Genomic DNA, 72,089 nt, shown 5'->3' with positions numbered 1-72,089 from the left:
CCTTCGCTATCCACAATTCTGTAATAACTGCTCAAATACTCTAGTCATCTGCAAAACATTAAAAAAGGAAAAAGGAAAAAGGGAAACCTTACCTAGACGGTTGCCGTTGCCCTCGAACTGGTCTTTCAGGCTCAAATTTTATCTTCTTCCAGGCCTCCCTTTTTTTTTTTTTTTTTTTTTGGTGTGGGGGGGGGGGCGGAGATTAATTTTTCTAGGATACAAACTTTAATTGTCTCTTCCCTTTTCACCGCATGTCAGCCCAAGCTCTTGAAGAGGACTTACAAAGCCCACCAGCTTCTGGCTTCTTCTTTTCTCTTTAACCTCGTGTCTTCCAGCGTCCCTCTTTGCCTCAGGCTTCCGCAATACAGAAAACAACATTAGACCACACTAACTTTGTAGGAGACCCTGTTGCCCCTCAAAACCCAGCTCATTTGCACAGCATGTATACTGAAATAGGGACCATACGGTGAAGTGTGGCATGGCTCCCGTGCAAAGAGGGCATGCAAATTCATGAAGTGTTCCATGTTTTTATACTGTATGATTCCACTTAGGTGAAGTACCTGGAGTAGACCAATTCATCAAGACAGGAGCATAGTGGTTAGACTGGGGACAGCAGGGCCTGGGTAGTTATTGTTTGATAGCTTTGGAGGATCACTAAGGTAAGATGAAGAGTTGGGGGGGGGAGGGGGAGGGGTGGTGATGGTGGCACCTCACCGTGAATGTACCTGCTGTCACTCAACTACTCAACTGTACACTTAAATTTGGTTAATAAGGTAAATTTTATGTTAGGTACGTTTTACCACAATTTTTAAAACAGCTGAAATTTCAGACTCCCTTTTCTCTGCACCCATCCCATCCACTGAGAGAGTTACGCACTTGCATTATTTAATCAGCAGACGGAAATAGCTGCACCCTAAGTGATGACCAAGGATTATAACCTTGAACTCACTGCTGCTTAAGACTCATCAAATAATTGGCTAGACAATGTAAATTTGCAAAGGGTTGCCTGAGTGAAATATAGTCCATGTGCTCCTATAAACACAAAAACATTCATCCTTGGAATAAACCACAAAAGCAGAAATCCACACAGCTGGACCATATGGTTTGTTCTCTTGTAAAACTGCTTTTATTAAATGTAATTTGGCATTATGTCATCATTGGCCCATGCTAAGAGACACTGTAACAAATAGCCCTGTGAAATCTATTTAATATACAAATATTATCGAGGATGATGTATTGTTCTCTTTCTGACTACCTATGAGGAAAACTCTTTCATTTCGACACCAGGAATAGGTTGGTTTTCTTTTTCCTTCTTGGTAATATGAATAGTGTAATTGACTATGTTTTCATTTTTGTCTTTCTTCCAGACAGACTACATGCCAAATGGTGGCCTATCCTAGCATTTTCTAGACCTTAGCTATGTATTCTGTACATCCATTTGCTATTGACTTCAAATTATCTATTCCAACTTATTTTTTCTCTGAATTCACTTTATCATTTATTTTTTTTTTCTTTTTATGTTTACTCATTTTTGAGAAAGCCTTAGTAGGGAGGGGCAGAGAGAGAGAGAGAGAGAGAGAGAATGAGAGTGAGAAAGAATCCCAAGCAGGCTCTCAGTTACCAGCACGGAGCCTGATGTGGGCTCGAACTCACAAATCATGAGATCATGACCTGAGTGAAGTCAGACAATCTACTGACTGAACCAATCAGGAACCCCCATTTCTTCTTTTATTTTGTGTTGTTGTGAGTCACTTTATTTTTTTTTTAATTTTTTTTAATGTTTATTTATTTTTGAGACAGAGAGAGACAGAGCATGAATGGGGGAGGGTCAGAGAGAGGGAGACACAGAATCCGAAACGGGCTCCAGGCTCTGAGCTGTCAGCACAGAGCCTGACGCAGGGCTCGAACTCACAGACCGCGAGATCATGACCCAAGCCAAAGTCGGCCACCCAACCGACTGAGCCACCCAGGCACCCCGTGTGAGTCACTTTAAATACATTCTTGAATAAATCAGGAATACATCAACTATCAACTAATAAACTCCTTTGAGTTCCTGCTAGATATTGTGTGTATTTGTTTTTTTTTTTAATTTAATTTAATTTTTTAATTTACATCCAATTAGTTAGCATATACTGCAACAATGATTTCAGGAGTAGATTCCTTAATGCCTCTTACCCATTTAGCCCATCCCCCCTCCCACAACCCCTCCAGCAACCCTCAGTTTGTTCTCCATATTTAAGAGTCTCTTATGTTTTGTCCCCCTTCCTGTTTTTATATTATTTTTGCTTCCCTTCCCTTATGTTCATCTGTTCTGTGCTTTAAAGTCCTCATATGAGTGAAGTCCTATGATGTTTGTCTTTCTCTGACTAATTTCACTTAGCATAATACCCTCTAGTTCCATCCACATAGTTGCAAATGGCAAGATTTCATTTTTTTTGATTGCCAAGTAATACTTCAGTGTGTGTGTGTGTGTGTGTGTGTGTGTGTGTGTGTGTGTGTGTATACCACATCTTCTTTATCCATTCATCTATCGATGGACATTTGGGCTCTTTCCATACTTTGGCTACTGTTGATAGTGCTGCTATAGACATTGGGGTGCATGTGCCCCTTTGAAACAGCATACCTGTATCCCTTGGATAAATACCTAGTAGAGTGATTGCTGGGTTGTAGGGTAGTTCTATTTTTAATTTTTTGAGGAACCTCCATTGTTTTCCAGAGTGGCTGCGCCAGTGCATTCCCACTGGCAGTGCACCAAAGATCTTTCTCCGCATCCTCACCAACATCTGTTGTTGCCTGAGTTGTTAATTTTAGCCATTCTCACAGGTGTGAGGTGGTATCTCATTGTGGTTTTGATTTGTATTTCCCTGATGATGAGTGATGTTGAGCACTTTTTTCATGTGTTGGTTGGCCATCTGGCTGTCTTCTTTGGAGAAGTGTCTATTCATGTCTTTTGCCCATTTCTTCACTGGAATATTTGTTTTTTGGGTGTTGAGTTTGATAAGTTCTTTATAGAGTTTGGGTACTAACCCTTTATCTGATATGTCATTTGCAAATATCTTCTCCCATTCTGTCAGTTGCCTTTTAGTTTTGCTGATTGTTTCCTTCACTGTGCAGAAGCTTTTTATTTTGATGAGGTCCCAATAGTTCATTTTTGCTTTTTTTTCCCTTGCCTCTGGAGACGTGTTGAGTAAGAAGTTGCTGCGGGCAAGATCAAAGAGGCTTTTGCCTGCTTCCTCCTTGAGGATTTTGATGGCTTCCTGGCTTACATTTAGGTCTTTCATCCATTTTGAGTTTATTTTTGTGTATGGTGTCAGAAAGTGGTCCAGGTTCATTCTTCTGCATGTTGCTGTCCAGTTTTCCCAGCACCACTTGCTGAAGAGACTGTCTTTATTCCATTGGATATTCTTTCCTGCTTGGTCAAAGATTAGTTGGCCATATGTTTGTGGGTCTTTGTGCATTTCCATTATTGGAATCACCATTTGTGATTGTATTTATATGTCTGCCATTCACACTGGACAGCATATTCTTTTAATACATGATTGATATTAATTTTAATACATGATTAATATTAATATTATTCTTTATCTCAGCATAATTAGAACACCTAGCTAATAGATATGTATAAATAAGTCTATTATATTGAACTAGTATCTGAATAGAAATGAGAAATACAGTAACTTTGGAAAATAGGATATAATTTATTAATCTTAAACTCGTCAATTTCTTGCAAGCAACTTCTAACTTTTGGGAATGCTAATAGTAAGAGCTAAAAACCTAGATAAGATGCTGAAAGAATTCCCATGCTTAAATGAATTCTTGCATATTCTACTTTTGGTTGTCAACATTTAACCAAATATTCAACTCAATTCTTTCTCTTTAATGTGTGTGTGTGTGTGTGTGTGTGTGTGTGTGCATGTGTGTGTGTGTGTGTGTGTATACGTGTGCTGGTGTAGCAAACACAGATATACTAAGACTTATAGTGGGGTAAACATCTTTCACTGTCTCTATAGAACTAATTACAATATATATTCATTATATGTATATATTCATATATATAATGAATATACAAAGAATTTTTGCTAGATACAAATATATAGGCATACATATATTAGTTATATATATATGTTTTATATATGCACACAATATAAAAGTATATGGTTTTATATAATAAATGTCTCTATAAACATGGGTAGGCATATAGAAGCACATATGATGGATATATGCATATGTATTCATAGTTTTTTATATAAATTTATAGATATATTTATCCCAAAATAGGTCTCACTAGTTCTATTTACTGAAGTCAAATTCTTCACTCTATTTCCACAACACAGCGTTCTTTTGTTTTCTGATTTTTTTTCTAATCTAATTTGCTCCTAATAGTGCTTCTTTGGTCTCCATAGTAAAGTTGTTCCTGTGATCACTTTTCTGCTTACTCCACAGTCTACTCTGTTGATTTTATCTCTATTAATGGCTTATAAAATTCCAGCCCACTTTCCCTAAGCACCAGGCACATATCCATCTTCTCCTTGGGCATGTCCACACAATCAGCATCATTTCTCCAACAATTCGTTATTGGCTATGCCTTGACACTTCCACAGGACCGCTCCTTCTCTGAAATCCCTTTGCTTCAAGGTTGGCATTTCCAGTGCTGTTGCTCAAGCCTGACCCCTGAAAGTGATGATTATTTCATTTTCTTCTCTTAATGTTCTTCTGAACAACCAATCTATCTATTGCCAGCTCCTTCTCATCTCATCCCCTAAATATTTCTCATTATCCTCACTTCCATGTAATTCTACCACCCGTTACCTCCTGCCTGACTATAGGTGAATACTAGGATCATTTCAATAAACTAAAATGCATCTTCTTTTTGGCTGCTGATATATAAAAGGCAAACATGGACATGTTTCCTATATGCTTAAAATTCTATATTTGCTCTATACTGCTCATGGATTCACTTTTCCCTAGGTGGCATGTCATATGTGGTTTCTGCCTGTTGTTCCATCCTTGTCCGAGGAGTAAAACCCTCAGCAGTGCGCCACCTGTGTTTCCCTGCACACACCACAGTTTCAAGTCTCCCAGACTTTGCTAGTGCCATTCTCTTCACCCAAGGGCTCCCTTCTTCAATCTTCCAGATAATGGAAAGGACATAGGTTTTAAGGTCAAATAAATCCAGGTTTCAGTTTCAGCTCCACCATTTGGTGTTTCTGAAGCTTAAATGATAAAGAATGACTCAAAACACTACTGATACTTCTTTTTACAAGAATCACTACCAAACCAACCTGTTTACTTAATTTGTAAAAAAGAAAAAAATCTTGTTTTATTGGGAATTTTAAACTCCATTAAATATTTGCGCATAGTGTTGAACCTTCATTGACTAATCTTTTACAGACAGTAACATGGATGTATATTCTGAATGAATTGAAGGACTTGCATTGGTTGTTACTACAAGCTATTCCAGAAAATTCAAAATAAATTGTAAAGGGCTAGTAATTAAATATTCTATCTTAGGTTAGTGTATTAAGTAAGCAAATTTTTTTTTTCTAAGTTGCACAGGTTAAAAGGTTGGCTGTGTGTGTGTGTCTGTGTGTGTGTGTGTGTGTGTTTAGTTGATACCAATGGCAGAATTCCAAATATATATCTTGCTTTAAGTGTTTTCATTAGAAAGTAGAAAGAATAGTTTTATTCTTATTGGCAGGCATATTCCACATATGTGTTTATTCTAGAATTTGCAAACTGTGATCCTGCCTTTTTAGTCTGAAAATTGTAAACATGTGTTTTAAAGGGCAGAGGGATCCTGGCACTAGAGTATCACTTCTAGTGAGATTTAGTAGGTGGAGAAGTGGTGTGGACATCACTATGGCAATAAAGAAATTGTTAGCACAGAAAATGCTAGAGACGAATATAGGACGAGAAGAATCAGTACAGCACACTTCAAGAGATGCTCATCGGTAGCCTGTTGCAACAGACCAGAATGAAGATTTCCCTTATCCATTTCAGTTGGAAACTTGAACTTCACAAAGAGTAATAGTTCTCTTGAAATATCCTTTTGAAATTCTAAGCTCTAAAACCAAGAAGACAATAAGGTAGACCAAGAAGAGTCCTCAAGGGTCAAAAACAATTTTTGATAATGCAAAGGTCATAGCCAATTAAAATTTGGCATTAACTCAGATTTTCCTTTGAGTATAAGTTACAGAATAAAGTAAAATAAATTGATTAGAAGTTAATAAATGAACTTTTCTATGATGGTGGGATTAAGAGTTATTTAAATGTTTATGCTTCACTGCATTTAAAAAAATTCTCTTCAATAACTACACAAAAAAGAAAAACTTTTAAATGTGTCTTCAGAGATGGATAGAGTAAAGTTCTCTACAAAAGTGGAAATATTTTCTGTCACTTTGACTATATATGGCTAGTGATTTTTAAAGGAACTTTTCAAATCTTAGGGACATAAACAGAAAAAAAGTATAGACCATTTTACATTTTGGAAAAAGATCATGTTAAATTTAGCACTGCACATTATACCTAAATTTGGGGCAATTCTTCCATTTTTAATTACAAGTAATTTTTCTCAAATTCCACAGAAATAGTTTACATAAATCATAGAATATTTTCTGAGGCACAAAACCCAGTTTACTTTGCCTTCAAGTTTAAAAAAATCTGGAAACACTAGGTTATTTTTATTTATTTCGGAGCAAGAAAGGGTAGTAAGAGCAAGTGGGATGGTAAGAGGAAAGGGGGTATTTCGGAAAGTATGGGAATCAAAGTATGAAACATAAATTCATTGTGTGACTTCATCTCACACCATAGCTTCTATGTTAATTCCTAAAAACATTAAAAGGAGAAGGGAGGAAATAAGGAGGAGTTGAGAGAGGGGGCAGGGAACAGAGAGGAACAGAAAAAGAGATATTGGATTAGAGAATAAATTGTAGGGGTACCTGGGTGGCTCAGTTAAGCTTCTGACTGTGGCTGAGGTCATGATGTTACGGTTTGTGAGTTCCAGCCCTCCATTGGGCTCTCTGCAGTCAGCATGGAACCTGCTTCGGAGCCTCTGTCTCCCTCTCTCTCTGTCCCCCTCTGCTCATTTTCTCTCCCTCTTCCTCCCCGCTTCCTCTCTAAAAATAAAAAAAATTAAAAAAAAAAAAAAGAATAAATTGCAGTGCCCTAGGGGCACCTCCAAATTTAAAATATTTCTTCCATATTCAGCCTTTCAGGGTTTTGTTTGTTTTGCTTTGCTGATCTTTCCTGACCACGTGAAAATTCACTTTCAAACAGCATCTACCACTATCTCAAGTCTCACTTCCCCAGAATTTCTTGGTTGTAGCTCAGCGTCTGCATCCTCAAATCCTTCCTCCAAGAAAACACTCCAGAGCCTGTCTGAGCCAAGCCTTCACTAGCAGCACAGCTGGAACCTGACACAGCGTTTTGACATCCTCTTAAGGGGGCAGATAAATTACCATTTTTGATGCATAGTGTTTCGCAGCCTCCTCCTTAGGATTTGAATGCCTCTGGTAGTCCTTTGGTGTCAAGTTATCATAACTCAGGATTGGATTTAATCGGGGTTTTTTTTTTTAATGTTAAAAAGTAGAAAAATGCAAAAATTGATGTGAAAACACTCTATTGTTGCAAATATTAATTTTTTGTTATTTTTAATACAGATTATAGAGAGAGAAAGACACAACACACACAGATGCATATACATATACACATATAGACACTGAAGGCTTTATTTCATAAACAATGTAGTGTAAATGAAGGTTTCCTTTGTTCCCATCTTTAAATTCATTATCCACTCTTTCCCTCCCCAAACCAATGTCAAGATATTGGTTTCATTTCTTTAAATCTATGTTCTAATGTTTTTACATATGTATGTACATTTATCTCCACTAATAATGTATTGCTTTGTGTGTTTTTGAAACGTTTTACAGAAATGTCATTATATAAGTCAGCAAAGTTCCTGACAGTGTATTTTTGTAACTGTTTTGATATCAGTTAGATTACAACTGCTATTCGTGGTATGAATATATCACAATTTACTTACCCATGTTCGTATTGATGCACATTTATTTTGTCATTGTTTCTCCTTAACAAATAATGTTGCAAAGAATATTTTGGTTCATATGTTTAAGAGTATATTCACTTGTTGGGCCCCGGGGTATGCACATATTCAGCTTCAGCAGATATTGGCTAGATACTTTCTAAAGTGGTTGTACCAATTTATATCCCATAGATAAAGTAAAGAATGCATGCTTCCATTGTTCCATACCTTTATCAATGCTTGGCTTTCAAGTTTGTTTGTTTGTTTGCCAATATGAAGGGTATGAAAGTACAGTATAGTTTTCATTTGCAGTTCCCTGAGTTATTAGTAAGGTCAATATCTTTCATTTCTTTGTCGATCATTCAGATTTTTCTCTTAGATTACTGTTTATGACTTTTGCTCATTTTTCTCTAGGGTCCTTCCTTCCCTTTTTTCTTTCTTTCTTTCTTTCTTTCTTTCTTTCTTTCTTTCTTTCTTTCTTTCTTTCTTTCTTTCTTTCTTTCTTCCATTCTCTCCTTTCTCTCCCCTTCCTTCTTCCCTCCCTCCCCTCTTTCCTCCTCTTTTTCCTTCCTCTCCTCTCTCTTTCCTCCCATCCCTCCCTTTGTTTTTTATTGTCAGGGATTTGTCATGAGAACCTTTATGAAACCTCCGAGCATGTGATTTGTTTTTAATTTTGCTTATAGTGTTATTTGTCATACAGAGGTTCAAATTTCTATATAAGCAAATACAATAATACATTTATGTATGAGTCATCCCCTTGTGTATTTCTTAAGAAATCCTTTCTTATCCCAAGTTTCAGAAGATGTTCTTCCAAATAGTCATCCAATATATTTAATTCCTTTCCACATTTTGAAATTTAGTCCATCTGGAATTTATTTTATTTTACAGTTTTATGTAAGGATCAAATTTACTTCTTCCCATGTAGAAAGCCAATTGTCCCAACATTATTTATTGACTAGTCCATCTTTTCCCCACACACTTGTGTTTCCACTTCTAAGCTTTATAAGTTCTTGTATATGCTTGAGACTGTTCTGGACTTTGCCTTTTAATAGATCTTCTTACCTGCTCCAGTATCAAATAAATTTGTTTTAATTTTGTATTTATAACAAAGCTTAATATCTATATGACAGATCCGCTGTCTTTCTTCTTCCTTTTTTCAGATTGTCTTGGTTATTTTGGCTGTTTACCCTTTAATGTGAATTTTAGAATTTGTTCAGTTTCCGTAAAAATCACATTAAGTTCTTGATTAAAGTTGCATTGAACATTTGTAATAATGCTGAGAGCTCTACCTATGAAAATAGTTTGTCTCTTTCTGTTTATTCAGGTCTCCTTTATTTCCTTCAATAACATATTGCCATTTTCTCAGCACAATTTATGGGCTTCCTTGGAATATTTAATCCAAAGGGCATTACGAGTTTTGTTGCTATTCTCAATAGAAAGTCTTTTTTAATTGCATTTTTCTATTAGTTATTGCTGTTACATAAGAACATTTTGGGTTCTGTTGCTCTATCGTGACCTTGTTTTATTAGCTTATAGATGACTTTAGATGTTCTATGATAGAAAATTATAGTAAAGCAAGTAACAGCTTTCCTCCTTTCTATCCAAAACTTATACATGCTTTTTCTTTATCCTCTCTTCATCTTTGGATAGACCCTGTTTTAATGGTGAAGAGCGGCCATTTTGTAGCTCTTCTCTTCCTGTTTCTGCCTTTAATGGAGATGCTTCCAGAGTTTTACCATAATTGTGAAGTCAGGCGAAGGTTTTTTGGTAAGGTACCTTTCATCTAGTGAAAGAAAGTACTTCACTTACTAACTTGCTCATAAATTAGTAATATTTTACAAACTTGATGTTGAGTTGTACTAATTGCTTCATTTGTGTCTACCAAGAAGGTTTTATGATTGTTCTCCAGTTTCTTTTTATTGAAATGTTCAAACATACAGAAAAGATGAAAGAATATGCAGTATCTTCCATCACTGCCTACTGTTTGCCTTTATTAGGCTGGAGCAGCTATACTTAGCCGCAGCAAGTGTTGGCTGCAAGTGGACCACAGCTGCCTGTTTCCCCACAGAAATGCTTTTAATCAGTGGGAGCTACCTTTGCGGGAGGGGTAATGTACTTCCTCCCTCTGTTCTTCACTCTAATCCCCACCCACCTCTGATCCATAATCAGTAGCCAATGGCCGCATGTCTTAGGCTATAAAAAGTCAGTTGCCTTCCCTCAAGATGGAGAATTCTGAACTGTGATATATGCTCCAGAACTTCCCCCCAACAGACCATCAAAGATTCAGAGATGGTTTTACCTGAGATCTCATCTTTCCTCCGTGCCTTACCCCTCACTTACGGCATCCTTCTGTCTCTTACAGTCTTTTCCAGCTGTAGGGCACCTACATTGTCGCCTCAAATTCTTCTTCTAGGGAAGAAGGTTAGCAAAGGAATTCCAAAAGTCCAATCGCTTACTTTGTTTTTGCTTTTTTATTCCCTCTCTCACTTTCTCCAATCTATGTATTTACTTACAAGTATATATACATATGCAACTATATGCATGTATTTATGTTGCTGTACCTTTTGAAAGTGAGTTGTAGACATCATTACCCTCAACCCTTTTATTTCATCAAGCATCTCCTATAGGTAAGGAGATTTTTGTACTACAATTTTAATATGATCATAAGATTTTCATGTATCAGAAGTTGTGAATTTTGATGACAGGTTTTCTTTTTGAACTTTTTTACTTTCAGATGACATCGATTTACATTAAAATTGTGAAAATTGTACAAATATCTCCTGTATGATTTTCACTTCATTTTGTCAAATGATAACATTTCTGAATTGTTTGAGAATACGTTAAGGACATGAAAGCCCACTAGTCCTTAACACTGTGATGTGTACTGCCTAAAAACAAGCATTGTCTTCCACATAACCACAGTACAACCATCAAAATTAAGAAGTTATCATAGACCTAATATCATCATCTAATTCACAGATGCCATTCTATTTTGCCAACTACCCTCATAATGTCCCTGTAGGTCCAGGATCCAATCCAGAATCACATGTTAAATCTAATTGTCACGTAGCTTTAAGTTCCTTCAATTTGACATGGTTTCTCAGTCTACTTGCCTTACGGTATTTTGACATTTTCAAAGGATACAGGCGGATATTTAAAGATGAATACTTTAAATTAATGTAACATGTATTTAATTTAAATGTTTGCTATTTTGCCATGAGTGATACATTTTTGTCAAGATTACCACAAACATGATGCTTTATGAAATAAACTACCACATTCTGAAAAATCTAATCCTACCTTTATCTTTTGTAAAGTTAAATCTATTCATAGTTTTATTTATTTTTAAATTTTTTAACATTTATTCATTTTTGAGAGACAGAGAGAGACAGAGCACGAGCAGAGGAGGAGCACAGAAAGAAAGGGAGACACAGGACCTGAAGCAGGTTCCAGGCTTTGAGCTGTCAGCACAGAGTCTGATGTGGGGCTCAAATTCACAAACTGCAAGATCATGACCTGAGCCAAAGTTGGGTGCTTAACCACCTGAGCCACACAGGCCCCCCTCTATTCATAGTTTTATAATCATTAATAAATATTTTTTTTTATTTATTTCTGCTATATTTGTGTGTGTGTTTCCCTTTTCCTTTTTATTTGTGCCATTCTTTCTGGTCTCTCCTCTGGAGCGCACATTAGACATATGTTGGACCTTCTCATTCTAAACTTCATGCATCAGGTTTGCTTTTAGTAAGGATCTGAGTAGTAAAATCTCTCAATCTTTATACATCTGCAAATTTACTTGTTTTGACCTCTTAATAATTGTTTAACTGGGTATAAATTTTCGTTAGCACTGCAATTGTTCCATTACTTTCTGTGATCTAGTGCTGTTAGTGGGCAGTTTAATGTCAGGGTATCTTTAATTACATTTGTTGATTTATTTTTCCCTTGTGCTTTTCATAATTATTGATAATGTATAATTTCAATACAACTTGATGAATGAGGATTTGCCTCTGTTAGTTTCATTGGTAGCCACCTGCAATCTCTGTACCACAGGGACTTCACATCTGAACACTGTGCAGGCCTCACTTATCAATTTCCCATAAGTAAAATTTTTTCCACCTGGGTCCAGGTGGTAAACTTTCTCTCTAGTCTTTTGAGTGAAAATTTTCAGTGTCCTTTTAAAATGTGGACTCTTTATGGTTCCTGGTCTCTCAATTCCACTTTCTTATGGATTCTGACCTTCAGGCTTCTCTCCTCTGCTAGTTAAAAACCCAGTCTCCAACTGGTAAAAAGCCTTTATTTTGGTCTGATTTCCTCTACTCCCTCAAGCTACAACTCAGACACATTCTCTGAGTGTGAGATTCTTCTTCATCTGGCACGTGAAGATTTTTCTTTCTCTTTTCCAATTCAAAAATGATTTCGTTTATTTGCATGTTTTGTTATTTTATATTGTCTAATATTACATATTTTATGTTAATTAAGTTAAATTTTAATTAAATTCAAATAAATAAAAAGCAAATTGAAAATTGTAAGTTAAATAAGTTTTAAATTAAGCTAATATGTAGATTACATGGAGAGAGAGAGAAAATACATCCTATAAGCACTGTGAGCACCCTACCCAATTGAGAAAAGGTTTACATAGGAGATTCGTAATACTTAAAGCTAATGAAACACAAGACTGGATTTTTTATATTTTAGTCTTTTCTATGTCATATTCTTGAAATTAAAATTACATTTCACTCCAACAATGTCAAAAATATTAAAGTTAGACCAAAAAGCCAAGCTAAGGTGCCAATAGAGAACTCTCATGTTCTTTGTGTTTTTATTTTTTTTCCAAGACATTATTTTTAGAGTTGTCCCAACAGCTGTGATTTTTTTTTTATATATGAAATTTATTGTCAAATTGGTTTCCATACAACACCCAGTGCTCATCCCAAAAGGTGCCCTCCTCAGTACCCATCACCCGCCCTCCCCTCCCTCCCACCCCCCATCAACCCTCAGTTTGTTCTCAGTTTTTAACAGTCTCTTATGCTTTGGCTTTCTCCCACTCTAACCTCTTTTTTTTTTTTTTCCTTCCCCTTCCCCATGGGTTTCTGTTAAGTTTCTCAGGATCCACATAAGAGTGAAACCATACGGTATCTGTCTTTCTCTGTATGGCTTATTTCACTTAGTATCACACTCTCCAGTTCCATCCACGTTGCTACAAAAGGCCATATTTCATTCTTTCTCATTGCCACGTAGTATTCCATTGTGTATATAAACCACAATTTCTTTATCCATTCATCAGTTGATGGACATTTAGGCTCTTGTACCCCAATGTTTATAGCAGCACTCTCAACAATAGCCAAATTATGGCTGTGATGTTTTTTGTTGTAACCACTGGATCAAAGGTCTTCACATCCTTTACAATACTCATACATCAAGTCCTTGCACAGAGACTTGAGAAAATGCCTCTACTCCTCAGGAGATTGGTATTAACTCTCCAATAGGAAAAAATGCTGAATAAAATGGTAATGTTTTCTGTGATTGCTATTTTTGGTTTAGGTTGGTTTTTTGCTTATTTGTTTGTTTTTGGCTTATAACATGAATATAGTAATATCCACTTGGTAGGTTTTTAAGAGGACTAAATAAGATAATGCACATATAGTGCATACATCTAGCATGAAGTAAAAGTTCAACAAGTAGCAGCCATTTTTGCTGTTACTATATTAATGTCTTCCCAGAGCCTCTGCCCCATCTTCAAAGCTACTGGTTTGGGAAGCAAGTGTGAAACTTAAACTTTAAAATGCACACAGCAAGATTCCTTATTCACAAACAAGAACATTATAAGAAGTGATCACCAAATAGAATTCAAATAGGAATTTTTTTAACGGTAAAAATGGTAAAAGACAAGCATTACTTACACATTATCAGGCAGATGGGATGTTTCATAAAAATAAATTTTCTATATACAAACATCCTGCTTAAATAACTGGTTTTGATAACTTTTCTCAAATATATTGCACATTTTCCTTCCTTCTTAATCAGTATATGCCACATCTAAAGCCCTGTTATTTGAATGATACCAGGTTATTCATAATCAGTTTATCCACTGCCTTGGATTTATGGGTTTACCCATAGGGATATATAAGCTTTGGGCTATTTTATTTTTTTATTCTTTTTTTTTTTTGAGAGAGAGACAGAAAGAGAGAGTGCAAGTGGAGGAGAGGAGCAGAAGGAGAGAGAGAGAGAGAGAGAGAGAGAGAGAGAGAGAGAGAATCTTAAGCAGGCCCCATGCTCATTGTGAAGCCAGACATAGGGCTTGATCCCCAAACCCTGGGGTCATGACCTGAGCTGAAATTAAGAATCAATGGGACACTCAACCTACCAAGCCACCCAGGCACCCCAGGGTTATTTTCAATCACAGGATGATTTCTTCTTTTTTGAGATAGTCTGCTAAAGCTGTATTAGGGATGGGGTGGGAACAGAATGAAATGAAGCGGATTTTTTTTTTCATATGTTGGAAAGATATCTGGTGCAGAGATCTTAATCACAACTGCTTAAGGCTGAGTAAAACTGACAGGTGCTCCATCTTGAAAACTGGACAGCTCCTGGACTTTTTCAGTTATTCTTTCTTCAAGGAGCAGTAACTAGGTCACATTCCTGGAGATTCTATATCAGTAGCTGCATCTGTAACAGATAACCCAGGCAATTTTGCTGTAGATGGTCTGTAGAACTAACTTTAAGCAACACTCTCCACGCTTTTTGGGAGCGTCACTGAAAGGATTCCAAGCTGCTTCCTTCCCACGGTGCTACATCCAGGGAGGCCCTGTGTATATGACGTGTGGCAAAGCCAAGGGTGAAAGTGAGGCACCATGGGAAGAACAACAGATAAGGACATCATACTCTAATCCTGGCTCAGCCAGTGGTTGGATGACTTGTGTATATTAATTACCTAGGGACCTTAAACATCCTTATCTGTAAAATAAAGGGATTAAAGAAATGCTGGAGAGTCCTTAAGACCACTGTCTTCAAAATCATGTTAAGATTGTTCTCTGAACAGGCTATCAATGAATTGACCTTTTAAAGATCTTGTAACCAGTAGTTATAAATAGTAACATACTCAATATATATTATTATTCTTCACACAATATCCAGAATATTTTGGTAAAATGAAAATCAGATCATATTTCTGATTAACCTTACAATCAAATCCTACTGTAGTAACAATCAGTCCAAACTCCTTACCATGGTCTGCAAGCCACTCTGCCTAATTTTTAGACTCACTTTGTTCCTCTCTCTCTTTCGTTTACCATCTTGACCTTCAACTACACTGATCTTCCTTTAATGTACCACTTTTCCACTTTAAGATAGGAAAATTTGCTGAACTCTTAGAATATAGTACTCAGATCTCCACGTGACTCTGCTTCACGCCAGTTAGGTCTCATCTCAAATGTCAACTCATCAGAGAGGACCCTTCTGACCACACCAACTAAAGTAGTTCAACCTGCCTCCCGCCCCTCAACTCTATTCTGCATTCACCACTTTTGCTTTTCTCAGGGTACTTATCACAATATGAGACTGTGCAGTTACTTATTCACTTCTATCTTGTCAGCCACCCTAGAAGTAAATTCCACGGGAACAGGAAGTTTTGTCCACTTGGCCCAAAAGACAAGCTGAGTGAAGAAAAAAAGTCACCAAAGTATTTGGTATCGTCTCCGATGTATGACACTTCACAGGTGTCCATTGCATGAAATTCTTTTTTGTTTTTGTCTGAAGTAGGCTTCGCACCCAGCGTGGAGCCCAACGCAGGGCTTGAACTCACAGCACTGAGATCAAGAGTCAGATGCTTCATAAACTGAGCCACCCAGGTGCCCCTCCATTGCATCAAATTCTTTAAAATAAGTTAGTTCTTCGTTTCTCTTAAACTTCTAAAGATGAAGGTGTGCACTAAGTCTAACGCCTGTACCTGCACCTACCCCTTCTCTTGTGAGCACTTGCCTCCCACTTGAGGTATGTTTCCCTTCCATCTTCATACTCTTCCTTCATCAGACTTCTTTGTTGTCGCTTAACTTGGAAAGCTTTCACTGGACTCTGCTGCCCCCTCTAGATAACACATGTCTCTCTTTTCTCTCTTTGGCAAAGTGCTTTGAGGAGCGGTCAGCTTTTAGGGCCTGCAGTTACTTTTAAGTCCTTGCAATCTGGCTTTGACCTCCGGATCCATATAGGATTGCACTCTAGAACAGCTACAGTGATTGATCCTCTTTCTGCCTAACCCAGTGCTTTTTCTCAATCCTGATTCTCCCACGGACACTGTAGCATTCAACATTATTGAACTACAAAACTATATATTACACAGTCGTCATTTCTTATAATCCTCACAATAACCTTTTAAAGTATGTATTATTAACCCCATTTCATAGTTGGGAAAAGCGAGCTTCAGCAACATCAAATAACACCTTGGAAGAGGTAGAGCCACATTTGAACTCAGTTCTTTCTACTAAGTCATGTTAATTTTCTTCTTTTTCTCCTCCCCCTCCCCCTCCTTCCCTACCCTTCCCCCTTTTCCCTCTTTCCCCCTCTTCTCCCCCTTCTCCCCTCCTCCTCCTCCTCCTCCTCCTTCTTCTTCTTCTTCTTTGTCTTCTTCTTCTTCTTCATTCCATATGCCCTACTTTTCATCTCTGTGACTTATTTTATGACTGAGAATTTTGACCTTTTATTTCTCTTCACCTGTTTGTCCATCCACTCCCTCCCCATTCCCCTCTGGCAACCATCAGTTTGTTCTCTGTATTTGTGAGGCCGTTTCTGTTTTTTATTTGCTTTTTATCTGTTTTGCTTTTTAGATTCCACATACCAGTGAAATTATTTGTGTTTTCCTGTCTAACTTACTAAGTGACTTAGCATAATACACTCTAGGCCCACCCATGTTGTTGCGAATAGCAAGATCCCATTCTTTTTTTATGGCTGAGTCACATGCCATTATATATATCCATTCATCCTCTTTATTCATTTATCTATTAATGAACACTTAGGTTGTTTCCATACCTTGGTTATTGTAAATAATGCGGCAATAAGCATAGAGGTGCATGTATCTTTTCAAATTAGTGTTTTCATTTTCTTTGGGTAAATATCAAGTAGTGGAATTACTAGAGCTTATGGTATTTCTATTTTTAGATCACATGAATATTTAAAAGCAAAGAAGCCCAGGGTGGAAGTGGGGGAGTTTTAATATATATATTACATTCTGATTATTTACTTTTTATTGATGCAGAAGACAACTTTCATGGACTTGTTTTAAGTACTGATGATAATCCTTGGTGTCATGTATTAGAAATATTAAATTATCTATGCTTAGAAAGAGATCAAAAATATATACTAATATATTTTTACCAGTGGTTAGATTTGGAAAAGATAGGTCTATGGTGGCCTGCTTTCAGGTTTTCTATGTTTTCTAAGATTTTTATATTGTATTATGTTGTAATAAGCACTTTACACTGATAAGGAAATGATAAAATAAGATTTCTTCTTTTATTCAAAATATGTTACTGAAATTTTGTTTCAAAACTCAGTTTTAGATTTGGGGAATATAATAGTGAATCAGACATGCCTGATCATGACCTTCCTGGAGCTGGTGAAAGGTGCAAAGTGGTCTGATGCAAATAAGAAGAGAACCAAACCTAGACTTGATTGAGGCAGGAAGGCTTCCAAGAAGAAGTGCTCCCTAAATGTAGATTTGAGGGAAGTTAGCCAGGCAAAAAGAAGGGAAGAATACTCTAGGAATAGAAAAAAATAAGGCCAGGTCATTTGAGCACTAAAATTTTTGTTAAGAATTTAGCTATCAGAGGCACCTGGGTGGCTCAGTCAATTAAGTGTCTGACTTCAGCTCAGGTCATGCATGATCTCAGGGTTCGTGAGTTCGAGCTCCATGTCGGGCTCTGTGCTGACAGCGCAGAGCCTGGAGCCTGCTTCGGATTCTGTGTCTCCCTCTCTCTCTGCCTCTCCCCCACTCTCACTTTGTCTCACTCTATCTCTCAAAAATAAATAAACATTAAAAATTTTTTTAACGAATTTGGCTATCATTTTGAAAGCAGTTAATTGATTTAATTGTGTGTAGAGGTGGAGATTGTTAAGGGTCATGATCAGATGTGATTTTAGAAAGTTCACTCAGGTGCAAGAGTTGATTTTAACTTCAGTCCCACATTAAAAGACTTGTGGGAATTTCACAAGATACCAGTGCTTTGGAGCCAGACCAGTTAAACTGTGGAAACAAGGTCCCTGTGTGTGTGTGTGTGTGTGTGTGTGTGTGCGCGCATACACATATGTAAAGCCTTTTGGACTATTCCAGAATGCAGCCAAGATTCAAAATAGTCGAGTACTTGAACCAGTTCACAACTCAAGAGATGCCATTTTCAGTGGCATCATGATGGTCGCTTAAAACTGGTCATGCTGTATTTACCACGTGGAAATTGGCATATACTACAATTTGGGGCTTTTCTTTACTGTTAATATGTTTCACACTTAGTTTTCTTCATCGTTGTTGTTTTAAAGCTAGAGAGATGAGCACTGTTAAAATGGACTGAATTGAGTCATTAGAGAAAAAAATTGAAGGAGGGGTCTCGAGAAAGAAAAATGAGGATGCCAACAAGACAGGAAGTGGTAGGATACAGAGCACAGGTGAAGGATTAGCATTAGGCTAGACAATGGGGGGCTTTTCTCTGCCAACTGGAGAGGAGGAAAGAAACCACAAATTGTTGGAATTTTAGGTTGTTTTGTACTATTTTCAATAATGCTGCTATGAATACTTTATTAATAATTTCTTTAAAACATGTGTTTCTTTAGGATGGACCAAAGAATATGAGCTCTTCACAGATATTAATATGTTTTTAAAAATATAGTCCCTAGTGATTTTTTTTCAACGTTTTTTATTTATTTTTGGGATAGAGAGAGACAGAGCATGAACGGGGGAGGGGCAGAGAGAGAGGGAGACACAGAATCGGAAACAGGCTCCAGGCTCTGAGCCATCAGCCCAGAGCCTGACGCGGGGCTCGAACTCACGGACCGCGAGATCATGACCTGGCTGAAGTCGGACACTTAACCGACTGCGCCACCCAGGCGCCCCCCTAGTGATTTTTTATAAAAAATATTTCCCTGCCTTATTACCAACATTAGAAAGTCTCATTTAAAAAATAAGATTTAATATGTAAGTCATTCTATTATATGATTTCATTTATCTTTCTTTGACTACCATGGTGGTTGAATATCATCCCCTAAATTCACTGGACTACTGGAACTGAAGTATTTTTCTTCCTTAACTAGAAAATGAACTTAGCTCATTTTGTTCTTTTCTTTTTAAAAAAAAAATTTTTAAACATTTATTCATTTTTGAGAGTGAGAAAGACAGAGCATGAGCGGGGGAGGGACAGAGAGAGGGAGACACAGAATCCAAAGCAGACTCCAGGCTCCGAGCTCTCAGCACGGAGCCCCACGCGGGGCTCGAACTCACGGACTGCAAGATCATGACCTGAGCTGAAGTTGGAGTTTAACTGACTGAACCACCCAGGCGCCCCTCATTTTGTTCTTTTCTTAGCAAAAGTTCCTTCAGGATCCTTTTAGAGAAATTCGTATGTACCCAAAAATGTAGATATTACTCAAAGCCCCATCCTTACTTATAGGCTCATCTGTATTTTTTAATATTAAGAAATGTGTAAGACTCACTGTTTCAGTTATCACCCGCAGAGTTGATGTGTCACAATTCTATATAATGAGCCTCACCTCTTACATGAATTCTAACCTTACATTTTGATTCAGGGTGTCCCCCCTTCAGCTTGAAAGCATTCTAGTGAGAGAAGAAACCTGTGCAACAGACTCATCCTTGGGAGCAGATAAGACCAAAAGTAGCACAAATCTTAAGGGGAGGGAACATGAGGTGATATAACCAGGGATCTGGGAAAGTACAAAGGTATTGTGAAGATGCTGTCAGGGAAAGGCAATGCCAAAAATGGAGAAAAGGATGAAATAGATATTAGAATAATTTAATAGTGGATTGTGAATAAATATATTAACTAACAGCATAATTGTTGTGTTTACAATTCTGTGATCTAATCTTTAATGTACATTTATTTTGAGAGAGTGAGAGAGCAGGGGAGGGGCAGAGGGAGAGGGAGAGAGACACTCCCAAGCAAGTACCATGCTGTCAACACAGAGCCTGGCACGGGGCTTGAACTCATGAACCGTAAGATCATGACCTGAACCCAAATCAAGAGTCCAATGCTTAACTTACTGGGCCACCCAGACGTCTCTCTGTGATCTAATCTTATCTAATTTTTAAAATATAGTAATATAGGGCGCCTGGGTGGCGCAGTCGGTTAAGCGTCCGACTTCAGCCAGGTCACGATCTCGCGGTCCGTGAGTTCGAGCCCCGCGTCAGGCTCTGGGCTGATGGCTCGGAGCCTGGAGCCTGTTTCCGATTCTGTGTCTCCCTCTCTCTCTGCCCCTCCCCCGTTCATGCTCTGTCTCTCTCTGTCCCAAAAATAAAATAAAAAACGTTGAAAAAAAAAAAAAAATTTAAAATATAGTAATATACATTTTTTTTTTCATCTTTGGATACCTATTCCATTCTGTTAGATCAGACCTAGTGGCTCTGATATTACATTTGCTGATTATTTTATCAACCTGACATATAAAGCTGATAGTTTTCTTTTCAGAAAGAATTTAAGGGGAATGATTACACTATCTCTGAGAATTAGCAATAATTTAATATGACTGAATATCCTCTTATTGCCTTATTGCCTAACTTATACTTTCTTCTTTATTTGTTCTACAGTATCTGTTCCACATTCACATGAACACATCACAGGTAGGATTAGCTGTAGCACCTTACTTAGTGATATGAATAAAGCTTGTTCTTAAAAAAGAAATGTTCCCCTGAGTGACATCAGCAATATCTATAAATATAATAAATATAAAATAATGTGCAATCTGGGGGATTATATCATGCCATGAGGACAAAGATGCAAGCAAAGTAACAATAACAAATTCCAAGGACAAGAAATTCAGAAACACAAGCGTGGGAGAGCACAAACACGTGTGAAAAGCAGTCTCTGATCTTAGGTGACCAACATGAGTCATTTAAATAAAAAAAATCCAGGGGCGCCTGGGTGGCGCAGTCGGTTAAGCGTCCGACTTCAGCCAGGTCACGATCTCGCGGTCCGTGAGTTCGAGCCCCGCGTCAGGCTCTGGGCTGATGGCTCAGAGCCTGGAGCCTGTTTCCGATTCTGTGTCTCCCTCTCTCTCTGCCCCTCCCCCGTTCATGCTCTGTCTCTCTCTGTCCCAAAAATAAATAAATAAAAAAAAATAAAAAAAATAAATTCCAGGGGCACCTGGGTAACACAGTCGGTTAAGAATTGGACTCTTGATTTCAGTTCGGGTCATGATCTCACGGTTCATGAGTTTGAGACCCATATTGGGCTCTGTGCTGACAGTGTGGATCCTCCTTCAGGTTCTCTCTCTCCCTCTCTCTCTGCCCCTCCCCTGTTCACTCTCTCTCTCTCTTTCTCAAAAATAAATAAAATATATTTTAAAAATTTCCCACAGTAAATAAAGAAGGACATCAGATCACTATGGCTTTATAAAAACAAATATTAGTATGATCAAACTTCCTTTGCCCTAATTTCACCTTCACAAGCAAAACTGGAAATTCTCATGTGGATTATGGCATGCATTCCAACAAATGGAGGGATGCTTATTTTCAGGAGATAGAGTAACTTTGACTCCACCTGTAAATTAATCGGCTGACATGTTGGTTATAGGTTAATATTTTTAAAAATTATTTAATATATCTTTTTAATGTTTATTTCAGAGAGAGAGAGACAGAGTGCGAGCATTCGCATCAATGCAGGACTGGAACCCACGAATCTTGAGACCATGACCTGAGCCAAAGTCAGATGCTTGATCAACTGAACCACCCAGGCACCCCTATAGTTTGATCTTATATTAGCTAATGCATCTGTATACATAAGAGCAAATTCTTTTTTTTTCCCTATCCCAGACTTCTTTTCTAAACACTTTTTTCTGGATAAAAAGAAAATTTTGACTATATAATTTACTCTGAAATCATATTTTTGGAAAATTTTGAGTTTATGGAGTTGACATATTAATTTATTAATCAACAAACACACAAAGCATTAGCAATAAGTTATTCTATTAAAAATGTCCTAAAAATAAAAATAAATAAAAGTGCTGTTACTTTGGAAGAGCTAAAAATTATAGCCTCAAAAATAATGTTCCAAAATAGTAATATTCATACTTATAAAAAACTACACCTTGTATAAATAATATTGTACATTGTAACCGAAGACATATTTTCAAATATAAAAAGTAAAAACTTTCATTAATATTGCATACTATTTTAAAATATTCTAAGATCAATAATATGCAGGGTCATAAAAATGAAAAAGTTTAATCTGGGAAAAGAGAGTATTGAATCTGCTACTGAAAATAAACATATCATTTCTTGCTAAACATATGTTTTTTCTTGTGTTTCTGTTCTTTGTATAGTAGAATTCATTTTTAAGAAAGTCAGAAAACGATAGATAATATTTTCTAAAATGGTTATGTACTTAATGTGTCTTTTCCAATCCTAGTTATCTTTTAACATAAAGATATTTTATGGGAAAAAATGACTTTGGAAAAAAAGAATCTAAATAAATAGGGATACTTTGCCCTTTTATGAATGTGATAAAACAAACACCAAAGAAATGATGACAGATACATTACTCATGTCTTTTCCTTACAGATGGATTGTTGAAAATCTGTTTTGGACTGTAGCTATCAAATATGTGACTGAATTGTCAGTTAAACTTAGTCAATATTGAAATTTAAATTAATGCCTGTTTAAGTCAAAATTAGTTGATTCAAATGATATCAAATTCATCTCCAATTTTTTACCCCCTCTTTTATTTTAATCCTCTCCTTTATATTTGTGGAAAGTTTTCTCAAATAAAAATCTGTTCTCTGTATGAGCAACAAATCATATTTCTTTTCCTTTATTAATAAATGGGATATGTTAGGGCATGACTCACATCAAACTTCTTACCAATGTGATTGCATCATTGCTATTATTGATGAAGGTCCAACCAATGTTCCAAAACTGTGGATGTGGATATTGCTAGATATACTTATCCTAATATACATTTTCTCTCAAGTGTAACTATAGTCTTGCTTGTGCTACTCTTAGGAACTTGACCATAATATTTTCTCTGTTTTGAAGACTTTGTTTTGAATTCCCAACTGGTCTTAATTTTCATTTGGATTCTGTAATCCTAAAACTAATAATGTTTTGAAGAAAGGCTCAAAGAGTCATGGATGTGTTCATTTTGCAGTGGTTATTACCTGCATTATTTTCAGGAAACATTACTATATCCTACCTCTTTCATCTCAATATTTGGCTATTCTATCACACAGATTTCTTGAGTCTATGAATTATCTTCTGTTCTCATGTATGTGAACGAACTGTACTACTTTATGAATCGATTCCCAAGGAATAGTTTACTGGTCCATTCAACCCATATCAACATAAAAATAAAAAACAAATCAACAAATGGCTTAATCACTTTTCAAGTAAACAGCTTATTATGCCATAATCATCACTTAATTTGCATCTACATGATAATGGTAATATCACAAAGTATACTCATAATATAATAATATCACAATATGACAAAGTCAACTCATTTTTTAAAAGTTTATTTATTTATTCTTAGAAAGAGTCTGTGTGCACCAGCAGGGGAGAGGCAGAAGAAGAAGGAGAGAGAGAGAATCCCAAACAGGCTCTGTGCTGTCAGCAGGAAACCAATGCGGAACTCAATGCAGGGGTCTGTCTCAGAAATCATGAGATCACTATCTGAGCCAAAATCAAGAGTCAGACACTTAACCAACTGAGCCACCCAGGTGCCCCACTTACTTTTTAATAGAATGGTATTGATATCATAGTATAAAATAGATTATCTCTAAGATTTTCTTCTAATTTAGCAAAACACATTGCCTCTAGTATATTATTCTAAGTTTATTTTCCAAATTCAAAAAAAAAGGAAGGAAGGAAGGAAGGAAGGAAGGAAGGAAGGAGCATGTTCTTTAAAGAAAGAGGCTGAGGCATCCAATGGAGACAGTGAATGACCATATACCATAGAGACTCAAATCGTTTTACTGTAGAGAAGGGGGAAAGTGATATGTTAAAACCATGCTTTTAATTTCCCTTTATGGAAATCTTTAAGGAAATATATAGAGAAATCCTTTAAGGAAGAACAACAGTATATTTGCAAATAAAACCAGTACTTGAGTTCCCATAATACACTTCTGTATTTTGTTTAAAATTATTTCCATTTTATGTTTTTCTCTTACTTGCAATTAGTGAACAACATGCTTTTAGGAACAGTATGTTGAATTGAAGTACATTGTGTAGATGATATGAAGAAATCTGCTACAGTTGTACCTTTAAAAGAAAGCTTTTGTAAGGGGGAATCTTATATCTGGCTATTATAAACATAATGTTTTTATGAGTTAACTTATTCTTTCAGTACTGCCAGTTGTAATTCTTTAGGTCTAAGATGTCTAATTTTGTCTATGCATGAGATTATTGTTTAAGAACATTAATACAATAGAAACAGAGAAAGGTGATTTATCTATATTCCAAATGGAGGGCAAAACTCAGAAAATGCAAAATCACTTATATTCTGTTTCCTGAATTTCTTATTTTTCCTCAGACTTCTATAATTCGAAGTGTAGGTATCTAAATGTCAACGATTCTAAATGTCAAATATTCAAAGATGTGTGATAGCTCAAAATGAGAATCAGAGAGTCCAGGATCTCTCCTTTCTTCTCCTTGTTTGGTAAGGAAATCTCCCCATCTAATTCCCATCAGGGTGGTGTCCTAATATATATTATACTGAACTAAGAATGCTGCACTGGAAGTTAGAAAAAAATATTACAAATAAAAGCAAGTACTGACTTCTTAATCTTGCTCCAGGTTTTTCTCTCCACTTCTGCGAGAAATTTCCTCATACGTATCTTCATGATTAATCAGTATGCCTATGCCATTTGATTAAACACTTCAGCCATCTAAACCCACAAATCATTTCTTCTTTCTTATTTGGGCATTTTTATTACAATATCCCCCAAACCCCCAGTCCTTCAGACTCACCATGTAGACAGAACCAGATTTGACTGCAGTCTTTCTTTGCCCTAAGACTCATCAGATCTTTCTAAATCTTACTTCAGAGTGTACAATTCCCTGAGAGTCAGCTGATTCATTTCCCCAGCCAACCATCACCCTAAGCCAAGAATGGGTCCTTGTGCAAAAGCCTCAGAGTCACTCTTCTCTCTCTTTTACCTCAATTATAAACTCCACTTGGAATATGTTGTCTTTGTTAATCAGTTTCAATACTAGCTCTGCAACCTTCCCTCGTAAAACTCTGCAAGAGTTGGTTTAGCTAGTTTCTTCCATTTTCCAACCCAGCACATTCATTTTCATCTCTCCAATGGTCCTGGTTTCTTTCCACTGTCTCTTTTCTATGCCTTGTTATTCATGAATTTCAATTGCAATCATCTTCCCCTAAGTATTACCATGAGATGATCTTGATTTATCTTAAATGTCCTCCTTAATCTATTGAATTTGGACTATACCATTATGTACTCTCTTCCTTTGGACTTATCTACCGGGGGATAAAATTTAATTTATTTCCTTTATGACAGTCTTCCTTAGAGGAGAAATCTAGACCCAGAATAGATTACAGAAGTCATTAGTATGAAGATAATTTAAATTCATGAAAATGGATAAAATCTTCAAGAAAAAGATGTAGAAAAAATGAGCACTAAGAAATTCAAGGCAAATTTAGAGGCAAAAGAGTATGAAAGAGAGCAGCCATTGAGTTGAGGAAAACCAGGAAAGCATTGTTGTGAAAGTTAAAAGAAGGCAGTATTTCAAGAAAGAGGGAGTAGTTGACTCTGGTAAAGATTGCTGGAAGTCCGGGTAATATAAATCAGAAATCAGTCATTGGGCATCATTGTGATCTTGATAAGGGCAGTTTCAGTGAAATTATGTGGTGGAAATCACTCTGCAGTGGGTTGAGCTATGGGAGGTGAAGACATGTAAACAGCTAATGTACACAGTTTTTATAAAAGTTTAACTTTGAAGGGGTACAGATAAATGGGATTATAGGTGAGGAAAAGGGATGCATTTTTATTTATGATGGGAGATTCTAGACTATGTTTATATGCTATGGGAATGATCTATTGAAAGGGGGAAGAGATGATAACTAAAGGAGCAAGAACTTCTGCAAGAAGAGGGGCTGAGATTCAGAGAAGAAAGGGAAAAGTTTGCATTTTGTCCTGAGCAAGGGCGGTCTTCCTCAGTTGAAATAAGAGGAAAACAAAAGAAGATAGATGTCAGTATAGTTGAGATTTTAGATCTGGTGGAGGAAACACGAGGCATTTCCTATTAAAGGACTTCTGTTTTCTCAATGAAATATGAAATAATGTCTTCAGCTGATAATGAGTAAAATGGGGATGAAGATGTTTGAAAGCAAGCAAGGGACAATACAGTCTTTTAGGGAATAGGAATAGTAAGCCTACTGTAGAATCACAGTGAGAGCTGGGCAGTATTGAGTGTCGATTTGATCTTTGAGTTTTCAAGTGAAATCAGCCAGCTTCAACTGGGTGATTTTCTCCAGCAATATCTAGCTGCTCCAAGAAAGGCATAGAGAAGGCTTTGAGCAGAGATGTTAGGTATTTTTCACCACTGAGGTTTTATAAGGCAAGCACAATTGTGGGAGAGAAATCAGGAAGTGGAGAGTATTTACAATGTAGTGTTAGAATAAGAAATCTTAGACTTCAGGTTGAATAAAGGTGAACATGGAGCCAAGAAGGTCAGAGAATAATAAGAAAGTAGTGAGAAACCTCATGAGATGGAAGAATGGTAAGGGGGGAATGCCCTTGAGGAAATTGCCTAGAAATTAGATCTTGTAATACAGATTTTAGGAGTTAAGTATCTGTTGATGATAAAGTACAGGATAAGAAAATGGGAAGAAATGGCTTAGGCAGAATGAAGCAAAAGGTAAATAGAAGAGATGAGGCAAGGAACTGGGTCTCTACAGTGTTGGTGTATTCATCTCTGTGGATTTTCAAGTCACCAAAAATGATAGCGGGATTTGGGAAATATTTGAAGAGCGTGAAGTGAACAAAATGTGTGCAATCTTATAGTAAGGAAGAAGGTGATATAGACATAGGGTAGAAGCCTCGAGTTCCCAAGCAGAAATAGTAATGGTAATAATGGTCTGGAAGTCATAAGAAAAGCAAAGAGAACATCAACTCCAATTTTTTGGCGTTGACCTACACATGGAATAAGAGGGGAAAAAAACCAGGCTTTACTTAAGAGAACATCAGGAAAAGTGGAGTCTTCTGGGGAAAGCAAAATATAGTTAAGGAAGAAGTGTTTCCCAACACTCAGATTATTTGTTCTTCCTAACATGAGGAAGAAAAAAGAAAAAAACATGACTCATAACATAATCATAATGGAAGTCTTTGCTCTTATTGCAGAAGAAATGAAACTAATGAAACTACATATTAGTTTTCTACTCCTGCATAACAAATTACCAGAAATTTAATGGGCTTAAAACAACGCCCATGTATTGGCTCACAGTTCTGTATGTCACATACGGCATGGATCACTGGGTATCCCACAAGAGTTGAGTTTTCATCTAGAGGCTCTGGAAAAGATTACAAGCTCATTTCTGGCTGTTGGCCAAATTCAGTTCCTTATGGTTGTAGGACTGAAGTCTGTTTCTTTGCTGGCTGTCAACCGGAGGTTGCTTTCAAATCCGAGAAGCCAACTACATTCCTGGGACATAGCCCCATCCACTCTCAAGCCAGAAATGGAATGTTGAATTCTTTTCTAGTTTAGAGTCTCTGACTTCCTCTTCCACTCCCAACCAGAGAAAATGCTGCATTTAAGAGATTCTTATAATTAGGTTAGGCCCGTTTGAATAATCTCTTTCTTAATATTCACTGTGCTTTATGACTTCAACTAATCATGGGAGGAACAATTCATTATATTCACATTCCCAAGGATTAGGGCGGGAAGTCTTGAGAGGCATCTTAGAATTCTTAGTAGGCAGCAAGAAAGAGCAACACGAAGTGTCACATGGGCAACAGAGATGATAGATTGTCCTGGAGAAAATATTCAGATGAATTTGGTCTCTGAAGGCTTTCAAATTACTTGTGACACAACGTGAATCGTTTAACATGAAACAAACATGAGGCTTTTCATGACTAACTCCTAGATATTTGTCCAGCCCCATCTCTCACGTGTCTCTTGTATTGCCCCTGCATGGCGCCTATCTCAGAATACCTCCAATTCCACAATTGTGCCATATTCTCTCAGGCCACTTAGCAAAAGAACATATTTGACAAGGTGTCTTTGGATTCCTTAGGATCAAATTCTTAGTCATCTTTATTCAACAGGTGAATATATTCTGAAAGGACTGACCTCTCTTTCTCTTTTTTTTTTCAGCGTAATTATTAGGTTTTGTTGGGCTTCATGGAATGGCTTGAAAGCACTGTTGTTTCTAGTGCTGTGGTCTTACATGACTTGTTACTTCTAGCACAAGGCTTGCTAGTAAAATGAATATTCTGGTATATTTAACAAAGGAAGTATGATACATTGACTAGTTACTCCAGGTTATGGAGCCAAGCAAAATGACTTTGAATCCCAGCTTTGTCACTAAATACGTGATCATGGACCAGCCACAAAACTCTGCTTCAGTTTCCTCATCTGCAAAGAGTGGTCAATGACCTCACTGGTGACTGTGGAATTAAAGATGATGTGTTAAAAGTGTCTGGAACATCATAGGTTCTCAATAGTGTAAATACTTAATGAAAATGTGAATGGGAAAATAATGCTACCAATCTAGTTTCCAATTCGTAACCAACACATAAGCTTCTGTTTGTGTAAAATGAAGAGATTGAACTGAAAGGTCTATAATGCTTCTTTAAACTCAATCATCTAAATTCTATAAGCATTTACTACTACAGAATACGTAAAACTTTGGGAGACACAATACCTGCCTGTAGAACCATCAAATGCAAAGAGTATAATAAGAGTAAATCTCATAAAAATTAATTACAAGATATTATGCACTACAGGACATGCATAGTATTAATAGAATGCTATTAATAGGATAAGAATCTTAGTATAACTATGTAAGTAAGAGAATAAAGAAGCCTAAAGTTCTATATAAATATATACAAAGAGTAGAAGTTTATAAATAAGCCAACACATAGATTTATTGCCAGAAGCAGGGATAAAAAGAAATAAATATTAATGAATCCAGGAAGGATTAAAGAGCAGCGTTTTGGTATAAAAAAAACAATGAACAAAGGGAACCCCTACCTTAGCTTGGCGGTAGGAATAAGAAAAGAGCACATAAAAGATGGTGGCATCTTTCCTTCTTTCAAATTTATAAGGAAATTCTTCAAAAGTACAGGGAGAAGAGTGTCAGGGAGTTGATATTTTCCAGAGTCAAACTTGAGAATTTGGCAACATAGTAAATTTGTGTTAGACTATAAATAGTAATGTGTCACTTAGAGAGATACCAAGACTGACTTGGTAAAATTGAATGCCATCTGCAGGGAAGTGAAACTTAACCCTGGAAAATGATTTAGATCACAAAGAGAGAGAAGCTATGACTATCCATTATTCAATATGGACGAGCAGTTCAAGAAGAAAAAATATAGTTGTATTGGAGTTTGAAAAGGGTATTGGCTTTCTTCATTCATTTTATTGAATATTTTAATAAATCAATGAGCAAGTATTTGGAGAAGCTAAAAAATGGCTAAATGATTAGACTCTGGAGACTACAAGCCCTTGGGGAAAATACTTAACAGTTTCAGATCTCAGTTTCCATATCTGTAAACTAAAAATAGAAACCATACCTATTTCACTGGGTTGTGAGAAAATTAAAGGAGCTGGAATAGGAAACACCTAGAAGAGTATCTGGTGCCCAAGAGCATGGTCTATCTTTTTCTTTGTATTATTAACCATGTAGTCATAACATTGTTTGCAAGTAGAATGGAATTTTAGGGGCCTTTTGAGAGTTTCACATTTATTTCTGAGACCCCATTAGCTGAGGTTCTTAACAATGAATGACATGAGTTTCAGAGAAACCGAGTCCCAAATGTTCCATCACAGAGCCGTTCAGTGGAAAGCCAAGACCTCTGTGAGTACAGTTGGCAGCTAATAGTGAACGCAACTAACGAGCAAGAGAGAGATGAGCAGGGAATCTTTAGGTAGAAACCTAACAGATGCATAGAGAAAGAAAACCTGGCTCATCAGATCAAGGATTAAACAGAAATGAAACAAAACATCAGTCAGCATTATTCTCAAAGTGTCATTGCATCTGAAAATGGTAATGAAATACTCATTGGAGGGAAAAATCAGAAATACACAAAAACTCAGAATTTGCTTCCTTCTTCAACTTTTATTAGCATCTTTAAATTTCAACTAATCAAATTCATTATGTTGGTTTGCAAGTTGGTTTTAAAATATAATTCATCTCTCAAAAGATTTATGTAGTACAAAATTGTAGCAGTCTTTCATGCCAGGTTTCTCCCATAAACACAGATTATCAAGATAATAAAGAACATAAGACGCAAAGCACGACACGGAATTTAGAATTGTTATTGTTTTAACTTGGATCACATTCCAAGATTTTATAAATGAGTTTAAGTCCTGGCCTGGGTATGTGGCAAATACACAGTTTTCATTTCACACATCCCCAGTTTTACTAATTGACTCATCCTATAGAATAAATCCTAACAGAGTTCTATCGATGTCCAGATTGGTTATTTTTTTCCTTGGGAATAATAATAGTCCATGTAAGGTATATGAATTGCTGCTCCACTCACTAATCAAATGTTTCCCCGGACCTAATTAATAACTAGCCAGGCAAGGAGCATTCATATATAATTTGTCTTGGTGGCCGTATAACTTAGCAAAAGATCACATAGAGTTGATTCTTCTAAATATCTGCTGAAATAACATATTGATTCTTTTTAAAAATAACTTGGTAAAGAAAAGGAAACTGTGCGTGATTATTCAGTCCCTCGTAAAAATCACATAAAATAGCCTTCAATAAGTCAAAACAAATTTTAATTTACACTATTTGATAAATAGCCATGTAATAATTTTGAATGATACAATTGACTTGCAGACCTAAGAAGCCAATTCTTTTGAAGAGCAGTGCAAATTATTGAAGACATTTTTATCCTCTCTCTACTTGGATATTGATTCATTTCTATATAACAAGAAAAAAAGAAAATTGTAATTATAGCAGTGCTGTTCGTTCTATTATAAGTAGAGGACTACCAACATTTCTATTATTAACCTCTATTGTCACCGGTTTATGATCTCAGCAGTAAACTTGGCACGGATGATGCCTCCTTGGGAGTGCATTTTTTTCACTATGTTTCATAAGCCATTTGTCTATTTATGAATTATACAATTGCCAGAAATGATGTGCACTCAAATAGGCTTTTGATTCCCAATCATTCTGAATAAAGGTTTATGTTTTTAAGATAAAAGCCCTGGCTTCAAAATATCCTAAATTCCTCTTGGTATTTTCCGTTGGTCCTTTTCATTTCCTTAATTCCCCGATCATCTGCTGAAGGCTAAATTTTAACATAAATTTAATAAAACCCGGTCTCAAGCAATTGGCTCACTTCACCCATGTTAACAATTGGCCCAGATTGCTAGGTGGAAAAGTCAGCTGCTGTGATTGGTATCAATTGCCAGGCTGACTGGAGTAACACTGTTAGCTTTGTGACAGTTCACTTAGCCCATCAGGTGCAGGCAGAGACCTAGAGTATTTAACAGGCATTTTGAAACTTCTGATTCACATGCATACCGAGTAGCACAGAATTGTTTCTTAGATAAAAAGTGTTACATCATTTAAAAAATCATGCACCTTGTCGCAACATGAAGATAGTTACATACATTATATGTCGTATATACATCATATACGATATGTGTGTACAATGTATAGTTTAAAAACGATAAACACTACTTTTCTACCACCGGTTAAAGGTAGCATGTAACCGAAACCTTTAAATTCTCTAGAAATCTCTGTTATTGAGTCTCCCTCCTTCCTCTAACAGGTAGGTAACCAGTAGCCTGATTTTTAAAAGTGATTTCTATACTTTTCTTCATATAGTCATCTGTAAATAACATTTACTCCATGTTCTTGTTTCAGATGTTTAAATAACTGAAGTGAAGCTGAGTTTATCCTTTAATAATTGTTTAAAATATTACATGGTTAAATGTTTGAAAGAGTTATCCTGTTTATTACAAGTAGTCTTAGCTCATTTCCATTGTCGATGGGATTTCACTTCTCTGCCCACTACGCGTTATTTACCCATTCCACTGTGCGTGGACTCTGGATTGTTTCCAGGTGTTTTTGTTTGGTTTGGTTGTTGTTCTTGTTGCATATTTATTACTCATCTATTCCCAGAGCCTGATTAGGAACCAAGGTTTATTTAAATTAATCACATGGGTGCACCTGGATGGCTCAGTCGGTTAAGCATCTGACTCTTGCCTTTGGCTCAGATCATGATCTCATGCTTCAAGTCCTGCATCAGGCTCTGCATTGAGGGCACAGAACCTGCTTGGGATTCTGTCTGTCTCTCTCTCTCTGTCCCTCCCCTGCTTGCTCTCTATCTCTCTCTCAAAATAAATAAAAATAATAAAAAAAAAATTTAACGTTTATTAATTTTTGACAGAGACAGAGAGACAGAGCATGAGTCGGGGAGGGGCAGAGAGAAGGAGACACAGAATCTGAAGCAGGCTCCAGGCTCTGAGCTGTCAGCACAGAGCCCAGCTAGGGGCTCAAACTCACAGACCGTAAGATCGTGACCTGAGCCGAAGTCAGAGGCTCAACAGACTGAGCCACCCAGGTGCCCCTAAATAAAAGTAATTTTAAAAACTGAATCGTATGAATATGAAATTATATCATTTCAACATTAGATATTTGAACATAATTTTTATCTGAATTACCTTAGACAAAGTAGCTTCTGAACTACAAAGCCTAACAGACTTGCACTATAAACTGAGGCATTAGCATTCTTATCATAAATGTATTAATTAAAAATAAATCAGGATGAATATCTACAGCACAAGTCATCCATGCACACAGCTTCCCTTTCATTTGTGTCCTGCCAGGAAGACTATGGAAGCCTTGCCCAGTACATCCCCTTGAGAAACCCGGCTGTTCCCTCCATGCCTGCAGGTCGCTCTTTGGGACAATGTTACAATGTTACAATGCTTTTTTGTAGCCAGTTTCTCTTAAGGGTTTGGTTTTGGTTTTTAACCTTCTGCTTCCACTGCTCCTGCTTGCTCCTTCCTTTAAGCTCTTCTTACTAGTGTTGTCCCTCTGGTCCGAGCAATCCCATCTCAGCCTCTCTGTGGCCTGGACATCACTGAATCTGATTCAGTCCCCTTTGTTCATTCCAGTCCTGGTCCGGATTTCTCTCCTGCGCAAGTACCTTTTGCATTTTGTCATAGGTCTTGCCTTATATATAAAGCTGTCCTCTAAATGTTTCTACCTTTCAAGTAATCACTTTGACATTTATTATCTTATTTGTAAAGTGCTTTCCTTGTGTATGTTTTTATTCATCAATAAAGTGAGGGCTATCGATGGCTTGGCATTATGGCTTTTATTTCTCTTGTATTTACTGCATGGCTTTATTGGGTACTATTATTATTTCAGAGCTCCTGAATATTCCTTCTCCTTGCCTGCCCCCTGCTCAATAGCTCTGTATTTCGGAATTTTCTTGATGCCTAGATTATGGATCCTTAGAATGTCACTGATTCCTTCTTTCCTTCCTTTCTTCCCTCCTTCCTTCCTTCCATCCATCCTTCCCTATTTAACAAATATAACTTGCATACCTAATATGGACCATGCACTGTGGTAGACACTGAGTAGACAGAACAAAGGAAACATGGCCCTGCTCTCAAGCACTTTCCAGTAGGGATAGAAGAGTCACAAAAAGATTATTACAATATAGTATGACAAATGGAGTGGCAGAGAGAAGCACTGAGAATCATGGGAGCTTATAAAACTGAGATGCATTTCATACAGCAGGAGAAAGAGAGAAACCACAGAAGCGTTCCTGGATAAACTACTACGGAACGAAGAGATATCGGGCCAGTGAAGGGGTAGGGACATCCTCCCATACAGTGGTCATTGGTTATTGGTTATCCCATACAGTGGTTATTGCTGTCAATAACTGGTAAACACTCAAACACATTAGCTACTATTATTAATGCGCAAAGACATGGAGACAAAACATCGCTGATAGTCTATGTAGGAATTGCTAGAAAGTCACACTCGGGACAGAGAGGTAGGAGATGAAACTATGAAGCTGGAGACAGAGACAACAGCAAGATCACCGAGGGCCAGCATGCTATGAGAAGGAGCTAAGGATGTTTCTTAAATGTGATAGGAAGCTCTGAAGAATTGGAGGAAACTGAAGAGGTCTGACTATCATGTTAGACAGATTATTTAAACATCGACGAGGGCAGATGTGATGAAGTAAGAATGTTCTTGCTGACTTGTTGTGAACTATGATGAGGAATTCTGGACCAAGGGGAGAAGAGAATGGGGTGAAGTTCTATAACTTTGTACCCCTTCTCTTGTCTTTTTGGTACCTCTTTCTGCTGAACATCTGACATATCTATTTATTGTATCTTCTACTAGAATACAAGATTTGCAAGAATAGAGACACTGATGATTTTGATCCCCGCCAAACCCATCACCCCGCACAAGCAGCGCTCAGTAAATATTTGTGGGTCTGATGAATGAATCAGGTGAGAAGGAGAGCCAGGTGTGACAGGAAGTATCTCCAAGTCTCTACCCTGAGAGGCTCCTATGTGGACAGTGCTGCCTCCAGCCAAGAAGAAAATAAAATGCATTTAGGAAGGAAAATGGTAAGTCGAGTCACAAAATCAATATTTTGTGAGTTGTGTTGTGTGAAATTTCTAATCTCATGAAGTAACTGAGTTGAAATGTTACTATCATAAGATGATATTCAATTGAGACCTAAATGCCAAAGAAGCTGATAATTATTTTCCTGTTTTTAATTTTAAAACCCCAAGAAACCCTACAAAGAAATAATTAGTTTGGGACCAATCTAACCTTTCCTAATGACAGTGTAGATCCTTTTCCACTAATAAGTCACTCTTTTATTTGATTCAACCATTGATCATTTTTTTAAATATTTATTTTTGAGAGAGAGAGCGCATGCGCGCGCACACACACATACACACACACACACACACGTTGGGGAGGGGCAGAGAGACAGAAGGAGACACAGAATCTGAAGCAGGCTCCAGGCTCTGCACTGTCAGTAAAGAGCCCCCCACCTACCCCCCGGTGTGGGGCTCAAACCCAGAAACCATGAAATCATGATCTGAGATGAAGTAGATGCTTAGCCGACTCAGGCACCCTGACCATTTATCAATTTTTTTGTGTGCTTGCTATAAACATGGCTCTCATGAAGTCAGGAGAAAGAGCATTCTGACTCTTTTCATTGAGGAACTACAGGACCCTCTATGCCAAGGTCAAACCTACATTTTTCTAACTTTAAACATTCTAAGAATGTCTGATTGATGGGTATCAACTTCCTGACTCCGTGTAAAAAGAAAAAAATTACTTGAAAGAAAATTATTAATAAAATATACAACAAATAACATTAAAAAGCATTTCAATTATCATTCTCAATCTTTCTCTCTTGTATGGCATCCTGTAATCTAACTTGATTACGGTGATGCATGCTGAATGCTTTCATCTGCTTTCCCATGATACTTACAGCACAAGGCCAAAAGATTTTGCATGAGTTTTCCTGGGTCCTTTTTTAGGATTTGAGTAAAATGGATGTGTTTAAAAGTACTACTGGGGAAGAGATTGGTGTTAGTTTGTTAATAACAAGTATACAAATTTTTACCTAAAAATAGTTTGATTCACTATAGCCTGAAGATGTTACACCCTATGGAGTCTTTATAATTGTTAAAATGTAGATGTCTCAAAAATTTTCGACAATTGTTTTATTTTGGTAATAAAAAGCAATTTTTGAATTGTGTAGTTTATACATAGGGAGAAAAATAGCAACTTTGGCTTATATATTGGCTTTCGACAGCTTCACCTCATCTAGGATTCCTGAATATGCATATGAGCCTCTTGCCTTTTCTTTAGTATTTTAAAATGCATCTGGGAATTGCATAAATATTTGCAAACTGGCAAGGTTCAGAAGAATAAATATGTATGTCACATATAGAAATTTAAGCAGAAGTCTCTATTCCCAAGTAACACAAACTTGAGGGGAAAAAAATCATAGAATATATTCCCTTAAAGTGTTGGTATATGTGATTCATTAAGAAAAATTTTGTCTAAGTTCATCTATCAGAGATACAGTCCTTTCATGTGAGGTTCTAGAATGAGCTTCTACTACCATGACACTCTTGCTCCTTTATTCAAAATCTTAGAAGTCCCAATGGTTTAGACCAAAGGTCTGCATTTTTTTGATGATTTTCCAATTTCGCCTACTGCCACTTTCAAAAAACTTTAAGTTCAGAATTAAGGTGAAGACGAGCTTGAGGTTTAGCCTTTTCTTTTCCAACACGTCATCAAAATGGTAGAAGCGAGACATTTAAAAAGAAACAGAGGCAGGGAAATAGACAAATGAAGCAAGAGTCATTATGAGACTAATTAGAAGCACCAGCAAGTTTCCTGTAGAAGGAGAATCAAATGAAAGAGAATAACTTACGACGAAGACAAATTGGAAGAATCCAAAGTCCAGAATGTGCAAAAGGTAAGTCTTGCCCCGTATGTGAAAATACGTCTTTCCAACAGGATCCCTGAGAAGGTCCACAGTTTTCCTCAACAAATATGGAGACTGGGAATGGGTAGTCGGGCCAAAAGCAGTGATTCCTTCAAGGACAATTTCCAGAACAGCTGCTCTAGTCCGCTCCCTATCTTTTCTCCCACCATCTTTTGCTTAAACCAACTGGCTTTCCTGTGTTTACTCGCACGTGGGCTCTGGACAACTGTGTTGTAAAGAAATTGAACCACCTATCTGGGAAAATCTGGGACTTCCGGTGAGGGTGTTGGAATCCTAGAGAGGAAACTTCCTCGTTCTGGCATTAAAAGGGCTTTCTCCATATCAGCAGTCCCTAAGATCAGTTTACTAAGTGACATTGTCCACATCCAGAGCTACCGGGCAGTCATCCCCTGCAGTGAGAGGGTTTGTGGGATCATAGTGTTACCTGTGTAATAGAAAAAAGAGCTCATGCCAGTTACTTTATCAATTAATCTATGTCCTCACTCTCTATATAACAGATAATCAACTGTCACTGGACAAAAATCTATAATAAAAGAGAAAACTAAGATGAACAAAATTTGAAGAAAATTAGCATCGTGAAAACAAAAGTCCAAAATGAATAAATAGGGCAATGAATCTGAAAGATAACAGATCATTCAGGAAAGATGTTTTCAAAGTCTGCTTAATATCCACAGAGAGATTCAAGATATAACCACAAAAGAAGAGAATGTTATTAAAAAGACATCAGAAACAAGAAAAGATTCAGGGAAATCGAAACACGATTGACAATATAAAGTTCAATATAGAGCCCAAATGACAAAGTTGAAGGAATTTTCCAGAACTTTGAGCTAAATAGGTGAAGCAAATGAAAGGAAATATAACAGATAAATTTAATCGATACATAAAATAAAATTTTAAGCTAACTGGAATTTTAGGAAAAAATAAAGAAAATGAAAGAACAAAAATTATAAAAGTAATAAAGAAGGCTTTGCATCAGGCAGATTTCATGGTCTCTCTGAATCTTAGTTTCCTGCTCTGTAAAATGAGAATACTAATAGTTTCCACGTAGTTCTATTGAGTTCCAAATACAGTAGCGTGGATAACAATATTTGCTACAATGTCTGTTTAATAAAAGCTAACTATGAGCATATCTGAGTCTCATTTTCCTCATCTGTAAAAGTAGAGACAGTGATACTCCACAAGGCTGTTGAGAGAAGGAAACATTATCTATCTATCTATCTATCTATCTATCTATCTATCATCTGTCAATCTGTCTAAAATACACTTGATGTAAAGAGATTCTTAGGAAATAGTATCCCTCTCCTCTTATCCCTACCCTATGTCCAAGATTCTAGCTTTCTACTACGTACGTCTCTGTAGTAAAACATTTGAATCTCAATGCACAGTGTAAATGACTCACACTGTCTCAGGTATCCTTGTTATTAAATGGGAATAAATTATATCTGCTCTATTTAGATAATAGTGTTCTGCATATAGAGTCAGCTTCATCTGCAAGTGAGTGATACTAGGGAAAGAGCTTGCATAGCCCTTGGAAGTGAAGAAAGAGAGGGTTGCTGCTGACAATGCAGAATTTAAAACAGGAAGATCACAAGGTGGATGAGGAAGAGAGTGGGAGGATAGTGTGTCAAGAAATGGTATGGGCTAAAAAAAAATGGTATGGACTAATGCAGGGTATCCATCAACCAGTCAAAGCCTAAAATAGATCATTTACCAACAAGCATCACTACTCAAGAAAAGAAATGAGCAGTGTGAAGCAGATAGGGAAGTGTTCTTCCATCTGGCAACCTCAGACATGTCTGCTACTAGTGTTTTGGGCACAAGTGTTCTATTACATAGGTACACTGATCTCACAAACCTCTCCATTGAAGGGAATTGTTGCCTGGGAGCTCTGTGTGGTTGTCCAACCGGCCAGTAACTTAAGTGGAAATATTTACAGTACTCATAGCTCTCCAACTTGTTTTAGAGTTGTGCATGGATGATTTTTCTCTAATATTGTACTTAAGGATAGTTACAAGATCATAAGATCTTAAAGATAAAATCTGTACCTGACTCATTTGCGTTCCTCCCAGTCCTTAGCACAATATCTTTAAGTAGCACATGGTTGAAGGTAATTGATTAAAATTATGAGTGATAGGACAAGCATAATGAAAAATGAAATGCTAGTAAAGGTATATTTATTAAAGGAGAGAAGAAGGATAACAAAACTTAGGACTAATATGAAACTCCAATTAAAACATTCTGAGTGAGGGGCGCCTGGGTGGCTTGGTCGGTTAAGCGTCCGACTTCGGCTCAGGTCATCATCTCATGGCCCATGAGTTCGAGCCCCACATCGGGGTCTGTGCTGACAGCTCAGAGCCTGGAGCCTGTTTTGGATTCTGTGTCTCCCTCTCTCTCTGCTCCTCCCCTGTTCATGCTCTGTCTCTCTTTGTCTCAAAAATAAATAAACGTTAAAAAAAATTTAAAAATAAAAAAATTAAAAAAAATAAAACATTCTGAGTAAGTCTTATTGAAAGATGTAAAGGAACATCAACAGGTATAATGGACCAGAATGTTAAAATGTGATAAAAAGGAATAGAAAATAAGCACAGTTTGATAGACTAAAGAGATATCAGGAGATAAGCCCAAGACTAGAGGTGAGGGAATATCTATTATACATTGATAAAGAAAAGGCTTCTGATTGGCCAACCAAGTTTTTTTCCCCGTATACTAATATGACTAGTATTCTTACACTCAATGAGTGGCTTAGGAAACATTTATATGTCAGGAGGATAAAGGTATATTGACGACTTATGTAGATCTTTATTGTATGTGTGGTCAACAGACACACCAATCTTAAAATAATTCATTTCATGTTTTAGAAAAGGGATGATTTGGGGCGCCTGGGTGGCGCAGTCGGTTAAGCGTCCGACTTCAGCCAGGTCACGATCTCACGGTTCGTGAGTTCGAGCCCCGCGTCGGGCTCTGGGCTGATGGCTCGGAGCCTGGAGCCTGTTTCCGATTCTGTGTCTCCCTCTCTCTCTGCCCCTCCCCCGTTCATGCTCTGTCTCTCTCTGTCCCAAAAATAAATTAAAAAAAAAACGTTGAAAAAAAAAATTAAAAAAAAAAAATAAATAAAATAAATAAAAAAAAATAAAAAAAAAAAAAGAAAAGGGATGATTATCATCAATGGACGGTGATTTGTAGGCTGAGTTCAAGCATAGTTTCTACAAAAGACCTTATAAAGAGAAGAAAACCTATGAATTTGGAAAATATGACAGGTATACTAGAAGAGTCTGGGCAAAATTGGAGAAGACAAATTTAAAAAAAAAAACACACAAGTGGGAGAAAGAGATACTATAATATCAATAACGGAGAAGAAATGGTGGTCCCAATAACAAATGGTATATTATTTAAAGCTATCATCAGGACTGACAATAAGAGAAATAGAATGAGAAGCAAAGCCATTGGAAATGTATGTCATCATTAGAAGACTAAGACGAACCCAATTAAGCAGGTTTTGTGTCAGGCATTTTGTTGCTTGGTTTTTAACTAGTTATATATGTCTTCCACGTATTTTGAAAACTGTTCAGAAGATGTCTCCTCCTTGAAGAGGAAACATTTTTGAAAGTTGAAAGACAATCTATGAAAGGAAACGGTGAAGAACATAGTAAAAGAAAAGATAAAACTTGGCAGCCAGTGAAAGAAAACCATGAAAGAAACATTGATAGGTTATAGTAAGTAGAATTAGGACACCATTGTCTTATTTGACAAACTTCTGGTAAAACAAATAAAACTTTTAAGACAGTAGAGCCTGTGCTGAAGGAACTAGGTGGTGTGTATAAATGAACATGTTAACAGAAGATCTGAATGTACCAGAACAACAAAATCAAAGTTAGATTTCCCTTAGGGAAAAGGAAAGGGGAAGGGGGGAAAATGAACCACTTAGGAAAGGGATTCCTCAAACTGAGAAATTAGGGAAGCTTCTAAATACATGACAGTGTCAGAGAAAGAATTGGCTAGATGAGTAAAAAGCCATTCCAGAAAAAAGAAAAATGACATAAGAATGAAAAACAAAGAAATTTTGAGACTATGGTGTTTTGAAGTGTTTTTTGTTTAGTACACATAGTTGGTTGGGTAGAATTCAAACCAGAAAGGACAAAGTTCAGCCAGAGAACTTTTATGAATGCACAAACATGGAAGCATAGGAAAACATTTTATTATATTTACTGAATTATAACGGGGAGATGGATTAAAAGAGGAAATATCTGAATATGTTAATCCTTTAATTCTAAATGTAAGAATAATATTTAAAGAACAGATTATGTCATGGAAAAAAAACGATTATTTCATACATACTTAGCTGTATATGCAGATGTGTGTATATGTGCATATACATGCATACACATGATATATATTTGTCATTTATACACATAAAAAATAGAGATATTATTCTTTTATTTGTTAGTACAGGGATACTAATATGTGTAATAATGAAATAATCTATAGACCCTGGCACAGGAAAGAGAAATTCTCTAGACAAGGTGTAGTACAAACCTTGCCTTTTCCTTTGTGACTATTAGAGACAACTGTGGATCCTGTAATTTGTAATTTGTTTGTTAATCTTTGCCCACAGTAATACCTAATAGCCATATTGCCAGTTTGGGTTTCTCCCCAGATCAATCAAAATAGGCAGAGACACTTCGTTTTAGAGTCAAACTAATTATTCACATGCACAGCTGCTAACAAATATTTTATCACAAAAATTGTATTTCCTTTCTTCCATTCAAACCTGAGCTATGATAAGGTAGGCAAAGTCTTCAGGAAGACCAAGCATTTATTTCTATCCCAGCAAAATAGTTAGTCACTAAATCAGTTCAGGAGACCATGGTGTCAGAGGCTCCAAATCAACTTCACAGTCCTCTGACTTGCATGCTTAAGGCAAGTCAACCGCACTACGGTACATTCAACATAATAAGCAGGTACAAAGCTGGACCTGAATCCATGTAGAGGACAAGCCACAGGCCCTGATGTGCTTGCTGGAAGCACAGCCTATATTTCAGTCTCTGACAACCTTGTGGAGCAGCTGCCAAGTTGGATCACAAATAGAAGAGAACTCGAGGACATATGTGCTGAAGGACACAGAAACTCAGAACCGGATCAAAAAGAATGCTACTGATGAGAAACAGGAGAACTCGGGGCTCAACGTGCACATGCGTGTGAATGTCTAGTAGATGTACAATGAGTGGCGAAGAGAAAAGGCATATTCAAACAAGAAGCAGAAAGGCAGACTTGCGTCTGCTATCATCCAGAAGATTGGGCTGAAAATGACATAAATACATTACGGAACAGTGAGTAGAAGATACTTCTCTCTGTCGGTTACGCATCTGGATTTAATACGCTCAGGGCTGATGTGATGGGCTCTGCATTTTCGTATCTTGTTGCTTGTCTTGTGCAACTTTCCATACTCTCGATCACTCCATGGCCCAACATGCATGCCGGTGCTACACTAGCATCCTACCTAGCATGGAGAAGAAGGCTGAACAAGGGCCCTCCCCTTGTAGAGAAACTTACCTCTTCTTACAGCCTATTGTCTGCAAGTTGGTCATGTGGCCATATGTAGTGGCATCAGGGCCCAGGAAGTATAACTTGTAACTTTGCCATGTGCTTACCAGAAAGAAAGAGAAGGGATATTGCTGGGCATAATTAGCAGTCTTTTCCTATGTCAACTAACAACTTCTGTCAAGCAACTTTATCTCTGTATCCCCCACAAACAAGAAAGGGCCTGGACATAGCAGACGTGCTAAGAAGGTTTTTGAATAACAAAGTGAATGCAACAGAGAGTTTTCTGTGTCCCTACACCCTTATCTCTGAATCGCCTGCCTTAAAATCATCACAGGGCAGTTATGACAGAAGAATTATCAAAATATAAAACAGTACACATAAGCACAATGTTGGAATTGTTATGGCTAGAAGAAATTTTAACTCCGAAGTTGACCAACCCTGTGATTGAGCCGTTAAGAAACTTGAGGCTGGGAAAAATATTAAAATGCAAGATCACAGGGCCATAGTAGTAGTACAGACTTGGATGCACGTCTCAAGACTTCTGCTCTGGACTCATTTCCTAGGATTGCCATCATAAATTACCACCGGCTTGTTGGCTTAAAATAGAAATTTATTCTGGCTCAACTCTGGAGGCCAGAAGCTTAAAATACAGATGTCAGCAGAGCTGTGCCCTGCTAAAGGATCTAGGGGAGATTCTGTTCCTGGCTTTGTCCATCTTGAGTTGATTTCAGGCATTTTTTGGCTTGTGGCTACAGGGCTCCAGTCTCTGCCTCTGTTTCACAGAGCCACCTCTTTTTCTGATGTCTCTCTTCTAGGTGTCTCTTATGAGGACACAAGTCCCCCAATTTGGAAGCCACCTAAATCACCTCAACTTGATTATATCTACAAAGACCCTTTTTCCAACTAAGGTCATAGTCACAGGTTCCAGGGGTTAGGATACAAACATATCTTCTGTGGCTAGACCACCATTAGACCCATGATACACTCCACGTATTTTTTACACCACATTGTGCTGTTCCCTAGGTTTTGTTGCTATTACTATTATTATTATTTCAAAATTATTTTCTTTTATTCTGTTAGGCAATCTAGGCCATTTTTCTTAGAGGTAACCAAAATATATCTGTAACATAACAGACCTTTCTATATGAATGAAAAAATATAAATACTAAAAAAGTTGACATTAAATATAGTGGCATAAATCTAAAAGCTGATGAAAGATCCTCTGTTTCTGACTTATTCCCTTCATTAGCTAACGAGATGCCTCATAGTCCATGTAATTCATTTTCATTAAGGCTTTGAAGGCTCTCCTGGAACAGGTGGCATATTAAACTATTATTAATCATTAACAACTTACTGTAAATAGGTTTGGAAAACAGTTTCCCAGGGCCAGACAGAATCCAGGGAGTATTAGATATGGGGAAGAGGAAGAGGGGGCCAAGAAGATTACCAAAGGAGAAGACAATCAAAAAAAAAAAAAGGTGATGAAATGGATTCTTCCAAATTCCTAACTGCTTGGACTGGTTTCCCTCTGCTACCTCATGTAAGGCTTTGTGTATTATACACTTGAGAAAAGGATGTGACCTGCTGATAGCCGTCCCTCTCCTTACTTTTTTCTGAAAAAATGGAATATTTTTACCTCTCATTTATTCTTCTAAATTCCTCCCACTTTATGTCCTGCTTGGGCTCTTTACATAGGAAATAATTTAAAGCGTAAGATATTTGTAGACAGTAACCACGTTCAATGTTTTTTCTATATCTCAAGTGGCGGGGGTTAGGACAATGGTAAGGACCCTGCAGAGGCTTAAAAAAATACTGGGCTGACACACTGATTGACTGATGAGCTCATTTCAATCCTTTAAATCTGATAAGTGCAACTTTCTCAGGGTCAAAAACTGAGTCTAGTTCCGGCTTTTCACTCTCTAATTCGGACGACTTCAAGCTAATTACTTAACCTCGAAAATACAACTTTTTGAAAAGCAAGAATACAGTAGCTTCTGGACCTGTGATTTGTCAATTACTACTTCACAGACTTGTTTTAAGGATCCGGTAAGATAATTTAAGTAAAAGAATGCTTTTAGGGGCGCCTGGGTGGCGCAGTCGGTTAAGCGTCCGACTTCAGCCAGGTCACGATCTCGCGGTCCGTGAGTTCGAGCCCCGCGTCAGGCTCTGGGCTGATGGCTCGGAGCCTGGAGCCTGTTTCCGATTCTGTGTCTCCCTCTCTCTCTGCCCCTCCCCCGTTCATGCTCTGTCTCTCTCTGTCCCAAAAATAAATTAAAAAAACGTTGAAAAAAAAAAAATTAAAAAAAAAAAAGAATGCTTTTAAAAAGAACAATCATGGTATAAATGGAAGACTGTACTCTCGTGAATGTAGCATGTGAAGTTAGTGTAAACCCTGGAGCAAGGTATGACATTTGTTCTTTTAACAAGTTATTTGTAAATCTCCTGCCTTAGTACACAACCAGCAGTGCCAAGAGACTCAGAGTAGTTTTGGTAAAGAGGAGAAATCAACCATATTATCAAGCTTGAAATGGTTAAGAGTAAAAAAGGTGACATAATTTCCTCTCAAATATCTATTTAGAAAATGTTGACTGTAGCTGGTTTGGCAATCATTTGATCATTTTATCCATTTTTTAGGTGGAGAGGAATCAGATATAAGATAAGCTAGGGAAGATATAGATTTATGGATATATTGATTCCAACAAATAACCCCATGTTATCCAAACAACTCCTGAGGTTTTCCATTAGTGACAGGTAACTGACACAGCACCAGTCCTTGTGGTTATGAAAGTTATCATATATAAGATAATATTTAATGACTTCCTCCTTTACTAAGAGCAGAACAAAGAAACAATGGCTTAAGTGAATGTACCCGCCAGGGTTCTCAGTAGAAAATAATAGCAATTATCTCCATTCGATTTAAGCAGTTAAGGAATTTCTTGAGAAGGTATTGGGAAGTTTTCAATCAGTGGGAAGGCTGGAGAACTAGAAGCTGGAGAGACAAGAAAGGTAGGAGCAGCCAGTGTAGAACCAAATTGTGCCACAAAATGGCACCGTGGGGGCACAACTGCCACTGTGCTGACCACTGAACATGCAGTGTGCCCCCCAGCATAGGGGTCCCTAACCCTGACCTCCACCACTGGGATAGTTCCACTGCTACTCTTAGGAAATGGGTGTTACTGCTGCCACTGTCACACCTCCTCCAGAGGAGAGTCTCTACTGTTCCTGCTTCTTCACGTCACATCACTGAGCAATTCTTGGCTCAAAATCTGGGGCAGGGGCATCTCATTAGCTAGCACCATGGCACATGCTTGAGCCCTAGCTTCAAAGGAAGCTGAGAAAAATGAGGATTGGGACTTTCAGCTTATGTAGTGGGAAGTGAACAAATAACTCTGACACAAAATAGAAAAGGTAAGAGTCATTAGAGAAGCAGAAAAGATGAGGGGACTCCAGAGGAGAAAGATTTCTCTGAGGTATACTTATTAGATCTATTATTTGAGCTGGATGGGATGAATTTCAACAGATGGAGGTGACAGGGAGAACGCATCTCAGCACTGACAGTGGAGAGCAGGCATGAGAGTATGGATGGAGGGCATGTATCTCTATCTTATGCACGTATTGTATGTTATTTATCTTTGTCACTTTTGAGAAATATGGGAAATGCATCCTTAGAAAATGAATCCTGAGATGTCCAAGGTCTTCTAGTGCCAATCTATTTCAAACATTATTTATCAAATTTCTTAGATATTGCTTATTCTGACATTGTAGAAAGGAGTCACTTTAGTTAATGTGTCTGGATGCCTCCTCTTGGGCCCATTCATTCAAAGATGAAGTATGGGCACCTTTCACATACAGACGTTCTATGGTAAATCACTTTGCAAGATAATGTATGTAGCTAAATAACACATCGCTTGGTACTGTTATTAACTCTTTCCTGTTTAAATACACTGTCTTACTGATTAGATTGAGATTTTTTTAAGGGCAAGGCTACAAGTTATACAGATTTTCAAATTTGCCAATTTCACATTGTCCTTCACATTGGATTGATAATCCAATCAACAATAGAGCTCTCCCTTACAGTGTGGAACTGAAGTTATCTACCAATGTTTGCTTGCCTTGTGTTCCGTTGGGTTAGGAAAGAGGCTATAAGGCCTTGAGAAAATTATTTAGTTTCACTGTGCCTCAGTTTCATCATTTGTAGTATGGATAAAATAATACTATTTGTCACACAGAGCAATTGTGAAAGTCAAATGAAATAGTAACAAATTAGTTCAGTGTCTGAAGTATACTAAATAATAAATGCTTGTGTTTGTTAGTAGAACTTTCTTCTCCTTCTTCTTCTTCCTCTTCTTCCTCTTCTTCTTCTTCTTCTTCTTCTTCTTCTTCTTCTTCTTCTTCTTCCTCCTGATTGATTTCATAGTACACAGACGAATGGTTGTGACCATCCAAACTTTTCCCATCCATAACTATGATTATTGAGTAACCTTAAAGAAGAGGGTTTTAAATTAATAGAAAGAGTAATCCAGGCTTGTGAATCAAATTTCAGAAAATTCTAAGGGGCTTCTTCACTAGAAAAGGCTCAAACTTCAGCAGGCATGAGGAACCTAGTCTGGCCTTTGGCCATTGTTAAGGATTACAGGCATGGGCTGTAAGGCCAGGGAACCAACGTCTCTAGAAAGAGACCACTGTTCGGCATTTATCCAGGCATTAGCAGCTTCATTACACAAGTCAACAGGATTGAAACTGGGGTGAAAATTATTGGAATTGCGAGATGTCTGAGGAGGTAATATGTGGAAGGGCCAGCAGCAGAAGTGACTGAATGAGGAGCACTTGAGTCCTGCTGAGCATCCTTGGTCACTACTGCATAGGACATGTTGTACCACTCTCAAACTAGTATCATGTTGGAAACAAAAGGCAGTGGGGTATTATTATCTGCACCACCTCTGTGATCCTTTCCATGCTGATTGCAGGGGCCTATCTCCTCGTCACCCTACACTGGAAACTCTGTGCTTGCAGAAGTATGTCTGGTAAATCTCTCTCCCACCAGGGCTATGTTATCTTCTGCCCCCAGCAAAGGTTTTTTGAATAAATGTGGTACCCGCCCCCCCAAAAAAAAGACAGTGCTTGCTTAGTGGGATATAAAATGCTGCATAAAGGAGCCTGTGAGCACATGATAGCTGCCAAGGTGACCTGAAGGTAAAACAGAAGCAGGTAATGCTGCTCTTGAAGTTCTGCCTGTCCTTCTCGCCCTGTTGCTCTTTTCTATATTAGAGCTGAAAAGCTTTGGTTTCTATTAGCTTTCCCTGTCAAAATGTTAGCTCTTAAGAGTGGCAGTTTACAACACATAGTGGGGGCAACGGTAGCAGTGTGGATTCGCATGCCACAAAAGCAGGGTTTAAACCTTAAAGTCTTCAAGAGATTTCCTCTTTCGATAGAAGCTGGCATTGAGATGGACACTGGAGAAAAATCAATGAGATGACCGTGGACTCTTTACGTATTTCTTTAGGGCTTGAATTTGTGCATCTTTGCATCAGTTTGGCTATTGTCAACTGTGAGGCATCCACTAACTAGAATAGTTTGAACAACAAGAAAATGTATTACTTCATGCGAACAGTAAATTCAGAGGTTGGGCTCATAGTGGAGCCAACAGTTTAGGTAAGTCACCCAAGAACAGCTAATTTTCATCCCTACTCTTTGTCATGTTTGCTTTTGCTTTTATCCTGAGGCAGATAGCAAGGTGAATGATCCAGGAATATCATACACTTGTGAAAATGTCCCAAGAAGGAAGGAAAATTTCTTCTGGCTCTCTTTTCTGGAAGTGGGGGCGGGCGGGGGGGGGGGGGGAACCTTCCCACAAGCTCTGCAAAGTCTCCCTCAATCTCAGTAAAATGTGCTCACACTCTCATTCCTCAGCTAAAGTTAGCAGAGTAGGATAATCCCAAAACGCATCAGACCTGCCTCTGCGCCATGGGCGAAGTCAGATTGCCCTGAGACACGCGCTTGGAGGAAAAGGGTACATACTTTTAAAAAAAATCAGAATTCTTTTTAGGCAGCAAGCAGAGTGGAATGCAGTCTGTAGACAACCAAAGGTTGTTTTCGATACATAGTCTTCTCAGTCAGAAAAAGCAACGATCCTATTTTAAAATAAAATAAATACCAGGACCAAAAAAAATTCTTGGCTCAAGTCTTTATTTCCAATAATGAAGAGACAAAGCTTTTAAAATAGCACAGGGAGAGAAATGGTTGGGAGGTGGAATGAGTGTTTATCTAGACTAGGAAAGTGGCGCATTTAAGAGCAGAAAAACGAGAAATCACATATTCGCTTGGCCAGTTCATCCTGCTGAGTCAGGCTTCTTGTGTAGCCACTGTAGTCATATCATCTGAACCTGCTCCCTGCTCTGCAATGTCCTGGAAAATGCTCTAGGGTTGTATTTAGCTCGGCTTCATGATACTAGACAAAGTGGGACATTTCTATAAGCTTTAGGCAGTATAAAGTTTCACTGACTGCAGAGTAAAATGTTGTAGTCCTGCAATCAGGTTGTTCCTTATGTTTTAGTTTCTGGAAAAAGTTTTTCACTGAGAAATGCTAACCCTTGAAAATAAAAAAATAAAAAAAAATTACACCAGACATAAACTAAGTCAATTTTTTTTCCCCACAGCAAGTCGTATGTTTTTCACCTAGACAAAATAAACGCTGTGGGCACGTGTCTGAAAGAAAAAGGAAATCCAAATGAATTCTGTTTTTAAACTGCCTTAATCCTATTTGGTCAGGAGCAAAATTCCCTAAAAAGTAAAGTGCTAGCTTCTGGTGCCTGTCATCAAATTACTACAGAATATTCTACCACACCTTGACTTATCCTATAAATAAAAATCCAAGACAGATTAAGTCTTTGTGGAGATGGTATCTGGGAACTGAAAAACAAAAACAAAGACACAACCAACCAACAAAACAGTTGCTAAGTAGCTAAGAAAGTAGCTCTTAAAATTCTCGTTATAAGGGGAAAAAACCTGTAAGTACATAGTATGGTGATATATGTTAACTAGAGTCACTGTCATGATCATTGCACAATATATACATATATTCAATCATTATGTTGTACATCTGAAATTGATAGGATGTTATAAGTCAATTATGCCTCAGTTAACACAAAACAAAAAACTAATGTGCATGTATTTTCTTCAGCAAATGATTTCTTAGAAACTGAACAAAAACCAAAAGCCCAAGAAGGTTCAGGGGGAGGAGCCAATAGGTCCTAGGGAAACACGGCCTAAAAGTTTAGGTAAAAGTTAGCATGGTTGATAAGAAAAGAAGGGGGAGGACATCAGAAGAGTATAACTGGGCTTAGCAGGAGAAGTGAAAGAGGCTGAGTTACGGAATTGATTTAGGAAGAGAAAGAATTATGAGAAATACAGGATTCAGCTTGTTTTCTCAGGTATGTCTCATGCACAGTTTTCTTTTTCCTCTGACTTAAATGCCTACAGGAGACCAATTCAATTGTGCAAATATTTTTGATGACTATACTACATAAGACAAAATGAGAGGTGACTTACCGAGGGAGAGTGAAAAATTTGTTATTAATGTCAATGTAAGACAGAATGTTTTATAAGAAAGGGATAGAGCGATTCTGTCTGTGGAACCTTTAAAGGCTTTAGAGAGGAGCTAATGAACTTTGAAATGGGAAAGCCATTGATAGTTGACTATGTGCATACCGAGCATTACAAGCAAAAGTGTGGGATATTTCAGAAATAATGACCATCCTATTGGGGCAATGCCTTCGAGTATTAGAGCTAGGGATGAACATTCACATAAGGAGTGTGGGCTATAAAGCAAATGGGATTAAGTGATAAAGAGCTACGAAAACTTCATTCTTGTCCCACAATTAATCATTGAAGGTTTTTAAGCAGGAAAATAATATCAGACAAGATTCGTAAAATAGTCTTGCCATCAGTGTGGAAGAAAGAGGAAACAAACATTAGAAACATTAGTTGAAGTACTCATCATTGCTGGTAAAAAGTTGCTGACCAAGAGTACAGCTGGTAGACGAGAGGTGCATAAAAGATATCAAAGAGGTAATACGAGTAGGATGTGCTCACTGAAAAGATAGGAAGGTAAGAAAGAGAGATGACTACTCACATGTTTGGAGTCTGAGCAAAGGGAATAGATTGTTTTTGGCTTCAGATGCTGGATTCAGTTTGGGAGGAACTGAGCTGTGCAGCATGTGCTTAAAAGTTTGAGCCTGAAGTTTTAGCAACATTGATGGGCAAGGCTCTTGCATTGCAGTTGTGTTTAAGACTGCCAGAGTGTGGTACCCAGAGGGGAAGAGGAATAAGAGAAGAAAAGGGAGCTGAACCTTAAAGATAAAGAAAGGAAATAGAGGCAGGTGATGGTGAAAGCCACATCTTTAAATGTGCCATTTTTAATAGGATTTTCCACACTCAACCTTTCTCAGCAAAGCTTAAATTTTAAAACTGTGAAATGTTGGTCAATTACATCGTATACTTTCAAATTCTGCCAGGACACTGCAAGGATGAGTTGGCCTCACAGATATACATCAGTCAATCTCCATGAGTGCTTTTTACACTGCAATAGTGCTCTATAATTTGATGTTAGGTTCAAGAAAATCACTAACTATGTATAGATTTGTAACTCTGAAGAATGCAATTGCAGTGGCTAAGGCTGTTGATCCAAGGACAAGAGAGACTTTGTCTAAGTGATGAATTCCAAATTCTAAGATAGAAATTAGTCTTACTTTACTTGCATATTTATTGATGTGCTGCTTAAGGATGGAAAAAGTTTGTTGAAAAAGAATGTACTTTCTCAGTACTTCTTGATGAGTCGTAATAAATACCATTTGCATGGTAATTAATCCGGAGTGAAACATGGATACGCCCACCAAAATAATTCAAACCTTTCTTTCAGTCAGTACTTTCTACCTTCTTTCCCATTTTCTCTCTCCCTCTCTCAAATGCAGTGAAGCAAGGTGAAGGAGAGGCCCATATGGGTACCTGAGTCTAGACATCAAGTGATGAGGACTGTCACCTAGGCTGGCCTGTGAGACCCAGAACAATGCAGTCCACATTTGCATCTGTCTGTGTAGAATGAAGAGATTGATTGCATCATGCTTCTGATTTAGCCCCTCTTCTTCACAGTAGAAACAGATTAATCAGAATTGTCTGCCATCTTCCTAAGGAGAAATTTCAGTAGGGCTCATTGTGCTTCACTTTATCCAGAAATTTCCTCTTGCATCTTCAAAGACCTTAGAGAACTTCTTGTACTAGGAGTCAGGAGGAGAATTAATTCGCTTTCTCTTAGGACATCTCCCCAGGAGAACCCCCATTCGCTTTGTTTCCAAAATTGGGGCTCTTCTTTATGTCTCCCTTGTGCAGAAGCATGACACAGCACTGTCATACTTAAGAGGAAGCCTGTTGTACTCCTAGCCAAGACCATCAAGCACAATCACTTACCTTCCCCACCCCATAGTGCACAGCCAGGCCTAATCATATCCCTGGCTAGACTAAACCTCCACCCTCCACCGCTGCTCATAATGGAGACAGAGACTCACCATCCCTCCACTAGCTTTCACTCATACAGCTCATGGAAACAGTTTCTTATCTTCCTTGGGAAGAATCCTTGGAGGTTCACTGCAGCGAATTGTACTCCAGACAAACCAGATTTGCCTCATTTTGAAAGCAGAACATCTCCAGAAGCATTTTCATGATTTTGCCTTTTTTATTTCTGAAAGATGCATGAACCTAGAGTCAGGGTAATAATAACTTGGAGGATAGTATTAAACATTGAAATTATTCTCCCACCTTATACCAGTTCTCAAAGCCATGAAGATATTAGTCATTTTAGTAGCATTTTTCATTTGTAATCCCTCCACATGTTAAAAGTATTTTGAAGAGAAAAGACCCAAAATACCAGGGCAAGTAGAATAAATATAAAACCATCATGCAGAAATCATTAACAAGTAAGTTATAAGCCTTATAAGTATGGATTTTGGTATCGCATTTTTCTATTTCTCTTTTGTTTGGCTTTCTTTCCCCACCAGTGATAATCTGTTCCTACTAATTGTTTTTCGTTCCTGGAAATTATGTTATTTCATAGTAATTACTTGAACATAGGCTTAAAAATCTCTGACAAGTCTTATTTGTGTTATATTAGGCTCATTCAATCTTTTTATAAATTATATAGTCATCCACCTTAACATTTCAATGTTTTAATTGTATTGAAAATTGTAGAATAAAAGAATACCATTTTTAAAAGCCACACAGATGACTGCTTTAAGTTGTATTTTTCTCTGCCTTCACTTGTTTAGCACTGGTGTAAGAACTTTGGAAGAAATGAAGTCATCAAGAGGCAGGCAGTATTTCAAAAAGTAAAAGAAGGTCTTATCTAGAAAACAAATTGGATAAAATGTTACTACATAATCAGAAATTAGGTGTGTAAGAGCTTTGGTATTCACATTAATGATGTGAATAAAGAAACATTTCCCACATTTAACACATTTATTATTTCACATCCCATGCCAAGTTATAATGATTTATTTTTAAGAAAGTAGTGTTCATGTTTTATAATAATCAACTTTTGGGGCGCCTGAGCGGCTTGGTCGATTAAGTGTCCGACTTCGGCTCAGGTCATGATCTCGCGATTCATGAGTTCGAGCCCAGCGTAGGGCTCGATGCTGACAGCACGGAGCCTGGAGCCTGCTTCCAGATTCTGTTTCTCCCTCTCTCTCTCTGCCCCTCCCCTGCTCATGCTCTGTCTCTCTCTGTCTCTCAAAAATAAATACATGTTAAAAAAAATTACAATACTCAACTTTTACACAGATATTTTCTTTAGTATGGAGAATATATGACTCAAGAATTTTAACTTTGAAACTTTCTCTTATTTAGATAAGGGGAAATACCTCTAAATGATGTACAAATAATGATTTGTACAGATGGAGAAAACACGTAACAGTAACTTAAAAGGCTCTTTTACAAAATGTAAAGATTATCTCCTCTGATCGAACATTATCAGGCCACCTCATGGAAGTCATTGGGTTTTGCTACAGCATGACATTAGTCCATTAAGTTGTACAGGAGTATTAGGACCTCCAAAGACACAGTATCCTGCCCAGGTAAATGACTCTTTTCCTGTGGGCTCGACTTCTTGTTTACTTGAAATCCACAGGTGAAGTGTGAAGTTACATGATGAAAACTGCAGAAGCAAAACTAAGACAAATCTGCCAGATTATTTGCTAATGAGAAAACTTCTTATGTACAAGGCATAAGTTAGGCATATGATAGGTTTTCCTATCAACTAAGACCTAAGAGTTAAATAAAGTAGTATAAGAGTATGACAATGCATCAGGAAAAAATAACAACAAAAACATCTAATCCAGAGGAACAAGGAAGGATTAGTATTGGACAGACCCACGAAAACAAACAAACAAAAACCCTCTAGTGCAGAGAGAAAACAAACAATAATCAAACTGGAGAGTTTTTTGCTTATCATGATGGAGATCTTCTCTCTGGGTCATAATTAAACAGACATTCTTCCCTTTTTTTATATCCCCGTTTCATCTGTCTTTCTTCAGATAATTGGACTTCAACATCTAAAGTTAAAGTTTCACTCTATCCAAAGGAGAATCTTATCATCTCATCTAATGGGAGAGCAGTTATATTCTCCATAGTCTGGTCGTAGAGTCTGTGCGTATGCGTGTGTGTGTGTGTGTGCGCGTGTGCATGTGCACACGTGCGTGTGTATGTACATTGGGTTGGGAAAGTTAAATTTCAGAAAAACTATTGGATTGATGTGATTTTTTTGGACATGAAGCCACAGATTAAAAAAAAAAAGTTCAGTTTTTCCTAATTCATCCATGTAAAATTGTGTATATTGTGTCTTATAGCATCTTAGGAAAGTCATTTTCTTATCTTTGTCTATTCTTTATCTCTTAACTAATTATCTAAACTAAAATAGTAACAAAAATATCATCTATATCCATATATTTATTTTCCCAAAAATCTATACAGCTTGGGTTATATTTAAAAATTATTACTTGAATCACTATTATCCTGCTATTACAAACTTCACATTGGGTTTTATATAATTAATGCCATTAAAATTCTAATTTGTCTTGATCATCTAACTCTGCCGTATATGGAGAGGCCCACGAATCAGTATGCCCTAGTATTAGCACTGATAAATCAAAAGAACACAAATTATTCCCAAACTGGGATGATTTTGGAGAGTATGTGTGATTCCAGTAACGTTTCATTTAAGAAAAATGAACAAGGATTTGAATCAGATTGAATAATTCTGCCAACATGTTTCTAGGAAAGATTAACTGAAGTAGTCTTATGTCTGAATTGAGTCTAAAGAGTTGTTTTATTTGGGAGAACAAAGTTTCTGTGCTGGAGGTGATGAAGTGCACATTCATGGTGTATATACTTCCTGGAAAACACAGGAAATCAACCATGCACCTGTTTTAGAAAGAGATCAGCTGTGTACCTGTCTTAGAAGAGATGTCTGATTTTTTGGTTTTTGTTTGTTGTTTTGCATACAAAGGGAAAAGTGTGTTCTAAGCCTGGGAACATCTCTTTTTTTGTAACTTAATTTTTCTTTATTCTAATCTTTGGGGCATTCATATATTAAGCTCTGAGAAACATTTTCAAGTATGTATTTTCTTGGATGCTGTGGTTGCAATATGAAAAAGAAGACAGCAGATACCATTCCAGCACAGTTCATTTTTAGAGCATGAATTTCTTATTTGCTGTATAAAGATTGAAGGAGCATCATTTAAGTGAACTGATATTTATGATATACATAGTTATGCCCTCAAGATAAAGTAAGATCACATTCTAACACCAACATAGGTCAGATATACTTAGATTAAACTTCATAGAAGATCAACAGTTGTATTAAATACGTAAGTATGTTTGTGCAAAAAACAAACATTTGAAGAGGTCATATTAGGCATGTGCTAAGTGGGATATAATATTGGTATTCCTTACATTTTAAGTATGGAAAAGTAGAATATCTGTACCAAAAATGCATGATATTTAAAAAATAAGATTTTGTTATGATAATGATCAATAAAGGGACACTTTCTATTTTCTTAATAATTGTCTTTTGCTGCCCATAAGTATTTGAAGGCACGAACCTCAGAAAGTTAACAAAATTTTCAGTAGCTTATACTCAGGGGCCTGGATTAATGTAACAATGAGCAACTCGAAATATAAAACAACCAAAGAATTGTATGTTTCATTTTGACAAGTTTAGAATTAGAAACTTAGCAATATCTAGATATAACCTGATAAAAAACTGGTCTGGTTTAATTAAACTATATTTAGTAATATATACAGCCATCTGAAGTATCTGATTATTTTCCTATTTCTTTCTTTTTATTTTTTTTTAGTGTAAGAAGGATCATTTTTTTCAAAGGCACTTGAATTTCCTCCCCAGCTGCATGTCTGTTTTATACTTTTATTATGAATTTTAGCATGTTATATATATATGGCCTTTGTGCACTTGTCTGAGTGTGTGTGTGTGTGTGTGCGCCCATGCACATGTGTGTGCAAGGATGACTTTTCTAACATTATGTTTTTAAATCTGACAAGGTCATATAAGCTGGGAAAAAAAAGCAAAGGGTCATCAAAAGGGGGAAAAATAACAGAACTACGGTGAAATGGCTCTCTGTCGGCCTTGGTATTGATTCAGAGTGTGTCAAAAGGGTCTTTTGTCATGCCCCTACCACAGCATACTAATTTGCTAGATCAAGTCTGTCAGAATATCGACTGGAAGTAAAGAACTACAGTGGCAGCTTTTGTGTTTCATACAGCAGGGAGCCTGTGTGTGAAACAGGATTATCAGGGGGTCATGAAGAGAGTCAAAGGATGTCCATCACTTCCCTTCTGGTAATGTAATGGGGCGGGCGCCTGGGTGTGATTAAGATGTAGGAGACGGAGGCATAGCAGTGAACAAATCAGAAACACACACATGCAAATCAGGTTGGCCGCTGTTAACCACATATTTTTAATGAAAAATTCAATAGCAGACCAAACAAATATCTAAACAGCTGCATTCAGCTAACATATCAAACGGCCTATTCAACATCTTTTCTTGAAAGGCAAACATACAAAACATGGAAATGCTTATCGCGTCTGCATTTTTCTTTAAATATCACTTTGCAATCTACAAGTGTTTCTTCTGCAGGCTGTGTGCTCCTGGCACAACTATCAGACTATTAAATATCAATTTGGATTTTTTTCTTTTTGTAAAATAAGATACGGTATTTACCATGTCACAGCTCAGCCTTACCATCACCATTGGTATTACAGACTTTTGGCTTTTGGTTCTTTTCGCTGGCTTTGTTGCATTAGCAAAATAGCTTTCTTGAATTCAAAAAAATATATATATATGGTAGAAAATTCACAGCTTTGTAAGAATACGGATGCCTAGCAAGAGGTTTTAGAATTATAATAATTCAGTAAACATGTCAATACCTTATATAGGACATATATAAAAGATGATGTAAGAATTTTTCGTAAGTAAAACTGAGATATTGTTCTATCATCTGTTTCTATGTCCTTAACACTCTGCACTGGGTATTTATTTATTCACACATTCAGGAAATGCTGATTTAAGTTCCCACTCTGCCAGGTGCTGGCTACATCCTGAAGCTACAGAAATGAATGAGACAAGTTCTCTGCCTTGAACGATGAGCGATCATATGGAATCATAAAGTATTTATATTTGTAATTTTGCTGATTTCTACATCACAATGTAGACAAAATATTACAGGAAGGGCTGGTATGCCACTGGATAGTTTTGGAAGTTTGTTGATTGGCCCTGCCTTAAATAAACCCTCAGGGATTAAGTATGAACTTGAAAGGTTCTAGGTTGTGCTGCTTGCAAAGACAGTCCTAGCTCACTTTATGGTAGAGGAATAAAGCCTATCGGTCACAAAGACTTGTCTTCCATCCAAAACACCTGAACAAAGGGGTCATAAGCCAGAAGACCTCTGGCTCCTATCTTAATCTCACCATTGTTGGCTACCTTTAGCTGTGAGTCATCTGAAACAGCTCTCCCTTGCCTTACCAAGGTCTGCTGAGAAGAACTCCTGCCCCAGTTCATGTTAGTGAGGCTCATGGGTAGGACTATGGAGAAGAGGCCCTTAGCTAGTCAATATTTAACAACGCAAGGGGCGCCTGGGTGTCTCAATTGGTTGAGCGTCCGTCTTCCGCTCAGGTCATGATCTCACGGTTTGTGAGTTCGAGCCCCGCACCGGGCTCTTGCTGACAACTCGGAGCCTGGAGCCTGCTTCGGATTCTGTCTCTGTCTCTCTGCCCCTCCCCCACTTGTGCTCTGTCTCTCTCTATCAAAAATAAGTAAAATGTAAAAAAACTTGAAAAAAAATTTAATAATGCAAGAGGCAGAAACATGATGTAATATGCTCTTCAGAAAGTGGCGTTTTTAATCCACTTTAACTTAGTTTTCACCCCAAATCACTCATTCTCAGCACTTCCTGGCAGGTTTTTTCCTCTTCATCTCAAGCTTGCAAAGTTGAGGGCCCTGGGTTTCTTTTCTCCTCCATATCAGAACCCTATATCCATATGATCTGCTTCATTTCCCTGGGTTTAAAAATCCTTTACAGGCTCGTGCCATCCAGTTATATATCTCTACAAGGTCCCTGTTTGACCCCTCATAGGGACCTTTCCTTCATGAGCCCCAAACTCATCTTTCTCCCAGTCTTCCCTATGTCAGTAACTGTATCATCAAGGATTCCATTGCTAAAGCAAATGATAGCAACAACAACAATACATTGTTTTAAATAAAAACATTTTTTAAATGAAGAAGAGAGACTCATGCTTTATTTTAAAACATCCTTACTCTCACTAGGCATAGGTAAGCCATCAACAAGTGATGAAGGTTCTGCTTCTAATGCATATATGCAGTTTGTTCCACAATATTGTTCCACAATAGCCCCCTAACTGGTCTCCCAGCATTTACTCTTGCCCCACTACAGTCCATTTTTCAATTTTCTTTTCAAAATAGAAAACCTGTTATAGATTTAAAAAGCATTTGGATCTAGTATGTTTTTGCTGCCGCAAATCTATCAGGCTTCCTCTGTGAGCTGCCACGCCATTTCCCACGCAACATAAAGCCTGGTTTGACCTACCCAACGTAGTTCTTAACTGCAATCAAATATTGTTGGTGCTCTCTGATTATTTGATACACCCAAGACTCAATTATAGATCCCATTAATATTAATGTTGCTGGTAATAATAATAATAATAATAATAAAACATTGTGCTCCTACTATGTGCTAGGGATAGTACTAAGGGTTTTTCTTGAATGAAATTACTTCATCATATACGTATGTTATTCTTTCTACTTTATAAATGAAGAACCTGAGACATAGAGAAGTTAAATAATAAGCTATGGTTATAAAATTGCTGGATGATTTGTAATGAATATGTTTCAGATTTCAGTACCACACACAAAATAGATACTAATTGATACTTGCAGAATACTATTGCAATAGAAATAAGGATAATCCAAAGATTTATAGCTTTCTTTTTCTAGTCATTCTTCAGGTGTCCACCAAAGAAAAACTATGAAAAAGAAAATCAATCAAATGAATTGCACCAACTTCTTTCTAACCAATTCATGAAACATTTTACTTTCCTCACTGTAATTCTTAAAATACCTCAGAATTAATGAGCAATTCAGTTTTGTAGCCTTCCACCAGTCTCTGAATTTGCTTATATTTTTACCTTTTTAAAAAAATTTTTCAATGTTTATTTTTTGAGAAAGAGACACAGAGACAGAGCAGGAGCGGGGAATGAACAGAGAGAGAATTCCAAGTGGCCTCCAGGCTCCAAGCTGTCAGCACACAGCCCTGTGTGGGACTCGAACCCACAAACTGTGGGATCACGACCTGAGCTAAAGTCAAACGCTTAAATGACTGAGCCACCCAGGTGCCCCTGCTTATATTTTTATCTTGATTTTATGTGTCTTTTTATATTTTATCCCATGTTAAAGGAAAACCTAAAGAAATAATGAAAAATGAAGTGATCATTAGAAACCAGGATACCTATGTATAAAAATAAACTTTGAAATTTCCGTGACAAAAATGGAGGGCCATTGAGACAAATTACTGCTAGGTTCCACTGGGATACAAAGAAGAAATGGCATAATGTTATAAGATCAGGAGAAGAGAGTATTCTCCATGATTCCCTGAAGCTATAGATGAAGAAATACAACTCAGTTCTATGGAGTGAGCCTGGACCTCTCAGCTCTGACACCTGTGATTTCTGCTTCTATGCAATAGCCTCCCCCTAGAAATTGGAAAAGTTATGGCAATATAGAACCTATGAGAGAAAAAATTTGTATGCACACATATGATTACCTAAGAAAAAATTAAAATTGTTGGAAAAATAAGACAATAAATTATACCATAATGTAAATAACCTCCCTCAGTGTCTGTCAACTATTATCAATTTAGACTGAATCACGTTAGTCAGATTCATGATGGTTTCGTGCCATTTATAACCAGTATTTCAATGAGAGTTCAAATCCAAAGAGGTGTTTTCCTTAAGAGGTTAAGGTTTTTTCCTTTTCCCTTTAGTGGCAATGGATAAGATTAGAAGGATTTTTCTCACATGTGTATAAAGCTTCATTGCTTCCTATGATCATGAATTCTAACTACATTGGAATATTGACAAAAATCTGATACAAAATTTCTCAAATGAGAACATTTTTGAAAAGTTAACGTCCAAAAGTTCCCCTGAGCATATTATCATTATCATTGTGATTATCATTGAAAATCTTCAACTAATTTTTAAACATGAAATTTCTTTGGTCATGCCACATTCCCAAACTGGCTTCCTGAATGTTCATCCACGTCCCCATGAATTAATGGAAAATATTAGTGAAGAGAAGGAAAATCCAGGCACACACCAAACTTCTATTTGTGAGAGCAAGTTAAGTCCTGAGAATCCAATCCCTTTTGAAAGCAGATCAAAGCCACACAACTCAACACATGTTTGCGATATCTAATTTATATTGGGACTAGATGAATCCAGATGCACAATGGGTCCAACATCTTGAACTATTTGCCAAATGTTTGAGACTTCATAAAATCTAAACTCCACCTGACACCTTCAGGTTAATTTTAAAGCAATCATTATTCACCAGGAAACTGAAAACATGTGTTTCTGATTTGTTCACACTTAAGTCATCAAAATATTTTTCACAAAGTGATTTGATAGCCAAGAAAATTTTGGCGTGCCTTTTTTTTTTTTTCTGAAGAAGGAAATTTGGTTTTGCCTAAGGAATTTGGCTAATTCCCCTGTGGGAATAGGTTTCTGCCATCATGATGAGGCAGATAGATGTGTGAAGGTAACATCAACCAGTAACCTGGTTAGTGACAGGCTGTGTAACCTTCTGCATCAAACTCCCACCCACCTCTATACCAGACTCTTTTCTCAAACTGAGAAACCAAAATGGCTCATCTTCTTCACTATTCTGTGTCATCTGTAAGGGAAGATTTCCAAGTTCTAGTGGAAAATGATGAGCTTAGCTGTGGTCTCCATTCCTCCAGTAGCTCGGAGACTTTTTGAGAAGACTCTTAACCTCTTTTGGCCTTGTCTACCTAATCTGAAAAATTCTGGTGAGAAATGTTATCACTTATAGCAGGAATTAGGCTAAAGACTTTCCAAGTAACTTTTCCCTAGAAAACACTTATTAAAAAACTCAGAGTGCTCTGAAACACAATTCCAGATGTGGTAAGAAGCAGCAGAAGGGACAGTGGATATGCCTGTTTCGAATTAAAATAAAAATATCAGAACAGAGGAAAATTTATTTTAAAAAACCTTCAATAAATCAACCAGAAAACTAACCATGTGTCAATTCTACCATTGCAGAGATTCTGGAAATGTTTTTACTGGTCCATTTCAACCATCTATTGATTACAAGAGGGTATTTTTGGCCACCTAAAACTCATATTTAAAGTGTAGATTCATCCACCCTCTCATGGAATGAATTAACAACTCATTAAAAAATCTATTTAACTTATATTTTCTGGAGGTATTAGTACTTCAAAAATAAGCTTATGATCATATTAATTCCTTTTATTTTCCCAAATTTACCTTGGTCATTGTCTAATAAATTTCATTTGGTTAGAGTTCCTTCAACGACTTCTGCAAAACACATTTATGGAACATTTGCTACATGCAAAGCACTGTTCTAGACACTCTAGGGAGTTCAAAAAGGAATTGGATGCTGTTTTGTGCCCACATAAAATTTACCGTCTATTTGGCAAGAGAGGACAAAAATGTAAAAATAATAACACACGATTCACAGTGAAGTTAAAGATAGTGTGCTCTGGGGGGCACCTGGGTGGCTCAGTCAGTTGGGCATTCAACTTCAGCTCAGGTCATGATCTCCAAGTTCATGAGTTCAAGCCCCATGTTGGGCTCTGTGCTGACAGCTCAGAGCCTGAAGCCTGCTTCAGATTCTGTCTCCTTCTCTCTCTGCCCCTCCCCTGCTCATGCTATGTCTCTGTCTCTCTCTCTCAGATATAAACATTAAAAACAAATTTTAAAGATAGTGTGCTCTGTGAGTTCAAAGAATATTTGTTACTCCTAGATAAAGGTTGAGAAAAAGCTTCACACAGAAGAAAGGACTCCTGACTGAGATTTCTTTTTTTTTTAATTTTATGAATATTTATTTATTTATTTATTTATTTTAAAGTTTATTTATTTTGAGAAAGAGAAAAACAGGGGGGAGAGAGAGACAGAATGAGCGAGGAAGGGGCAGAGAGAGAGAGAGGGAGAGAGAGAATCCCAAGCAGGATCCATGCTGTCATCATGGAGCCTAATGCAGGGCTTGATCTCCTGAACAGCAAGATCATGGCCTGAGCCAAAACCAGGAGTTGGGTACTCAACCAACTGAGCCACCCAGGCACCCCATAATGTTTGTTTCCTTTTGAGAGAGAGAATGAGAGGGAGACGCAGAATCTGAAGCAGGCTCCAGACTCTGAGCTATCAGCACAGAGCCTAATGCAGGGCTCAAATCCATGAACTGTGACATTATGACTGGAGTCGAAGTCAGATGCTTAAGTGACTGAACCATCCAGGCGCTCCACTGACCGAAATGTCAAAGAGAAAACTTGGACATACAAAAGGAAAAGAGAGGGGGGTCCCAGGCAAATGCAATAGTGTGAACAAAAATCTCAGATCTGAAAAATTATAAACGTTTATTAAATGGCTATAAAGTATAAACTTTTTGTAGGAAGCACCAGAAAGCAATGTCTTTAGAGGAATGTTAAGAAACTATAGTATTGGGGCACCTGGGTGTCTCAGTCAGTTAAATGTCTGACTCTTGATTTTAGCTCAGGTCATGATCTCACAGTTTGTGAGTTTGAGCCCCGGGTCAGGGCTGATAGCACAGGAGCCTGCTCGGGATTCTCCCTCTATCCCTCTCTCTTTTCCCCTCCCCCACTTTCACGTGTGCACACGCTCTCTCTCTCTCTCTCTCAAAATAAATAAATAAACTTAAAAAAAATAAACTAGAGCATCTTGTCAGGCCAAGAATTTAGAACACAAATCTATAATAATAACAATCAATATTGGATGATTACCTATTATATGCTAAGCAGGTGTTATCTTATTCCAACATGAGAACACTATGAATAGGCACTATTATTGTCTCCATTTGACAGATGTGAAAACTGAAGCAAAGAAAGATTAAGTAATTTTCCCAAGTTCACTCAACTAGTAAGTGATAGAGCTGGAATTCAAACTTAGGGAAACTGGCCTTAAAGACCATGTCCTTAATGATCATGCGAAACCTGCTTCAGTGGAGGTGGGTGATAAGAAGTGGAGGGAGCATCAAATGTCTGTGAATAGTTGAATAATATTGACAGAACTGAGGGATAAGAAATTTTTCAAAAGTCATGTTTAAGGAAGATTTAAAGAGGGGAAGAGATTAAAAGTGTAGAAACCAGTTCACAGGCTTTTAAAATAGTTGGCGGTGGGGTGGGGGACACAGTCACAAAGATCTCTATTTAGGTCATGGCCATGGAAAGTATTGAGAGCAGCCTGGAGCCAATTTGAAAGTAAAATTGGTAGTTGTTTGCAACCTGTTGTTGAACGTGAGGATGAAGAGAGAGAGAGTCAAAAACAACCATGAATGTAATACTAAGAGCCTAAATGTCCATCAACTGATGAATGGATAAAGAAATTGTGGTTTATATATACAATGGAGTACTACGTGGCAATGAGAAAGAATGAAATATAGCCCTTTGTAGCAACGTGGATAGAACTGGAGAGTGTGATGCTAAGTGAAATAAGCCATACAGAGAAAGACAGATACCATATGTGTTCACTCTTATGTGGATCCTGAGAAACTTAACAGGAACCCATGGGGGAGGGGAAGGGAAAAAAAAAAAGAGGTTAGAGTGGGAGAAAGTCAAAGCATAAGAGACTCTTAAAAACTGAGAACAAACTGAGGGTTGATGGGGGGTGGGAAGGAGGGGAGGGTGGGTAAGGGGTATCGAGGAGGACACCTGTTGGGATGAGCACTGGGTGTTGTATGGAAACCAATTTGACAATAAATTTCATATATTTAAAAAAAAATAAATCAAAAAAGAAAAAGAAAAAATACTAAGTGGCAGAGAATATGGGTTTTCTTTACAAAAATAGAGAACCCAGATGGGGGTGCAGGCCCAAGAAGATTGATGCTTGTCGAAGTTTGTCACCTAACTCTCCTGAAACATAACACAGTCAGTTGGAAATGTGGGGTGTGAACTGTGGAAATCACTTGGTGGGGTATATAGATTTGAGACAGGTCCTCAAAGCCTTGAGTGCTAAAGCTTTGAAATTGAATGTTCTTGCCAATGGATAACATAAAAAAGAAGAAAAAGTCAAAAAGCACGTGGTCTGCCACATTCGAGGAAAGTGGAAGACTGAATGAGAGAGGAAAGGTGCAAGGAAAATGATCAAGAAAAACAAGGGAAGAGAAAATTTCAAAAAAGATCCACAGGAAGGCTTGAAATGCTGTAAAAGGCTGCATAGCACTGGGAGGTTGTCATTTTATTTAGTGACTACTTTGAGGCTTTAGAAGGTATTGGGGGGGGAGGGTTGTAGTGCAATAATGCAGACAAAGGGTAGGTGGCAAAGGATAAAGGGCAGAGTGAAGGGTAGAGGAGGTCGCAGTGCAGAAGGCAACCCACCATTCAATGTGGTTGAGAATGAGAGAATAAAAAATGGAGGGCATGGCAAGGTCAGAGGGAAAGGCCTTTTAAGGATGGGGGGGCTTGGAGAATTGCAGGATGAGAAGAGGAGAAGTAGATAAACTGGCCTCAAATAAGGGATAGCAGCCACTAATGAGCATTTCCGGTGTCCCAGATATTACTGTGATTTGCATGGATTTCCCCTTTTTCACAACAACCTTAATAGGTTGCATTTAACACAAGAGAAAACAGAGGCACCTTGAGGTTGGGTAGTTGTCCAGGGTCAGTGGGACAGGAGGGCTTGGAGGGCAGAGACTCCAGAGCGAGAGCCTTTCCCCACCTGGCACCCCTCTCCTCAGGGCAGGTGGAGGAGCCCGGTCAAGAGCAAGGAGAGCTAGACAGACAGGGGAAAAAAGGATCCCGGAACATTAACCTTGATTGTTTCCAGGTAATGGCGTCGAGACACTCACTGGGAAGAAGGAGGGTGTCCTTTTAATTTTGATGTTATTTTAATTTTACACAATGAACAGAGTAATAAATAATATTAAAGTAAAAGTGCCAGCCTGAAATTAAGCGATAAGATTTTAGTTCAAACCCTACCTCATCAGCTATATAAATAAATAAGGTTTTTTGTGTTATGAAAATAACACAGCAAAAAATGTAAACTGTAATGCAAAGAGGAATCTTATGAAAGTAAAATCTTTTGATGGCCCCAGCCTTACTCCTAAAGGTATCTCTGATAGTAATTTGAATGTATCCTTTGGAAATCTATGCATGTGTGAGTGCTGTGCATGTATATACATATGTCTGTATTTTGATTTTTTTAAAAAAGCAAAACTAAAAGTGTTTCGGAACATCTTCCTCATCACCACTTAACTTTTCTGAGAAACTTCATAGTATCCTCTTATATATACAATAATAATATTTTTAGTTAATCCCTTATTACCGGACATTTACTTTTTGATAGCTTTTTTCTTGTTATTACTGACCATGACAATTAAGTCTTTCCCCGATAGTGTGTATTTCTGTGGGAAAAATTCCTAGACTTTTAAGTGCATTTTAAATTTATGTAGATACAGTCTACTCCTGAAGCCAATATTACACTACATGTTAACTAACCAGAATTTACATAAACATTTGGAATGAATAAATAAATAAATAAATAAATAAATAGATAAATAAATAAATAAATAAAATTTGTGGGTAGGTATTGCTGAATTTCTATCTGCAAAGGTTGTACCGATTCCCATGTCCACTCTGAGATGGCCTGTTGACCTATCTCTTGCCAAGTTTCTATATCGCCAAACTTTTTAATTTCTGATGATCTGGTATGCATAAAACTGTAACATTTTTGCACTTATAAAATTATGAGAATGGTTGAACATTTGTCATGCATTTATAGGAACTGGTGGGTTTTATTTATTTTATTTTACTTTTTAATTTTTTTAATGTTTATTTACTTTTGAGAGAGAGAGAGAGAGGCAGAGAGACAGAGCACGAGTCGAGGAGAGTAGAGAAAGAGAGAGGGAGACACAGAATCCGAAGCAGGCTCCGGGCTCCCAGGTGTCAGCCCAGAGCTTGATGCAGGGCTCGAACTCATGAACCGCAAGATCATGATTTGAGCCAAAGCCAGAAGGTAGACCAACTTGAACCACCCAGGCATCTCGGATTTAATTTTTAATTATAGTAACAGAGGTATAAATGTACTGGCGGAAAAAGAAGAGAGGGGGGAAAAAACTTGTATGAGTTAAAAGGGGCTTGATATCTAGAGTAGAAAAAGGAATCACACAAGTGTATGAGCACCGACCTACTGAAGTCGACACAGAGGGAATACCTTCAGAGAGGAAGTACAGTCCTTTTTCTGAAATGACAGGACAGGCTGGGAAGACTGGATGAAGAAAGGGTGGTTGTGAGGTAGAGAAGAATAAAAGTTAAGTTGCGGTTAGAAAGGGGATTTTCTCGTGATTGTTAACTCCCATGGAAGAAGTTCTCATACATCTTATAAAAGCCTTGCAACTACTTTAGAGTCAGACTTTCTTCTTGTCCATTTCCTGGTCTTCCCCGTCAAAGACTGGGCCACATTTCTGAGTTGAATATTTGTGTATCTGAGGAGTAAAATAGCTTCTCTGTGTTGATAAACTTCTAGATGCAAAAGGATATGGATGCCTATGTGCACATCTAGTTGGAATATAGTAGAACCTTATAAACATTAGCCCTTATAGTAAATTTTGTTTGTTCCCAAATATTGTAAAAGCCTATAGGAAATTTACTCAATGGATTATTCTAGAAATGGTTACACTGTCATGTATGTATTGTAATTTGATAATTACAGTCCCATGTGAAGAATAATATGAGCATTAACATATGTTAATTTTATGTAGCCAAGAAACATAAGTACAATATAATTTACCTCTGTTTATTATCCTGCACACTTACCACGTTCCTACCGGTCTGCAGGTTACTGGGAATTCAATAATGAAATGGTCACAGTCCCATTGTGGACAGAAGCAAATAAATGCCTAATTAATACTAAGTGTGAATTATAAGGCCAGCTCTTTATAAGAACACATAGAATGTATGACTCTTCCAGTATCAGGAAAAGGGAAATATTCCTGTAGAATCTGAAGGTGAGTTACAAGTAAAAGATAGTAAGTTATTAATTTTTAAGCACTAAAAACTTAATTCTCTCCAATATAAATCACAAGGTGTGGTAGCTACAACAAACCTACTCTTGTACCAGGTACAAGATCTGAAGTTCATTACTGGTCACAAGACCTTTGAATTTTCTGAGAGGTTCTTGTAAGTGCTGAAACAGAGAAAATGTGGAATTCATAGAAACCCCACCGATGTAAATATTATGTTCTTCCAATTGCCATTATGCCTCATCAGTAATTTGTATTAATCTCATCAGCTTTAATGATTCAAAAGGCTTGATTTCTAAAATTACGAATTCTAGTGCTATGTTACGTTATGTTACTAACGAATGCAGATGTACTGTAGTTGTTCTGTAAGCTCATCTATCTTGTCAAGCAGTACAATCAGGATATAACCTATATTCCCTTGCACTCTTCACACCTGGCATTCTTGGTATTTCCTTTGAATTACAGACATCTCCTAATAAAAGAACATGTATTATCATTCCACGGTTGTAAAGCCTTATAGAGTGTACATTTGATCAAAGCAATTTTTAAATATCAGGCCCAAAGTCAGGTTAGAAAGGGAAAGCCTTAGTGATGAAATCAACATTAAAAAAAAAAAACACTATTAGAAAACCAGTAAATCTAATTAAGGTGCAATTGAAACTAATAATCTTTATTTTTGGTGATATTGGAAATGGCTGAAGGATATATCATTGTGGAAAAGAAATACCAAAACAAGGGAGGGGTAGGGAGTTCCACATTCTCTGTAAAAATCACCAAAATGATAGATTCAAATCCTAAATGGGATGTTTCAGCTTTAAGTTGCTAGCCACAGATAATGAGAATACACCCAAGTCATTCAGAGGAATCAATTTAAAGAAGTCTACGTCCTGAGGGATGTGAGTGGCTGCAATCAGCGATGACACTGTTAGAAACAAAAGCAGTTTAAAATTAATGATCTTGATTTGACCTGACTTTATTTCACTGGAATTAATGAAGTATACATTTATTCATATGGTATGGGTTATCTATCCCTTCAATTCATGAGTTCTCCATTATCCTGGGGATTTGTGTTGTGGGTCTCTCTAAAAATATGGCCATTTTACAATAAATTTGCTCAGTTTCTTAATATGGCTTTCAAGGTTTTCTCAGGGTCTCATAATAGTCTATAATGACCTTTCCAATTTTCTCTTCCACAATTCCCTGCCCTAAACCAAACAGAACTATTCACCCAATAAACCTGAACTTCCTTCTCCCCGGAAACCTCTTTCTCCTGTCCCTATCTTAAATTTTTTATGCCCTCTCCTAAGTGTCAGTGTCCCTAGGAACACTACCTGAAACAAGAATTCATGTGCAAGGGATTTATTGAGGAAGCCTTCTGCTCCCAAGAGAATTCGCTAAGCAACAAGGGGAAGAAGATGAAGTCAGGTAAGATGTGATCTGAGACAAAGTCTCAGCCTCAGCCTGATCCTCCAGGTGAGCTCTGGAATGTGAATTACACCTAGGAGTTTGTCTTGATTTTTCCTCCACCAGTCATTGGCAAAGGACTTGGCAAGGGGAGGGACAAACCTAAATCCTATGAGCTTGCAGAAGTCAAAGAAGCCAAAAAACACAGAAGCTGGGAGAGAGGCACAAAGACATGGTCAAAGTCTTCCAGGATCTGGGCAGAGCACCAACAGAGACAACTATACGTGCCATACAAATGCCACTTTTCAAATAATCCATGAAGTTGTCCTCAGACAAGCTTATCAGGATCCCGGTAGGGGGTTGAATTACTCTTGTGGCACAGTTCTTATTCTGCCTTGAGCTCTGTGGATTTGGGTTACTTGTCTTCTAATTACCTTAAGAGCAGTCGGTGTTTATGTCTTATTCATTATTTCAGTCTTTCAAGTATCTATCCAAGTGGCTTGCATTAAGTACATAAGCAATAAAAAGTCACTGATTTGAAAAGGGGAGAGACAAACACATTTGAATGGGGTCCACAATGGACCCATCTTGTTAGCAAATTCTTCAATGTAACAAATATTCTTATAATAAAATTTCATTATTATTTCTAGATAAGGGAATCAACTAGAAACTAAAAGTAAAGAATCACTTATTAAGTCAATAAATGAAATCATAAGCTCAAAGAGTGAAACTCCTAGAAGAATTTGGGTTCTAAGTTTTTCAGAGCCCAAAAGAAGGATGAGCTGACTTCCTGGTAACTCCCTTGGTAAATACCTGCTCTTTGCATACTTTTCATAAAGTTTACGGAGTGGGAATTGGTCAGAAGGGTTTTGCCACTGAACCACTGCCTACAGGGCTTATTCACCATTACTATGGGATCTGCTGGTATGTCTTTGCCCTAGTGCCCAAATTACCTATCACTTGACTCTCTTTTCTTTGAATCACTATTCTTTTTCTTCATCGGCCATGGGTAAGAAGTTTGCATGTGGACACTTGTGACTATGGAAGGAAAAAAAACAAAACAAAACAGGTTTAATGTGAGCTAACCCAAATAGGTCATACAGCTAACACTGACCAAAGAGTGGATCAAGGGCCCATATTAATGCAAACTTGGGCTCCAAGCAGAATGTGCTGATAACGGTTTGGAAGTAGCTGTTCTCTGTTTTTCAGATTAGAGACTCTCTAAGCTCACAGCAAAGGTTTCCCACCTGTTTTCTGTTTATCTAGGCATTTACCAGATGGGCTGATATAGCAAGTGCGGATTGGAAGCTTCACTTTCCCATGTATCCATAACCTGCTCTGTTCATGGGAACGAGGAAGTGAAACTACGCTTCATAGAACCAGTGGGTTCATATACTGTTAGAATTCATGGAGCTACAGGATGATCTAGTCACCTTGTCCCGTCTCACAATTTTCTGCTGAAAGAATATGGGCCAATAGTATTGATGAGCTATCCAAAACCATTCTAATAATGTATCCTGACTCTCAGGACAGCATTCTTTCTGGCATGCCATACTATTTCTTAAATTATTTCAGGAATTCATAAATAGTCTGATGAAACTACATCCTCAAAATATAATTGCATGTAGTAAAAGTTCTCACTGAAACAGAATCCAATGTTAGGGGCAGACAGATCATGAATTATACACAATTTTTACTAAAGCAGTGAACTGAATTTTAATATAAGATTATATTTCAGATTTAATATAAGATTATATATGCTTATGATAAACTGATGCCATATTTCACTGAAATTGAAACTTCAATGCTATTAATAGGAAGATATACCATTAGTTTATTCACCACTAAAAAAAAAATCTGCCAATTAAATTATGCTTCACAATTTCAGAGAGGTTGCAATGCTTAAAAGAAAAGTTAATCCTAGAACCAATAAAATATATTATATTTTTGTATATATTATGTATATATAAATTCATTAAACCATTCTATCTTTGAAATAGAACCATTAGCAAATAAATGACCAATAAAATTTTTAAAAGAGATAGTTTAGGATTCTGAGCCTATATATAATAAGTGTATATTAATTTTATTGCTTTACTATTCAGGATGGAAAAGAATTTAAATTTGGTGGTCATAGAACTAGGTTTAAAATTTTACTTTTTAAAAAATGTGCTAGTCACACAGGAAAAGTTAGAAGGAACACAAGAGGAAATTTTTGGGACAATCTGGTATTAGGAACAAAATTAAAAGCATATTTGCAACATGTTAAGTAAAAAAAAAAAAAGTAAAACTGAAATTGCAAAGTATTGGCAAAGTAATAATACAGAAAACTCCCACAAATTAGAATCTATGGGCTATCACCAACATTATCCTTAGAGAAAATTCATAGTCTTAAAATTGTATGTAAAAAGCAATGAAAATAACAATTAAGTATTCAATTCACTACCAAGAAAAGATAAAATGTATTGAAAGAATGAACTTAACAGAGATAAAATAAAATTTAAAAAAGTGTGAAAAAAAAGCAACCCAACAGCCAGTTGTTTGCAAGAAAATATGATGTAATATGTAATTTAACAGCCACCTATTCAAAAACTATATGAGAAACCATAACTATACCAAGTTAAAAGTACAATTAGATATGATAAATGCAGCACAAAAGACAATTAAACTAAATAAAAAGGAAAAGTAAAGAAATTAATTGACATAGGAAAATAAAAATATATTGAAAATATAAATTTTACTCTATGCAAAATGGATAATTTTCTATGAAACTATAAGTGAAAAAATAACAAAAAAATTAAGCAAACAAATTACTACAGAAGAAACTGAGAAAATCACAAGTCATTCTCACATCACCAAAAACATGTTCTTCAGTTTCACAAATCAGTTCATCAATTCTTTCAAACCTGAAAGGAATATGTAGTTATCCTAACAATTTTAGATCATACGTAAAAAAGGAAAAAAAAATTCCAGTCTTCCAAAGTCAATGCCAAAATCTAATAGTGCAAAATAGAAAAACTACAGAATATTAGTAAATAATATTCATGGATATTAATGGTAAAATGCTAAATATAGTATTGGACATGTGAAAATGGTAGAATGGAGTCTATCGCAGGTATGTAAAAACGGTTTGACCAGAGAAATTCTATAAGGCAAAGGAGAAGTATATCATCATCCTAATAGATGATCTTTGCTTGCTACCCCTCCATGTCTACTTGGGTTCAGCCCTCAAGGACACCCAGAAGGAGAACAGAGAGGAGCAGTGAGGATAAGAGTGTTTACATCTTTCATATCCTCAAATATCACAGCTTCTCCCAAGGCAGC

This window comes from Neofelis nebulosa, chromosome 1 (genome assembly GCF_028018385.1).
Source record: "Neofelis nebulosa isolate mNeoNeb1 chromosome 1, mNeoNeb1.pri, whole genome shotgun sequence".
Classification (NCBI taxonomy): Eukaryota; Metazoa; Chordata; class Mammalia; order Carnivora; family Felidae; genus Neofelis; species Neofelis nebulosa.
This window is presented reverse-complemented; position numbering follows the sequence as displayed.